Source organism: Papilio xuthus, unplaced genomic scaffold, assembly GCF_000836235.2.
Source record: "Papilio xuthus unplaced genomic scaffold, Pxut_1.1 DF828780.1, whole genome shotgun sequence".
In the NCBI taxonomy this organism is placed as follows: domain Eukaryota; kingdom Metazoa; phylum Arthropoda; class Insecta; order Lepidoptera; family Papilionidae; genus Papilio; species Papilio xuthus.
This window is the reverse complement of record NW_013529869.1, coordinates 534,735-594,417: the sequence shown is the minus strand read 5'-3', so window position 1 is coordinate 594,417 and position 59,683 is coordinate 534,735. Positions and strand designations below refer to the sequence as shown.

Here is a 59,683-nt window from a genome sequence, read left to right as displayed (position 1 = left end):
ATTTATCAAAGTTGGGGTATTTTGTTGGTGAATTAAACAATAATGGTATTAGTACGAAAGCAATGAGCATTATGTTGCGTTCTTAAAATATGTTCGCTTTAGTCAGAAGATTAAATAAAGTTGCAATTAACGAAATTGTTTTATTTTTCCAAAATTGTTTTCCCTCGAATAATACTTTCAAACGTCAAAACGGAAATTGACAGATTGATTTTTTTAGGTTGGTAGCAACGTAGACTTGTTCATAATATTGCTAGCATTGAAAATGTCAATTTTTATTCTCCGTTTGTGTATCTAATTAGTCAAGAGTCCCGTCTCTTATTTTATATACTCTTTGTGAGAATCTGTCTGTGGCATAAGTTCTCCTTGCTCGCGGCAGCATTGGGTACGTGTGTTGGTCAGAAAAAATAATTTGTTTTCTTCGCTACTTTAATTAAGCATTTATCTTTTTCGCCAGGAGGAAAAAAAATCCGATCCTGGCGTCGAAAGGATAAATTCCTAGGTTGATTAGCTACAGTACATAGGTAAGTATTGTTACATTTTACTAAGACGAGTTCCACGTCAAATGTGTTGGAAGAAGGTGACACGTATTATCACAAAATGTGGATACCTATCACCAAGTTGTACATTGTAGAGACAAGTTCACATTAGAAACATATTTTACAATTTTAAAAATTTATATTAAATATAATAAGTTTATTATATAAATACAATACGGTAATTATGATTTTTTTTATATAAATTTCGGTCTCCGGTTGGACTTCTAATACGAATTAAATATATATGATAATATAACTCGTTTTGAAACAGGATGTTAATAATTGGTTTCTATCTTACAAATATGTATATATCATTTAAAATTTATAAAGTTTTACACATTGGAAAAGAAATAAACAGTGGTTGATTGAAAGTTCCGGTTTTTTTACTTTGTAACTTGATAATAATTGAGGAACATAAAACCTAGCATCAATAAATTAAAATGGTATCCTTTAAACATGTTTTAATTCATAATAGTCACAAGAAATATGAAATTTCAATTTGCGTCTGTGACTTTCAAAACTGATAAGCTGACAACTAATATCTATATATTCATAATTATATTTAATGTAGATAAAAATATAGACATATTTAAAGATGTAAGTGTACTAAAATGTGCCTACTTTGTAAGGTTAAAGTACAAGAAATAATTCATACAAAAAATGAGAAACATTTTACCTATCAATATGTTGAAACCACATGTTATCACATTTTTTAAATCAGATTAATAATGGCTTATGATAACCTGATAGGTCATTAAAATATTATTTAAACACATTGAAATAAACATCATAGTGAATATAATATTTTAAGAACATTCTTCTACAACTTTTTTTTTCTTTAAGACTTTTTATAAATTTTTCCACCATAGATTTTTCTATGCACAAGGTACAAACCTTAATCACTGTTTTTTAAAGTTCAATTTAAGATTGTCTATAAAAATCCAATATTTTAAAATTGAAAGTACTCTGAAGGTGACCCTGAATTAATTTTAATTGAGTACACTGTAATATATAATTTATTGCCTAAGTTGATTTCTGGAGAAAACTTAATTGCAGTAAAAATGTATTGAGTCATCAAGTTACAAAATTCCTTTGCATCTTATGAATGAATACCTTCAATATAACAAGGTCAGGTCTCATACTTGAATCATTATAGTTTCAATGCTTTTTAATTATTTTTCTATTTTTTGTGACTTCATAGTCCTTAAATCTTACTTAGAATTGTTAAAAACTATTGTCTTTACATTTATATATTAAAAAGCACACATTGATTTTTAAATTATAAGTATTGTAAAATTAATTATCCACATTTTGTTTAAGATATGTACATTACAATCATTTCTACAGTCGGTACATTTGTAATTCAATTGTTTGAAATTGTAATCACTTGTTCAAATATTTAATCAAACACCAAACAATTGTATAAATATGGCCTTATGCAATACTAAAGCTGATGTACAAATTACTAAAACCCAATGGCATCATGATGCTACATAATCTTGTAAAGTTTTGTATTGAAATCTCAAAAACATATTGTGTAATTAGTATTTATTAATATTTATAAAATAAACTAGCTATCACCTACGACTCCATCTGCACGGAATTAAAAAAAAACATAACAAGTAGCCAATGTGTTCTAGATTGTGTTATACATCTATGTCAAATTTCAGGGGATTGTTGAGCTGTTAGAAGATATCTTCAAATCCATCCATCCATCCATCCATCCATCTAAACATTATAATGTATAACTTAGTTCTTTTGAAATAAATCTATTTTCTATTTTCATGTTAATTTTTAATTGATTTATCTAAAATATGATCTTTTATAACATTGTATAGTACTGTAACGACTTGGCGCGGACAAGGACTGCTGGAGGAAGCAAAAATGATGCATCAGCAACCCATGATGGTTGGAGAAATGATACCGGTACACTCTGATATACCCGTGCATACTGAGGAAATGAACAATGTGGGCTACGACAACAGCGGCTCATATGCTTACGATGACCTGTTTCCGGCCTTGCCCCACTCTCAACCCCCTGTACAACGTAACATCCAACAAGTTACTAACAAGATGAGAGTTGGCTCTTCACTGCATACTCAGGTAATTGAAGTGATACTTAAGCAACCCTCGTTGTATTTAATATATAGAAATTAAATTTACTCATATATATATACAATTTGGCATCTAATTAGCAGTAGTTCTAATGAGATAATGAGGTTAGTAAAATTATGTTACAAAGGTCTAGAACTGTTTGTACAATGGCATGAAATTCAATAATTAGTTTTAAACAATTTGCTCAACATACAAATGTAAAATCAAATTTACATTTTAGGTGTTCCATGTGCCATATGAGGAAAGAAAACTTGATAACGCTAACACTTTTGGTGAAGGCGAGTCTTTGAGAACCTGTCAGGCTATTACTAAAGATACTGGAGCACATATTGAGATATCAACTAGCAAGGATGGAAGTCTGACTTTCCTTATCACCGGAAAGCATAGTGCAGTGTTGGATGCTAGGCGACAAATTCTAACTCATTTCCAACAACAGGTAAAAACAGGTTTCATTATATTCCAGAAATTTTATCATTACATGTTACATAAGTATTTATTTATATTATTAGGCAAGCAAGCAAATTAACATCCCTAAGGAGCACTATCGCTGGATCCTCGGTAAACAAGGCCAGAAACTTAAAGAACTGGAGAAAGTCACCGCAACAAAGATAAATGTGCCCAGTATCTCTGATAATAGTGAGATCATTACAATTACTGGCACTAAGGAAGGCATTGAAAAAGCTGAACATGAAATAAGAGTTTGCTCTGAAGAACAGGTATGCATTTTATTTATTCTGTGTGTATAGCAGTGAAATGCATTTTGGTAATAATATTATCATATAATAATGAGTAAATTTCAACGTATTTTTTACAGTCACGCAAGGCATTGGAACGTATAACAGTACCCAAGATCTACCATCCGTTCATTCAAGGACCCTTCGGTGAGCGCGCACAAGCTTTGAGTGCGGAAACCGGAGCCAGGATTCATATACCGCCCACATCTACCCAGAGCGATGAAATTGTCGTTGCCGGAGAAAAGAACGGAGTTCTGGCTGCTAAAGCCCAAATTGAACAAATCTATCAAGAGATGGTAAGTTTTTGTGGTTATAAATGATCTATATATGTTATACTGGAAGGATACCTATTTTAAATTCATTATTTTTCTCCAAGGTCAGTAAATGCTCAACGGTACGAGTGGAAGTTCCAAAATCTCAGCATAAGTATGTCATTGGAGCTAGAGGAACAACCATACAAGAAATCTTACGGGAAACTGGTGTGTCTGTTGAAATGCCTCCTCCTGATTCGCCTACTGGAACTATAACTTTGCATGGCCCCCACAATAAAATTGGAATTGGTATGATATGATTATAAAAAATAAAGTAGTATGATTGAGTAGTAAATATATAAAGTTATTTACTTTTTTTAATTTTTTAGCATTATCAATGGTTTGCGATAAAGCCAACTCGGTGAAAACAGCAACGGTTGATGCACCAACTTGGATTCATAAATATATTATTGGAAAGAATGGCTCTAACATTAAAAAAATTACTCAGGACTTGTCAAAGGTACATGTGGACATAACACATTCAGAAGATAAGGTAAAAATTGATGGTCCTCCAGAAGAAGTGGAGAGAGCCCAAGTGGCGCTGGACGATTTCGTGAAGAACCTACTTGCTACCCTTACTTATGTTGAACTTTCTGTTGATCCCAAATTTTTCAAGCACATTATTGGCAAAAGCGGAACTAACAGTAAGTTATTATTTTTTCATTTTTGTATATTAAACCGTGATAATAGTGTTTTTTTTGTTGTTCATTTGTATTTATACCTTTGTTTTTTTTTTACAGTTAATAGACTGAAGGATGAGACTGGTGTAGTTATTAATATTATCGAAAACGAAGGCAATAACGTTATTCGTATTGAAGGTAGCCATAAGGGTGTCGAAGATGCTGAAAGAGAATTGAGGGAGATGGTGATGAAACTAGAGAACGAAAGAACGAAAGAAGTTTATGTGGATCATAGATACATAAAATCGCTTATTGGTGTGAGGGGAGACAAGATCAAGGAAATCCGTGAGAAGTTTGACCGCGTACTTATCACTCTGCCCGACCAGGGTCAGAAGAGAAGTCCAATCAAATTGAGGGGACCACAGGAAGACATTGAAAAATGTGAGAAGTACTTACACAAGGTGATCAAGGAAATCGCGGAATCATCGTATGTGCAGGAAGTGCCTATTTTCAAACAGTTCCATAAGTTTATTATTGGTAAAGGAGGTGTGAATTTGAGAAAGATTAGGGATGAAACGCAAACCGTGATCGATCTCCCGGCGGAGGGTGACGACAGCGATGTTATTACTGTACGAGGGAAACGCGATAATGTGGAAGAAGCGGTTCGAAGAATCCAACAGATTCACAGCGAAAAGGCTAACATAGTCACTGAAGAGGTGAAAATCGCTCCCAAGCATTACAACTCCTTAATCGGAACGGGTGGCAAGTTGATCCATTCCATTATGGAGGAGTGTGGAGGTGTACTGATTAAATTCCCTTCGGCGGACAGTGACAGCGACAAGGTCGTTATCAAGGGACCCATTGAAGATGTGGAGAAAGCTAAAGTCCAACTGTTGGCGCATGCCTCCGAACGTGAGTTAACATCGCACACGGCCACGGTCCGCGCCAAGCCCGAACATCACAAGTTCCTGATCGGAAAGAACGGTACCAACATTAAGAAGATTCGAGAGCAAACTGGAGCACGAATCGTTTTCCCAACCGATAAGGACGAGGACAAGGAAGCTATATTCATTATAGGTAATGTTTTGAAAAACAAAGTACAAAAAAAGTAAAGCTGACTTACAGAACAATGTCTTATCACTTACATTTTGATAACATATATTGCTTTAACTATCTTCAACAATCTTTTCAAACAAACAGGGCGCGAGGAGCAAGTGGAGCTGGCCCGCAAGCAGTTGGAGGCGGCTGTGGCGGAGATCAGCAACGTATCTGAGGGCGAGATGTCCGTGCCGCCGCGACACCACCGGCACTTCGTAGCGCGCCGAGGCGAGATCCTGCGCCGCATCGCCGACGACTGCGGCGGCGTGCAGATATCCTTCCCCCGACAGGGAGTCAACAGCGACCGCGTCGTCCTCAAGGGACCCAAGGACTGCATCGAAGCGGCTAAAGTGCGCATCAACGAGATCATTGAAGACCTGGAGGCAAAGGTATGTAATATTGTTTATATTACAAAATTTCAAACATTTAATATTATGTTACTATTATTTGCTATTATGCTATCGGTCTACTAAGGCCACCTTTCGCCGCTAAAAAGATGTTAACGACCAATAGCAATAACTCACAATTTATATAATATTTTTGTTAAATTTTGTAGGTGACGATTGAGTGTGTGATATCACAAAAGCACCATCGTACCGTGATGGGAGCTCGGGGCTCGAAGGTGAAGGATATCACTGCGGAGTACGACGTCCAGATTAAATTCCCTGAGCGCGACAACCCGGAGGGTGCGGATATGCCAGTGAAAAACGAGGACGGGGAGCCCGGCGCCAACGACATCATCAAGATTACTGGTCGCCCAGAAAACTGCGAGGCCGCGAAGAAAGCGCTATTAGAACAGGTATTTGGATATTTTTAAATTTCTTCCTTGTCCAACTGATATCGCTGGCTGATATATGCAAGTTTGTAAGCATGTCAATTCCGTTGTAACCTGTTGTTGACTCTTTTAAGGTAATTTTTTAGGACTTAAAAATAAAATGTTTCTTTATAGGTCCCAATAACAATAGATGTAGATGTGCCTTTTGATTTGCACAAACTACTCGCCGGTCAGAAGAGGAGAGAGCTGATGCAAACTTATGATGTCCATATCCTGATGCCTCCCGCTGAGGAGATCTGTGATCAGGTCAAGGTTGGTATTAAAATAAAATAAAAATATTGAAAAATACAAATACAATATTAATCAGTGTTTAACATGACTAAACAAAATGAACTTTTACTTTAGGTGACTGGAACTCCAGCTAATGTGGAAAAAGCCAAACAAGCTCTTGCTGAAAAAATTGGTGAGATGGAGAAAGAAAAGGAAGATCGACTTCTCAGGTTATTTATTTTATTTATATCTATTATCTATTGATTTTAAGCTAATTCTTATAAAAGTATACTTAAATTAATAATAGCAAAATTTTATAAATAAAAATCTCATTAGAACATTCACAGCAATTGTTACATAGTTTGTTACATTTTGTCCAGGTCTTTACACAGCTGCTTTTTAAGCATGTTCAAGGTTAACCTTTTAAAATAATTCCTGTGTTGCTTACATTTGTGTTAAATAAAAAAAATTATCATTATGCATTGGAATAAAGGTGCATGCTGTATTTGACGTCCATAGTTTATATATCTTTTATATTTAGCCAATATTCCACAAACATTGGATTATAATTTAAATATTTATATTTATACTAGCGGTTGTCCCCGCCTTCTTTATCGAGATATTTAAAAAAATAGCCTAAGTTAATCCCCTCCCGCACACATCTGCTCCCTTCCAGTAAAAGTCACGTCAAATCACTAAAAGACAGAAAAAAATGTTATAATTGTACTTTCGTTATAAGCAACGCAAATTGGGTGCTTCTTGTCGGGCCGATCATTCTACTGATTAATCAGACAAATGGTTTTTTCCCATTGGAACGATTTATCGCTCGGCCGAATGACCCAACGGGAAACACCTGCAAATACATTATGTGTACGGTTTTTTTACTTACTATTATATAATTTTATTAATTTCATAGCTAAATAAATAGTCAATTTTTACAAGCATGGTTATATGCACGCATTTTCATGCGCACATATTTCGGAAATACGAAAAGTTTTTTCCTGCACGAAGTTGACATTTGCCTTATACTATAGCTTGTTATCACAAAATGGCGACTACACGTCTTGGCCCTAAATATATTTATCGCCTTATTCCTAAGACCTTTAATTAAATTACCTTTTAACCGCCACTTCGTTCGCATAGACCAGTAGTTTTAGATTTTATTTATTGCATAGAAAGTACATAAAAATGTTTAATCTTTATAAAATAAATTAAAAAAAAGATATATATATATCACTTGAGTTGCAGCTCACTTCTAATTCAGTTAAGTCGAGTAGGTCACAATGGAATTGACAAACATACAAACACTTTAACGCCGTGCGTCAATTATTGTTATAATAATAAATAATTATCTTACCTCTTTTACATTCCTGTTGTATGGTTTCTAACTTTTTGTTTCAAATATTTAATAGTAAATTATATTTACTATAGGTCATTCGAGTTGAAATTCAAAGTGGACCCTGAATACCATCCATTGGTCATTGGGAAAGGTGGATCAGTGATCACAAAGATCCGCACTGATTTTGGAGTACAAATCAACTTACCTAAACGCGGCGAGCCCGATGACGATATCATCACCATTCAGGGTTATGAGGACAAGGCGCAGCAGGCCAAGGATGCCATTATGGCTATTGTACATCAACTTGTAAGTTATTTTAAACATTTACATATTTGTCACTATTTAGGATCTGGTAATATGTTAACAATTATAATTAGATACACTAGTAATTTTATAACTAACTTCATCATTTTATTTTAGGATAATCAATACCGTGATGAAGTTGATATCGACCCGCGCGTGCACAGACGACTCATTGGTCTCAAGGGAAAGAATATCCGACGTATCATGGACGAGTACAAGGTGGACATCCGCTTCCCCAAGCATGGCGACGAGAGCATTGTCGTTATCACCGGAGACGAGGACAACGTGCTCGATGCAAAGGACCATTTGTTGAATCTGGCAGAGGAATATGTAAGTTTAAAAAAATCTAAATAATAAAAGTGCCAAAATTACAGACTTATATGAGTAATGTATTAATATATTAAACAGCTGCAAGACGTCGTCGATCGATACCAGCGTCCAGCGGCGCCGTCTCTCGGCGACTTTGGAGACGTTCTCAACAACGAGACTACGGCTCCCAGCAGCGGCGGCGGCGGCACCGCGGCCTCCACAGGCTTTGTGGTGAAGGGTGGGCCGTGGGAGCAGCGCGCGCCAGACACTGCTTCCACGCATGAGTTCCCCACCATGCCCGGTGCTCCGGCGCCCGCGCCAGCCGACGCCGCGCCTGCGCCCGCCGCATGGGGCCCGCGCCGCTAGGACCCCTGCAGGAAGTTGGGCGTAGTGCAGTTTATTAGTAGTGAATACATATTTGCTTGATTAAACTTTGCCTTATTAGCTATTAGACACATGTTATCTATACCACGATATCCTAGATGAGTCATTTGCAATATGAAATGGGAGCTACATCATTTTTATATAAAAAAATACTAGTATTGGTTGTTATAAATACTGCTTTAACTTTTTCCCACTCATTATCTTTTTCTACAAAACTGTCTTCATGTTATTTGGTTGTACACATTTATTACTTTACACTCCAATTTTCCAAGCTGAATATTCAATATCCATATTCATTTATTAAAGTTTGTGACACAATAAGTCTGATACTATTAACGTGACCTTGAGGGTGGGTCAATTTGATGTAACATTTAAATTCTGTTGATTGTTATTTTTACAATATGTAAATTAAAGGTCAACAGTCTTGACCTCACAATCTAATACCGCGAAACTATTATGCGTTTGGACTTCATTGCGTTATTTTACTGTACATTCATGTTAAATTATTGTTTACATCAATGTAAAATTAGTGTTAATACTCAGATTCAGGCCAAAAGGCAAACACTACTTGTAAACTACACTCCCCTTGCTTATCTGCTTGTTATAAAACAAAGCATCACGAGTTGACAGAGATAGAAATATTATATTTATAGGATGTCTTATGAAAATGTATAGGAAAGGGATTGGGATTGTTAAATACATTGAATCATGATTTCATTCTTTATTCTATGGACTCGGTACTTGAGAGTACGTACTTTAAGCAATAACGTTTACAACTCGTGATATGGCTTTCTATAATGTTCTTACAGGCTGAGGACGGGTAATTATATGCGTTATACATGTTATATACAACTATTTAGACTATATATACATGAATATATACAATCCGTATACATTAAAACGGAAAATAGGAATTATTTTGCTTGTTTGTATTTAGACTGTTTTATACGGCCTATGTTGAAGTAATTTTAAATTAAAAAAAATATATATATCATTCCGCCACACAGTCAAATAACGAAACTAAATGAATTTTGATTTGTTTTGTAGATTATGTACGTAACGGGACAACCGTTAACTATTGAGGAGAGAGATAATTTTGCTTTTCCTTAGTTTCACATAAATTATGTTTAAACGCAATTTACATTTGTTTACGCCATACGATTTACAATATAGAATTATTTAATATGAAATGGAGAATGCCATTGATTTTGTTGTTATTATGATCGGTGACATAATTGTTTTTTTTTATAATGAAATAAATAATATATTGATTTATGTTGTATACTGTATAATCAAATCCATAAATACAATGTTCTGTGTACTTATTCCCTACAATGGTTGCAAATGATAACATTTTTTCATAATATTTTTTTTTATTTCATAAAGTTTTGTATATCGTTTTAAGTGTCGCCTATAACAATAAATAAATCATCATTAAATAATAAGACGAGAATAAATATTTTTACAAAGTAATTTGTATATAGTAAATTGTGTTTCAAATATTAATAAAACCTTTTACAGATTATCGTTCTTTTATTTTTAAAACAATATGTTAGAAAACAACTGAGATTTTTTGGGACATGTGCCTACCGTGGTATAGCGATAATCTTTAACAATATTTGTAACATTTCTGGTTCTGGTCAAAATATGTATCTTTAATAACTAGCAGTTGCTCGCAACATCTTAGAGTAAGATAAAAATGAAAAATATAGCCTGTCACCTGAAGACAATATAGCTTCCCAAAAGTGAAAGAATTTTTCAAATTGGTGCAGTAGTTTCGAAACATTCATTGCAAACAAAAAATAAAATCTTTCCTCTTTATGATAAAGTTTTTATAGACCCTATAATTATTTGTTTTGTCACCTTGTGCTTTCACTGCCGAATTCATACAAAAGCTTTTCTATATCTGGCTCATTATCTTTGTAAAAAACAATAACAATATTATGTGTAGCCATTCCATTTTTTATAGAAATAGGGGCAAGTGAGCAACGGTTCGCCTAATATTCGTTGATTAGACGCCCATTCTCAACATCAGTGGAACCGCAGAAGCGTTATTCGAATTGTATGCTTCCGTTAAGTGTTGGATACAGTCAGTCGGGCTTATTGATTAGCTTTACATTATAGACTGTCCAGAAAAATACAACATATTACGGAAATCCCACTCATGACAAGGTTTTTATATTGTTGGTCAAACCCAAACTTTAACATCCAGCAATGGTGACACCGAGCATGGAAAATAAATTTACTAGCAACATTCAGACTATGATGATATTTCGAATTTCAGTTTGACAGTTGACACTTCAATTTGTGCTGTATCGATTATTTGAAGTCCGGCTTCTCTAGTTTGTCTGTCTTTAAAGGTGTAATTTCGTGTACTAAAATAAAAATTTGTTTACAGTGCTAATATTTGAATCGCTAAATACAATCATGGCTCAAGAGACCTTGAAAAATATGTAGGATTTCTTCTTTTACAACTAATATCTTGTTCTGGAAAACCTTATTTGATATATTGATTTTTAATATGGCGCATGTCTTATGAAAAGTTAATTTTATGTTGTTATTTTATTAATTTCTTAAAATATTATTCCTCTTATTATATCACATTCATCATATAATATTTATTTGTCAGTTTTCATCATATCTTTTGTGTCTGCTTTGAGTTGTATTACCAATTGATTGAAAGTGCTGCGCAATACAATAACTGTTAATGTTATACGCAATATGCCTTGATGTATGTTGCAGAAGCCTGAGCCTTCCTTTTAGGACACCGCATGAAGCAATTATTGCTTATGAGATTATTAAGGTTGACGAGGATCTGAAGGGGAACAAAGTGAAGAGATATGTGACATTAAACAACACGGAGCTTGCAATGTTTGTACTTTTCTACCTCTTGTGTTTCTTTTTTCTAAACATTTTGTGTTTAAATATATTATTTTTTCAGAATCTTCGAGGGGACTGATACAAGGAAGTTACGTGTTGCTGTTAATTCTACATTTAAAAATTTGTTACTCATCATCAAGACTCTGAGCGAATTTGGATTTGGCTAATTTCTGCACAACAATGGCAGAACACACACCGGCCCCAACCCCCGCAAGATCTTTGTATGGTTTCATTTTATATTTGTTCAGCAAGACTGCTTTGACTGTTTATTGTATTTGGGCTTTTGTTCCTGACTATTTTTTACACTATTTTAACATTTATTATTACCCAGACAAGTACTGGTCTACAGCCATACCTATACAGTGTTTGGTTGCTTTAACATTGTTTGCTTTTTTGATATATCCAAGTTCCAATTTCATGCTGACTCGTAATATTGATAGCTATAATACAATTGCTGATCCAGTAAAGCCTGTCAGCACAAGATCAAGTTCCAAAGAACAAAAAACCCATCAACCGCAGTCTGCAACCGATCAATGTATTTGTGCTGACCAACGAAATTGCGTAAAGTTGAGCTTCTCAAATGTAAAAGAGAGTACCGTTCCATCGCTACAAGATTTGGATTTTCGCTTTGTGTGTAGAAAATTGTACTTGAATACCCATAAATAATGTCTTCAATAGAATTCAACCAAAGTATTAAATTTTCACTTATCTTTCATGTCTACGATTGGTAGTAAGTAGAATGTAGTAAAAGGTAGAGTAGGTCAAAAATTAAATATTCACACACATATTCATACATCCTATTTTGTAGGAAGCCAAATAATTGCAGTGTATTCCAAAGTTTGCATTCATAACCTAAAAATAAACGCTTTAACATTACTGCTATTGAATTATGTATTCTGCAATCTATGTTATTGCCATTAATATTTGAAATTACGCATAATGTAATTCAATATGTTATCTGTAGTAAATAATCCATTGTAGGTCTGTAGTCTTCAAATAAATGTTGTCTTCAAATTGGTCTTTAATTTATCCTTCAACTTTTTATTTTAGAAAAAAATTACACATGACAAGTTAACACATTCCATGCTACTTATGGAAGCACTTATCAGGTGAAGCAGTGGCTCTGATTGTGTTGACTGCATTTAATAAAGCCTTTATAATATACATAAGGTGAAAAATCAATTCAATAAAAACCTTATTGTACTATTCATTCAATGATATAGATTAACAATTACAGGTTACTGTACTTTTTTACACAAGTATCTTATTTGCTGCAGTTCGAAGTTGTTTTAAGATAGAATCACGTTACAAGAAAAAGAAATACATAAATATGCCGTAGTCATCCTCGTTCTTCGTTATGCTTTCCTAAATGATTCTCGTGTTTTACAAGGTTTTATGAATATTAAACAGAGGCACAATAAACTTTTGTGTAGGAGCCAGTTATTTAGCATTTTCACAAAGAAAACAGTATACAACATGATGTACAGTACAAATACACATATTAGTTGTAATTACAACATAATAGCTCTTATAGTGCGCATATGTCATAGGTGTGTTATACATGTCTTTCAAATTACCATACTCTTAAGTAATAACATGTACAATACTGAACTTAATTATATTTAAGACATAGTTAATCAACCTACAATTTTTAGTGTTTTTTTTTCTGATGATAAAATCAGGTAATAGTATTTTATTGAAGAATCTACAAAGAAGTTTAAAGACTATGAAATAAACATTGATAATTGTATTAATTAATGATTGAATGAATGGGTATAGTATATTTTTCTCTATTTCCTTAATAGCAAGACACATGCTTATTTATATTATAAATACACATTTTCTTGCCACACATATTTGCAGTTGACATGCGCGAATGTCCTAAGAATTTCAGGGCGGAGCCCGGTCAATTCAGATTGGAGTTGCGACTTTTTTTTCACTAACACTTTCATTTCCATATAAGTATAGTAAGATTACTTCTGGATTCGCACTTGATAAAAAATCAGTTTGTTTAGTAAGATACTTTGGATATTTAAATATAAATTGATGATGGTGACATTAAAAAATAAGACATCCTGATAAATTTTAATATTTGGGTCAGTCAAAAATAGAAGCAAGTGTCTCATAAAACCCTTTTACGCTATTTATAAAGTACCTATGATATTCACTTCGAAATTATTATGTTCCCTAATAAAAGAAAAAGAAGCAGTAAGGTAACGACATTCAATTTACAGCCCTATTATAAACAATTAAACTGCTATTTCCTTAATTGTTGTTCATTGTAAAATATTCATATGTTTTATTACAAGAGTGTGAAGAATAAAAAATAGCATGTGTATATGTTGAATTAATTACTAAATCAATAAGTTACTGATAACGAGTACGTACCACCGTAATAAAAATTAAAGCTGGTAATAAGGTTTTATAAGTATGAATATCACAGCCTTCTTAATTCAGACTCATATGCAGGCTTCCTCATTTTTATACAGCTCGCGTCCGAAACGCAGTTATGTTGACATCACCAAATAATAATAGGCACTACTTTAAAAATACCAATGGATTTGAGAACCTCCTCCTTTTTTGAGGTCGATTAAAACTCCTCAAGCCTCACTTGATATTTTGCTTCAATTTTTAACAATTTGTTAAAATAACTTGATATAGTAAAACTTTTAAGGTAGCTATTATAAAAATAGGTTTTAAATTTTTTACATCCATACCATACACGTGAAAGTAGGTAGCTACTTATAAAACTGAACGAGTTGGCATTACGTGAGGAAAATACAAGAATATACCTTTTGAATAAAATGTTCAAACATCTGGTATTCTCTAGTGAATGTAGCATTTTAGTGGCAGCATTAAAAAGTAGCTAATAAATATATGTAGTACAAAAGTAATTTTGATTGATGTTAATGGAAATATAGATTTTCGTTTTAGCACAAATAAAGTAATTCTATAACATATTAAAATCTAGAAAATAGTTCACTTAAACTTATGGTGGTTTTGTCATTTTAAAACGAAATTATGTAAAGAATAATTTGCTTCAATTTCAATTGATATTCAGCCAGTCTCTTTCGGTGGTCTTATATTAACATCATAAAAAAGTACATCGAAATACTTTCCTAATTGGGCTGTTTTTAATATTAAAAAAAATCTAATGTTAGGGATAATCTGGAATCATTAGAAGAATATTAATAACTTGCTTCATATTATTAAATAAATCTATGTATAAAATAATTAACTGTTAAAGGACAATTATGTCATTGTTAATTCACTAATTTAATTGTGTACCGAGCGAGATATTCATCTATGCTGCATCTCGTGTACACTGAGCACTAAAGATGAACGTAGGTATAAATATTTGAATGTCCGTTATCACTATACTATTAAGATTATCTTACTGCTACTTTGCGGAGCTATACGAGATAATAAAAAGATAAATCGCTTCGCCAGAAAAACAAAAAGGACTTTTTTAATTTAAACGAGTGAGTCGACTTCAATTTCGATGTCATCCAATATTTCTTTATGTTATTTTTGTCTCGCAATGCATCTGCAAGTGGTAAATTAACATCTTGCGAATCTCTTGATGATGATTTATCTCCTCCTCTTATAAAATGACTGTGCAATAGCACCAATGAACTTACTAAATAATGACGTGAACACACTAGCAGCACATTTTAATTGATTGGTGCGAGTGCGAGAACGCTATCGTTGAACTTCTTTTATAATTTTCGCTTATAGATTTAATTATCTGTATGTCTATCCATCCATCTATTCGCATTTACAATATTAGTAACAATCACAATCATCAGCTCACTATACGTCCCCACCGAGGGGCTCGGAGCCTACCCTAAACCAAGGATGACTAGGCCATAGTCAACCACGCTGGCCCAGTACGGGTTGGTTGACTTCACACATATCTTTGAATTTCTTCTCAGATATATGCAGGTTGCATCACGATGATTTCCTTCGCCGTAAGAACGTCGGATTAGTAACAATACTAAAGTGATATTCTCCGTTCTTATTTATTTTGGAAAAGCACTTATTGCGATCATTGTTATAGAAGTTGATGCTGCCTTCTATATAGTAAGGTTTTTTGCTCTACCAGCGCCTTGGGCAAGATTTCTACGCGCCCTCTTATTTTCAACACGCATGTAGGGAATGCGGTTAACAGTGTTATATGAGATTGTGTGATTCGCAGACCTGTGGCGCCCCTTTCTGTCTAGCGCCCTAGGCGGTCGCCCAACCGCGCTCTATCCTAACGCCGTTCCTATAAATGTAATGCCACGGATAATATGCTTATACGACTTGACAACAATGTAGACTCGTTTTGTAGAGTCCTTGACCGAGATGCAGATATCGTAAAATGGTTGCAAAGATATAAAAGTCTTGGTAGTGTCAGTGACCCAGGATAATTACGAAATGTAAAGTCGTGCCAATACAGACGAAGAACTCATTTTTACATGATTAATGCCACACAAGAATTGGTATATATGTGAGACACGCTTTGTCGCTTTTAGTGAAGCGAAAGAATATCTTGGGTATATTTGAATTCTCTTTTACATCTCTTAACATTCACGAAACCTTTTTTTATATAACAGAAGGGGGCATACGAGCACCCGAAACACCGAGGTGTTCAGCGACGCCCATGGACATCAGCAATACCAAAGAAACCGCAGATGCGTTGCCGTCCTTTGAGATGGTGATTATATTATACAAATTATATACAAATATGTATATACTCCTTAGTAAACATGAATTAAAATCCTTTCTGCTTTTTTGTTAAAGTAATAAATCATTTTTCATTAATAAATCATTTTTCATTTTCTGCGGATAAACATAACACAATCTGCGTAAGAGAAACATATTTTAAAATTTGTATCGTATTGTTTTAGTGTTTTTGCATTTGGTAACAATTAGTATTAGAGTAGAGAATTACTTGTAATTTAACACAATTGATAAATGTCATCAACAAGGGCGTCAAGACGTATATTTTATAAACGCGTCGCCCAAGCTTACAACGTGGAGAAACGCGACAAGCGCACGCAGTGAAGGTCGGTCGAACAGTAACAGCCATAATTAAAATGGAGGTAAAAATTGTGATAAACCTACGAGGCGTGCTATAATAAAATAATTAATGATGTAATAAATTTGGTTATAAAATAATTCACGCGAATAAATACTTGTGCGTAAAAATATCAGAAATGTGTAAGTTCATGTAAATAAAATATAAAGTCATGTAAATAGTCGACACATATGTAATTCTAAATGTTAAGGTACTTTTCTAGAAAAACTGCAAAATCACAAAAGACAAGTATTAGAATTTGTATTCAAACGATGTCATAAGTAGCAGTTGCCGTTCTAAATTATTTATAAACATATTTTATCTCAATAAATAAATATATTACATTTTGTTTAATATAAATATTCAATCTTTATTAAAAAATAATCTCCATAACATGGACTAATTTTATTATGAAGATTAAATTATACTTACTAATACTACGAAATGTTTATTTTACGATAGATGTTTAACATCTGCAAAACACCTTTTCCTTATTCAAACACATTTAGAAACCTTTGTCACTTGTCTTTTCAAATTCTGTGACCATATTTCTCTGTTTTCTCCAAACTTTTGGGTTTGAAACTAATAATAGCTTCATAGATATAAACATAATAATTTAGAAAAAGGATAAAAATTTGTATAAGTAATTAAGGTATATTATATTAGGGATGTAATTCAGTTCTACAAGCGAGAGTCTGATTTTATAGATAAAATTGTCTGCTGTCGTCTCAGTAGATTGCCTTAATTCTGTTTAATTTTCACGGAGTTCTGCTGCCCCCAAGCCTCGAGCCTCTGTAGCGTTATGACCTACTTTGAAAAATACAGTGCTATTGCTATGGAATAAGTTATTATTACGTACATATTTTTTTTAGCAGGATTAAAATATTTTACTGCATCAAAGTGCAATTCAACGTTTATTGGAACGAATTCATCGTTAAGAACTGAACTGAATTTGAAGTATATTATTTAGGTTCACACTTTTATTTAAAAAAATATAACTTTTTGCTGTAAGTACTTATTTTTCTTACTTCTTTCTTATGTATGCAGTGTAGAGGTCATTACATCTTTTTTGATAAGGCTTGTAATTAAAGATCTTTACCACATACTTACACGAGAAAACCACAGTTTGCTGATAGATTCTTAGCATCATAGTATAATTCCTAAAAAAACTTAAGTTCGCGTTGGTTGCCTTGAAACGCAGACTAGTGTAATACATCTTGTTAAATCAGTCCTTTTAGAAAAATCAACTGTACATCCACACTCTCCTTACAATTTCGCAAGAAATTGACATCCACTTTGTTGATAGGGTTCGAATTCCAATAGGAAAATTAACTTATATGTTTTAGTATTATTCCTATCCGGTTTTTAGTAATATTATGAAACGCAGAGTTTGAACGTGCTATTCTCTAATTTACTAATCGGATTTAAATTAATCTTTTCGCATTCGACGGTCCAATACCAAAGGTTATGAGCTATTTAACGTCATGCTGTGAACCCTAGGAGTCGACAACGAATAATACGTGTGGTGATACAGAAGCTAGTTAGAAGTAGTTAAATATAACATGTAAAACAGCAACATATCAAGTTACCATTCTTAATTTTTTAGTAATTATACCATGATTATTAGCAATATTAATAAACAAAGTGTTATCGTTAATGTATATAAATAAAATGTATTCGATAGTAATGAGTGTGTTGACGGGCGGACCAATTATTTACAGCGATTATCGGGTTTAAACGCGGCGGCGGCGCGCCGAGCAAACACATTATTACTTCGCTCCCTGGCACCTACAAGTATATTCATTGTACAGAAATAATCGTGCTTTGTCTTTCATACGCGAAGGATGCAGACCTAGTGGCTAACGGCTAGCGCTAATTACAACGTCCGACTAATATTAAACACGTTTCCTCGCAATGAGATGTGATTTAATTGTCTCATGATTTACGTGTATGCAATTCACTGCAAATGCACGTTTAACACGGAAACTATTGTAATTGTAGTAAATAATGATAATAAGCCACGCAATCCATAGTAATTGAATAAGAGATGAGAGAGTTAATGAGTTAATTCGATACGGGATCCCCGCGACACGACCGCGACCCACGAATTTGTGTAATGCTTGTCGCGGTTGGCTGTCGCCGAATTGTGGCTGCGCTAAAAATAAATATTTAAACTGACTATCGCAACGAAACCGAAATTGTTTTGTTCTCAGCTAGACTCAGTTTATTTTCTTGAACGCATGCTTTTAATGGAGTATATTTCATCGGCTACGTAAATATGCGTGCGGATTCATTTGTGAAAACACGGCAACAACATAAAAATATGAACGCAAACAGTTGTTATTTTTAATTTTATAGTTCTGTCAGATTGCCTTATTTGTTTAAACTGTAAATTATTATTTCTGTACGTTTTTTTTTTTCATCCAACTTTCATACTGTACGTAAAACAATGCCATTGTATGATGTAGGAGTTTTAAAGATAAAACATAATTTTTTAATTTAAGTATATGAATATTTATTAATCATAAAATTAAGTAATATGAAGATAGTCTATAACTTTTGAAAATATTAAGCCTATTTTGACTAGTGGGTTGTAAGTAAATGTACATAATTTTTGCCAGTAAAAGATTAGGTTAGGGCGGGGACGAGAACCGAGAGCGCGACAATCGCCGCCGCCCGCCGGCCGTCGCCGCCGTGGCGACGCCGCGCCATCATGCAAGCAAATCGCATATTAATTCCAAATTGCTGGCTCAAACAAAAAATATTGCTGTCATATTCATACATATTTCTTGAATAATGTTTTTGTTTAACAAAACATAAAATTTTGACTAGTATTATGCAATAATTTAAGACAATTCATTATATTCGTATATATAGGTAATTTATGTGAAATATTCTACTTTACTTAATTTTTGCTTAGCTCCAAAACAAGAACTAATCACATAGCAATAGCTAGGATGAGGTCTTATTAAAACTATAATATATGGAGCTCAATGTTAATATATTTTATAAGGATAAACACCACTTCCCTTGATTAGTACAAAATGAAATTAAATGTATGGTTAGTTTTTACATAGATAAAATTTATTTTAAAAGTAGAGAACATATGAAGGAGTACACACTGAATTGAGATAAAATATTTAGTACTGACTTTAAAAACTTTGTAAGCCACTTTTAGTATCCACAATACAAACATATTGCATTGATTAATAAATATTTTTTTGGCAGACCAAAAGAGATTTTCCAACAGTGCATAGGTCATTAAACCTTATAATATAATTATATAAGTGAATTTGGAATAAAGCTGTAAGAAAATCTGCAATTAGACTAGCCGCTACACCTTATATACGGAAACATTAGGACTAAATGATTTATATGTGATGTTCCGGCATACAAGTTGAGCCTCCCAGCCGCCCCGAGCCAGACACCCAAATATAAATTAACTTTAAGTATAGTAATAGTTCATAGGTAATAATTTTAATATATTTTGTACAATAAAATACAATTAAGTACAACTTGTAGCAAAGATATTAAAGAGAGTAATATTTATGTGGAGTGTTAAAGCTGCAATAACGTGTGTGTACGCACAAGGCATATTTACACAGCACACACGCATGGCAACCACACACCGTGTGCCGCACACTATAGTACAGAATTAACTTTACTTAATAGAATATAAAGACACGCCCAAGCTGACAACTCCTCCGCTCACTTTACATATTTCAATGCATGATTAGCCAATGAACACGCCGCACCACCAGCAGATCGCTATTAATTACACATTGATCATTGCTTAATATCACAGCTAATTATGCTTTGAAAATTAAAGACATGTCTAATTTTCACTAATGTAGATAACAATGTAGAGTATAAGTAGATAATCTGAATAAATTTACATTACAATATCATGTCTTTTCATATGAAAACTTTAAAATTACATCACCAAAATGAAAGAGTGCAGCGCATTATAAATAAATGTGCATATCTTATTATTTAATTGACTAAAAAAATTTGTTGCCTGCAGATCTGACATATTTTAAATATCGAGAGGTAATATCTTAAGAGAAATTTTAATTTCAACTATTGAAAAAAAGTTAAATCCAAATTTTTTAAATATTTAGTATCTATTATGACAATTCCCTTCAAATCCACCTAAATATTAATGTGAAATATTTTTCCAAAAGCTGAGTCACCTTCACACATATTTCACCATCACTAGAATAGTGGATCAAAAAGTAAGGATTGAAGAGAAAATGGAGCTAGCACTTCACGAATGTGCATTGCTGTTCACATGCGCCTTCTTGTCCTGGGTGTCGGGAGTGCGCTGGCCGTCACGCCGGGGCGGCATACGCTCATTGATGGCATCCAACCCCTTGGCTTCGGCAAATGAGGTTATCTTGTGGTTTGGAGAGAAGCCCTGCAGGGCGTTTTTGAGAGATGTTTTACCACCAGACAGAGCACCCAATGGAAGGGCACCGGTTGGAGTCAAACCCTTCAGCTGCAGAACAGATTCACTTTCCTCACGGAGAACAGAGAACACATGAGCCATTTTACCTATAGCACGGATCTTGTTGCGTATAACTTCTTTTCTGAGATTAGCTTCCTCCAATGCATCATCACCTTCAGACATTAGTTCATCATCAGAACAGATATTTAACACATTGACCAGCATTTCTGTCACCTTCTCACCCACAAATGGGAGAGACCAAGTGAACACATCCATGAAGTTGGGAAGCCAATAGGGGTGGGGTGAGCAATTGAACTGTCTAATGTTCATCACATTGTCCTCATACTTCAACACGGCGGCTTTATTGTTGTAAACATCCAAGTAGTTGGGAGCGGAGAATATGGTAATCAGACTTGGGAAACCAGTGGTTTGGCTCTTACGGTACATCCTATAGCCTGCATCTTGTGCTTCATGAGCCCGTATGATAGACAGCAAATTGTTTCTTTGTAGAAAATCGCAGCAAGCTGCATAACTGTAGAAATAAGAACAACCTCTTACAGAGTTGTGCGAGAAATGCTCAGCATTATTTTCATTGCCGAAGTCCTCCAGGGGATCAGACCAAAGTAGGTCACACATGGCTCCAAATGCAGGAGGTTCTTTGAATCTATCTAGTTTACGAATGTCATCTAAGCTGTTTATCTCAGGAGAAAGACCACCATGTACACATAAGAACTGCTGGTTCATGAGGGCAGCCAGGGGTAAGCAGTCGAATGCTTCCATACAGGCATCATACACTTTCTCAGAATACTTTATCTTGCATTCCTGCTTAAAAGTGAAGTATTCTGTCAAGTGCCGACATTCGTGATTACCGCGTAATAGAAATAATGTCTTCGGATAACATAACTTCAACGCCCAAAGGTAAAGAACACATTCTATACTAAAATAACCTCGGTCGACATAATCACCTAAGAATAAATACTTGGTGCACGAGGGAGAGCCTCCCACCTCGAACAGTTTCATCAAATCATAGAACTGGCCATGGACGTCTCCGCACACGGTCACCGGTGAATCGATCTCGATCATAGTTTTTTCTGATCGTAATAAGGTGGCACCATCTTGAATGATGCGTAAAGCTGCATTTTCCTCGATTCTACCCTCTAAGATAAAATGCTGCTTGAGGACATCTGGTAAGGGCTTTCCAGTTTTTTCATCAAATACTTCCGATACAGTGAGCTTGTGGCTAGGAGGGAAAGCGACACTTTGGATCATACGCTGCGTAGTCGACGCTTTATCATTGCTCCCGGACATATTTGTCACATAAAAAACACTAGGTCTAATCCATACACGCCACTATTTTCAAAATGGCAGAATAGATATATTACTAAAACAGTATCCCGATTTCACGACAGAGAAACTACTGCGCACTGGAAAACAATGCGCAAACATCTGGCGAGTGGTCAATAAAATAAACAGGGATATCGAGCGCGTTTTATTACTTTTGAACGTTCCATTTAAATAGTAACACTGGCGATATCGTGTAGCCTTGCCAGTTTATTTTGAAACTTATTACCATAGCTTCTATGATTATTGCAGGTTTTGCATTTTGTTTCATGAATAAATACTGAAAGGTAATAAAGTAATTAATTTAATAAAATTTTATTATAGGTGCCTATGTTAAATATGATTTGGGGTGGTCGTGGTTTATAATTTGCTAATTATAAACCACGGGTAATTTGCTACAAAACTAATTCTTTCAGAAATTACACGATGGACTCCCTTCAGCGATATCATGACTATTATTTTGATATATATAATTTTATTCCCAAAATCCATTCAAGATTCCATGGAACTCGAAAACAGTATCTTCCAGTGTTACCATCATAGACATATTTTGTCTAAGTGGTGATGCCATATAATAAGTACATGTATTGAAGTAGGCAGTCTTTAAACGTAAGGGTAGGCGACAGGCAGGGAAGGGTACATTGGCACAGTCAGCTTTTATGATGCCCGATGTTGTTGCATTAATTTAATACTTATTTACTAAAATTGTAACAGGCAAATTAACATCACAGCTTCTTTTAAAAAAGAGGATATTCATAAATATTAATTAAACTTAAGTTTGTCTTTTGCTAATGGTAATTTAGTTTTCTGTGTAAAATCATACAATCTTTAATAGCTAGTAGTATTTAACGTTACACCGTCGTCGTGCGTTATCCAAACGATGGATATTTTTATCTCTAGCTACTATTTTTAGCTGTAGGGTAATAATTGCATTGTGCTAGGTATGTTTATAAATGTATATTTAAAAACTGTTACTATTCGATTCATATCGCGCGAGTTTACTTTGGTTTATCGTACGTTGCGTTGGTATATTTTTAAAGCCAATGACTTCTGTTTTAATTGAAATGAATAGTCACATGCTTCATAAATACTATTTCATTGGTCGAAGGCTATTTGTGGGCCGAGCAGTAATGTGTTTCGCTTTGAATAAAGAAGTAGGCTTATGTTTATTACTTTAATTCGTCCACATTACATGGGGGAATAATTTATTTTTACTTAAAATATTAGAAGACATTTTATATGGTTAATTTATGATGAAATATCAAAGAAAGTTGGATTGGCATAAAATAATTTTATTAATTAAAAAAATAACAATCACACGCTTCGCACAAATTGTATTTAATTTATTTTATCTTATGGCTAAGTATTTTTACGACACCATTTATCTTCTAAAAATAAATAAAAGCAAGATACTAAAAAGTACTAATGATATATGTACTTCTTCCTCTATTTTAGACAAATTTAATAATGCATTTGAAAAACTGAAAAGAGTCTCGGACTTAAGTGCACACACAACGGAAAGTTACATGCGCATATCCGGGCTTTTGAGATCCAAGCTTACATCCATGATTGAACAGGACAATGGAATGTGATTGTGACTTTGATATTTATAGAAATTATATTAATTAATTGTTTAACTTTTTTAGATTCTTATGGCGAATTTGCTTTTGCTACAGACTAAAGAATATATTTATTAGCATTGTTAATGGTTCGGACTTATGTATTAGGCTATGGAAAGAAAAAAAAACAAAATTGATGTCAGCTTGCAGGTTTACTTTATGTTTCTGTTGGTAAACTGTATCGAAAACATGTGAACTCTGTTTTTCGAAGTAAAGATGAATTAAGTATAAATCCTTCACTATTAAAATTAAAAAAAAATGTACACTTCATAATTATTTCGAATTGTTTTCAGAGTAAATAACAAAATATTTATTAATTACGAAACAAATGTATATTTATATACATTTCTAGATGGTCACGTTATATAACTTGACAAGCACATCGAATTTTGAATTATATCAGGTACTAGGCCTTTAATTAACCTAATTTGCTAACTAATTTAGTTAATTGTATTTTTTTAACGAAAATAAAATAAAAAATGATAAACATTACAATAAAAGTGTATTTTCTAGAAACATTTGCATACAACAGTTTTAAGTTACTTTGACTCTCGGCGCTGCTTACAATTATTTACGAGACAGACGAGTGCAGACGTCAGTTAACTGTCACCGTCGACTCGACAGTTTTGTACTTTGGTTTGCTGTGGGTGAATGGTAGGTATCTGTACTTGATCATGTGCTGGAAAATTAAAAAAAAACATACGTTAAATTTACATCTTTTTAAATCTCACTATCTTACTAATGAAAATGTTTAGTTGTTTGCTATAAGGTATCTCCAGAACATCTAAAAGGATCTCACTGAAATTTTATATAGATGTAGAAAATAGTCTGGAAGAACACATAAGACTACTTAAGAACTTTTTTACTAGGAGGCCGCGACTTCGCGGGCGACAGCAAGTTTGCTTAAAATTATTATACATTAATTCGCGGTGTCTTAAATTACAAAAAACCGCCTACGACGGCTACTATACATATAGAATTATCGTTTTACTTTATTAACAAGTAATAACTTTAAAATTTCGTTCATACTAAGGTCATAATAGCTTATAGTTATAGCTATTGAATCATAAAGAAACTAATATGGTCACTTATAAAAAGTTACAATTTTGAAATGTGATTTGTCATTGAAGGGTCATAGATAAGAAGGTTGTGATGATAATGTTGCCAGGAATTTTATCGTATTTTTGATTTAATAAATCAACTATTACTACTACTATTAAATTATATATGTGTTTATCAACCATTTTATCAGCTTTGTACTGAGTGACACGACTTTTTCGTCATGGTTAATAACACTTTAATATTTATCTATTGTCATTGTGACGGAAATTTAAAATGATAACAATATTATCTTTGTGCCTTAGTTATTCTAAATGAAAATATGTATATATATAAATAAAATTTGCAATAATAATTCAATAGATATAACCATTACTAACTTACTAAAATTAATTACTAAAAAACTAGAAATTCTATATAGGTAATTAGATCACCACAAATGACTTGTTTAGACATACACAAAAGGGAAGTTCCATTATTTCTGTACGTAATTACATTTTAAGTTTGTTAAAACAAATGTTTTATGTTGCCTATTTGCTTGAAAAAAAAACCACAGTCTTTTGATAAAAATTGTAACTTAAAGATATAGGACTACATATTTATAAATATTAGCTAATAAAATGTGAAAACAAACAGTAAAATATTTCATCATTACTTAATTAGACAGAATAAATGATTTTTCTCAACGAATTAAACAGAATTGATCATCACCTAACACACTTGAAAAGCTTACTTGTGACAAGATACTGTAATAGCTTATTTAATTTTAATACAATAAAAAATATCTTACCTTAATTTGTCTCTTCATAGTAATACAAAATAGGGTTATAAAATACATAACTAGTATAGGCCAGAATACTGGTATATTGAGGGCATCAATAAATGTACAGATGAAGCCAATAATTGTGCTCTTGGTGACGGAGAGCCAAAACTTAAATTCTGGTAGTCTCCGTATGAATGGTCTGAATTCTTCCGTAGCACGTGTTGGGAGGGCAGGCCCATTATCATCATCGGCTGAAATTATTTAATTACATTTTATTAAGAAGTATTATAGTAAATCTTCTAATATTAATATCTCTAATTATTGATACAATATATGCAGATTAGTCTAAAAAGAAGTAATGTTAACATATAATAAAATAATTAAATATTCCAACAACTACGTTGGCGACAGGCAGGCAGGCAGGCAGGTTAAACTTTTTTTAATTCAGAAAGATCTTAGTGTCTATCACATAGTAAGAAATATTAAAAAATGAAGAAGAAATTAAAACTAGTCTATTAAAAATTGTATTGGTATAAAAAGCTTGCATACTATAAAACAGCTTACCATCAAAATCCATGGCAGGATCTATTTTAGGTGTAAGGAATGCAATAAATAAATTTAAGTGGTAAATTCCTAGGGCATATGTCACAATGTACCACCCCTGAAAAAAAAATTACAAATATCTTATTATGCAGCTGTTATTTCTATTCAATAATAATAAATTGAGCTTAAAATTTATCAACACTACATTATTAGTTAATTTATACAACCTGTTGCAATTCAAATGCTAAATTATTTTACCATATTACTTAACGTCATTAAAACACAAATAACTTAAAAAGGAATTTGATTTTGCATTTTTAGATATGCTTAGCATAAGTATGTATTCTTCATAAATGAGGTATTTAGTGATGTACATAAATGTAATTTAATCTCTTGAAAATAATTTGCTTTTTCTTACTTGTTTTGTGACTACTCGTATAACAAAGGCAATTAGAAGAAGTATACATCCAAACCATCTTCCTTTGGTGTGAGGTGTCCACTTGTCCAGAGTTCCTTGATAGATCTAGAATTAAAACATACAGAAATATTGTATGATGATCAACATTTAAAATATTTTCGATTAGTATAAGAAATGAAGTAGGAAATATGTTAGTGTGAAAGTTATATGAACAACACTGTCATTAGCAATGTCCCAAAGATTATTAGCTATGTTTTTTTTATTTTGAATTAGCTGTCAAACGCGACTTCATCGCGCGCAATCAAATAAACACTTAATCAGAAGCTAATGTGTTCTTCTGGACTGTTCTATATCTATGCCAAATTTCAGTGAGATCCGTTTCCATTCTAGAGATACCTTTAAACAAACATCCATCCTTCAATCCAAACATTCGCATTCATAATACTAGTAAGATGTGAATTGTGTTTTAATGTGAATATTCACATACTTGCTAAATCGCTATTTCATTTTGAATAAGGTGGCATTATAACATTAATATTTCAAGGATTTATATATTTACTTATAGCTGACAGTTCCAATTAACATTTAAATACAATTAGGGAGAAGTAAACTGCACGAAGTCGTTATATTCATGTTATAGTGATAGTAATCAAAAGTTTTAGAAATAATAGGAATAGGTTATAAGTATAAAATTAAAAAGCAGTCATTAGTATGGAACATAATCTTCACAAATTAAATTACCTGAGAAATACGCGTCCATGCTTGAGAAATAATTCCTCTTCTGGTTGTTTCTGAAGCTAAATCATTTCCGTCCATCATTATTGACAATTTTGTGAGGCACCCCTTCCTTTTTGGTATACAGGATTACCACTTTTAACACATTTATTAAAAGCGAGGGAATTACTTTATAATCTATTTACAATAAAGTTTGAAATAAAATTTGATTTATCCGATAATTAGCCTTCGACATATTATACCAATACGATGACGGCGACGGCAGCTGTCACGAAAACCATAGACAAAAAGATACTTTATTTGTAATTACGTGTAACGTGGCTAAGGCCCTCTTGCTTTTAAGCCAGGATTTTTTTGCCATTACTGCCTGGTTTACTTTACGCCAGTGAAGTAGAGCTGGCCTTACATGGTTTCCTTGGCGCTATTTAGTGTTTATGTCAGTGCTGCTTTTGGGCGCAACAGACTTATCGTCTTACTGGCTTAATGTAAGCCAGGCATTATGCCAGCGCTGATTTGTCCTGGCATAGTTTTAGCTTATTAAAAGTTTTCTGCATTTAATTGACGCGTGTTACCTAATTCATTGCTTCAACTGAATATTATTTCCAACCCTCCCTATGCTCTCCAAAAAATGGTAATCCTGCCCGTAATTCCTCTAAGGTTGCGGATTGACGTATGAAAAAAAATTACTTTTTTACTTCTATTAATTTGTATTCATGCTTATCACGGTTTCAGGAAGGTTTGTCGTAGTTAGAAATATCACTTAACAATTTCCAAATAATATGCTAAAACTAAGCATGCTCATATAAGGGTTATAGGTAGTAATGAAACAAAGGTAATGATTAGGAAATTTAATGAAATCATTCTAATTACATTTTATACATTATTATTTTACATTCAATAAAGAGAATTTGCTCTTAAATAGTAATCTAGGGTGACTACTAAATAAATTACAAATTAATTCAAAAAGACTTACGACGGTCCTAACTACTGCTATAACTATTATTGCAGATATTTATATACAGTCGTAAAAATTCAATGAAAATACGTTAAAAGGAGATTTTTATGTATCTTAATATACTATCATCGCATTGAATATAAAGGAAATTTTGGTCCAGCTAAATCCTATGCTAAGCACGATTCCTAGGAATGAGTAGACATGAACTTTTACAATGTACATTATAGGTTTCTTCTAAATATAGGAGAAAACATGCTTATTTTATTCATGCAAATCGAGATATTAAAATATATCAACAACATCAATTCAAATTGATACATATCACATTCTACTGTAAAAAATTTAAATGCATATTTATAAATATTTCTTAGTCTGTATATACACAAAGACACATTTTGCTTCATTGCTATTGCTTTACATTTTCATTATTGTAAATTTTATTCTTTTGCATAGAAATATTGTGCAATTATAAATTTACGAACATTTTATTCCAAATTTAAATTTTAACAAATGACAAACATGTTTCTGTTATAAAATATAATATTGTTTGAAAACATAAAGTGGTTCCAGTGTCCTCATTTACTAATCTCACTCAAGACAACCAATTTAACTAAATGCACTTTATTAAAATTATGAAAACATTTTGAGTACACTCTTATTAATTTCAATAACATAGTGAAATCCTTAATAATTACTAATATGCAATTATATAAATGACAAAGGTTTCTGGAGATAATGTCTACAATTTTACTACTTTCCATTCTTATGTCAATTATTTACGATAGAATTTTCAACACTTTAATGTTGGTCTAGCTTATAAATGATCAGTTTATACCTTTATTTGGTAATAATTAAGGCGAAATACTAAGTCACACTAACTACCGTCAATCTTTTCTAGAAGACGAGATTTTAGTTGAAAGTACTAATTAAAATAAAATGTTAGTACTTGAAATTTGAGATTGCTAGAACATGGCTTGATTATAATCCTATCATTTACTTTGAGTTTGGTTGTTTTTCAGTATTTATGTTTTTTTTTTATTACAGAGTGAGACTAATGAGTTAGAAATTCATTTGATGTTAATAACCGTTTAGTTTCACAAATATTCATAAGAGTATAAATGTTGTTTTTATACCAAAGTGGTAGCAATAATAATCAAACATAATGTGGTAAAACGACATTATTGTTTTCTTTTCAATAACGACATTAAAAACGTACGGCATTATAGAAAAATAAAGGAACATAATAAGCTTGTACAAAGAAAAAATTACATAACTTTAAACTAAAATTATTTAAATAAAAGTACATACTAGAAATAATTGATTCTTGAGAGAAATGTAATATTATTTATCTAAATGTGGCATTCCTGCCAGAGATGCATTTCATTACACAAGTATCGGAGAATTAATTCTCATTATGGCCTTACATTTAAGAATACGTTTTATCTTCTATATTTTTTTACAATTATTCTTTATGGAATATTACATTTACTTACGAGTTACAATGTTTACAATACAATGATTATTTTATATCAAATTCATAAGTTCACTACAATTACGAAGAAGTAATATCACTTTCTATCTTAAAACAATAAAAAAAATTTAAAATGAATACTTTATACAATTAAATTTGACAATAACCGTGAACAAATATCAAAACAAGTGTTGTAACATTGAATTAATAAATATTTTTAACGATTAAATAAAATATTCTAATGATAGTGTCGGGACAACTATTGTTACATGATACCAGATATGTAGAGATTTATTTCACTGCAGAAAAGTTTTGGATTTGGTTGTTTGTGTTGGATGCCACCCATGAGCTGAATACATCTCTGGAAACAAATTTATTTATTTGGATCGATTTTGGACCGAAAGCTTATGTGTAAGGTAAGTAAGTAATTTTGACAATTTTTTTTTTAACTTCGCGCTAACGAAATCGCGAGCGTCAACAAATATTTTCACCATAGACTGTCTGTACACTTTATGCCAAAACTAGATGTAGTCCGCGGAGTATGAAAAAAAGTTAATAAGTAGATTGTGTTCTTCCAGACTATGGTCTATATCTATGGCAAATTTCAGCAAGATCCATCATGCAGCCGTTCTGGAGGTACCTTCAAACAAACACTCATCCATCCAAAGCACTATTTCATTGGTTATCCATATTATTCCTCTGATTGTTATTTTAGGAATTTGATTGAAAAATACTTTTGCAAAACTCTAAGTTTTAAAGGTTGAATGAAATAGGTAGTACCAACCTGCAGTGGCTGACGACACATTCATTGGAGCAATACTCATCCTCCCATTCACTGTTAGCAATTGCGGGGTTGGTACATCCCTGTCGGATGCATGACGGTATGCCTCTGCTTTCACTTTGCTGAAACAATACTTAACAATAATGAAACAAGTTATCTTGTAATATCTGCTTATTACAAACTTTGACATATATTTATTTTTAATTATTATAAAACAGTATATTTTATAGTTTCAACAAAAAAAAATTTACATGTAAATGTGACTTAACTTTAATAAAAAATGAAAATTTTAGTTGGCACAATGAATTTTGTTAACATATTTTAACTATTTAAATTTTAGGCATTGTGAATTACATTAGAATAAAATGATTATTTTGTGTGATAATTACCTCGGGAGATTGTTGGGGCATGCCACCAGGATTGCCATTGTTGTTTGGCGATAGTGGTTCATTTTTTACTTTAGTGATTTGCTGTTGTGGAGGCTGATGTGTCTGATGCTGTTGTTGCTGCTGATGTTGTTGCTGTTGTTGTTGGTGTTGCTGCTGGTGTTGTTGCTGTTGCTGCTGGTGCTGTTGGTGTTGCTGCTGGTGTTGTTGCTGCTGCTGCTGGTGCTGTTGTTGTTGCTGTTGGTGCTGTTGTTGTTGTTGTTGCTGTTGGTGTTGCTGCTGCTGATGTTGCTGCTGCTGATGTTGATGTAATTGTTGTTGCTGATATTGTTGCACTTGATGAACTTGCTGCATCTAGAAAAAATTAACTAGATTAGTTGAGATTCTTATATGTCTATTGATATTTTGTTTAATTTTTTCTTCTTATATTTCAATGGAAACAATTATTTTAAAGTTACCTGTTGTGTGTGGTGGTACTGCATAGCTGTGTGTGCAGGGCCCATGGGTGGGGACTGTGTCTGTATCTGTCTGTACCCCGGCGGGGAGACACCGGGCGGTGATTGGAAATTATTGGGTGAGGGTGCCGGTTGATAACTCCTCGGCGACTGAGCAATTGTCGATTGGCAAGTTTGAGGTGACGCCGCTGGGTTTACCTGGTAACCCTGAGGACTTTGTCCTGGAACCCCCTGTCAAGGTAATGTTTTCTTTAACTTCTATTCATTAAAGTTGTTTCAAATCTTTAAGTAATTTAGAAATAAATAAACTGTGTAAAGTAAGAATCTAATAGCATTAAATGTATTAAAATCTGATGGCATTTTTTTTTATAAAAAGAATAGAATTGAATATTTTATAGCTTAAGTCTCTGCAGTAGTGTTTGAATAATGTAGGATTTTCTTACTTGGTATGCTTGCGGGGGATGTCCCATATTTCCCTGGTAATTTTGTGGAGTTTGTGGAGCATTGGGAGGGTAACCAGGTCCAGTTTGTCCCTGGTATGCATTTTGAGCTTGTCCTCCTGTATAGTTTTGTGAAGAAAATGTCTGCGGCGTAGAATTTGCGACATAGCCTTGTGGAGAATGACCATTATAGCTTTGTCCTTGGTAGTAGTTACCATAAGGAGGGTTTGAATTGGAATGATTATACATAACTGGGTTTTCTTGTTCTCCTCCCTAGAAAAAAAGTTTGATCATGTACTTGATTATAAAATCATAAAATCTAATCAAATGGACATATATTTGTCTGAACTTGAAGTAAAAATCCTATATATTAATAGATACTTATTGTTTCAATTCAATTCTACGACATTGTTTTCTTGTTGTCTCTCCGTTACTGCTACTTGGGTATATAGTGAGTATAGATAAATAATATGTACAACATTGATTGTTCTGCTATTTATAGCCCGCAATTTATTTGCAGTAAAGATACTGTCCACTGATCTCAATAAATGGATAGGTCATTGCTTGGAATTACAGCTTTAGCTTCATTCCAACTTGAACTTGATAAATGCACATGATAGGTTGAGATAAATTCTCACCCTGGGTAGAAAGGAAAGAATACGGAAAAAAATAATTATCTGTTATAAAGAATACGATGGTTTGTAACTTTAAACATACGAGACTAGACAAATTGTTTGATTACACAAAGATTTATTTTTGGTCTAATAAAAAAAGAAAAAGAACTACTGATTGAATACAATATGCATTTTGCGCAAAGTAAATAATATGTTGTTTAATACACTGAGCTTTGAGCCCTTTTTATTTTTTGTTAGATATTTTATAAAACTTAAAAAAACTTCAAATGCGTATTTTAACATACGGGAAAAAATCATAAGTAAGGTTATGTATAATTAAGGATATTTTTTACATTACGTATTTAAAGATATTTAAAAACAAGCCAATATATATTTTTAAACTAAAATAAAATGAAGAAAGAACGAAATCTCAAACCTTTTACCGGATTGCACAAGACAAAGAACAAAGACACCACTCACTTTTGTTCAATAATTTATAGTAAGAGATTTATTTTTAATTTACAATTAAAATAAACCTTTTTAAAATTAAGTTAAATCGTAAATAATAACGCACCAAGAAACACGATATCTCAATAAGTCTATTTATTTCGATTGAATTCGGCGAGGCTCGGAGATTGGCATCGGCAAAGCGTTTGAGTGTTGCCAACATAAATTCAACGTAAGGTGTGGTTGCGTTCGGAATCAATATTGTTCGTTGTACAATGTTCTTTGTTAAAAATATAAAAAGTTAATTTTTTGCTATATTTATCAACTAAGAACATTCAATATCAATCGGTTATATTATGAATATTTCTTATTTCCGCGGAATTGATAAATGTAACAGGGACTACGAAAAATTTGATTTGAAGAGGCAAACCCTAGGAAATATATATTAAGGCAGCAGATAAAATAAAGAATAGCAGACACAATTTCCGATGCTAACGTTTTTTTCGTGAACTTTAATAATGAGTTTGTATTCCTTTGTAATTAGCCTTTGGTGTGCTGTATTTTAATACCGGTGATAAGCAAACTATATCTGTGGAATTAGAGGGGAACACACCTTTTCCACTACGAGGCCAAAACGCGTCCTATTAATGCTATAAGTGGATAAAGGTTTTAACATATTATTTTTGCATATCGTCAACCCTTTCATTATCTTTGACAAAACAGAGATAAGAATATTATTTAAACAGGAATTTTGAACTCAGAAACCAACCTTCCCTCTTATTAATAATATACTTATTTTCGAAGAAAAGTGTTTGAGAAGAGTTCTGAGAAGACAACCGCATCCTTCGTATTTCTGACACTCTTGGAATAATAAAAGAATAAGGATAGTAAAAGAGTGGAGTTTTTCTTTGCTGTATAAGATAATGGGGGTGATATAAACGTTTCTTTTAATAAATAAAATTTATCACAAATTTTTTAGGTTCATGTTTTGTAGTGGATGCTTCACAGCCTTACCAGTTGTTCAACACTTACATAATATATAGGTTTTTAACTTAAAATTCAGACATTTTACAAATCCATTTTATATCCACCTTAGTATTGTTTTACTTCCTGAGGTTGCTAAGGTTCCAGCTCCCCTCAATTTAACAACATTTATGTAGTATATTTTTATATTAGAAAACTAGCGAAATGATTGATTGATGATTGAATTTAAGATTACAAATATCTTTTGCAGGTGTTATATTTATGAGCAGCAATAACATCTACCTTTCTTTGATCCTCTTTTTTATTTTATTATGTTTACAGTTCCATACTTACTTTTCCAGTTATCCACCTCTTGATTTCATCGAAGCATGACTTTAAATGACTAGTTATAATTTTATTAATAAGTAATGAAAATTTACCTTAGAAACAAGACTAGCTCTATATGCAGCTAAGGCCTTGAGATATTCTTTCTTGGCTACTTCAGTTTTCTGTTTGTAAACCTGTTTGAATAGAACATTTTAAAACATGTATAATAAATAAAAACAACTCATATTTTAAGTTCTTTTTCTTTAACTTACACTTTTATGTTCAGAATCAAGGCCATCCCACATTGATGCAACAATTTTGGACACTTCTCCAAAACTCGCATTAGGGTTTTGACCTTTGATTGCAGCTTGGGTATCACGAAAAAATAAGGCATACGCAGAGACAGGTCTGAAAAGATAAAAATCTCTATAGTATTCTTAAAACATGTTATAATAATTATGTAATAAAATTAATTATAATATCTTTACAACTTACTTTTGAGGTTCATTAGGATCCCGTTTCTTTTTCTTTTTTTGAACTTTAGGTTTCTTTTGCATTTGTCCACGATTAATACCATTGTCCATTGGTTCAGGGGATGACCTTTTAACACCTACGTTACTCACTCCTATCTGTTTAAAATGAAAACAATAATAAATTAGTATGAAGGAATAATATTTATAGTTCATTGGCAATACAAATCTAAAACTACTAAAGATTATAGACTAATAGATACTATATTAAAGCGATAAAATTTGCCTATACCTGATGAAGCGTAGTTTGTTGCTGCCGGCTCGCTGAGCAATAATGGATAGGCAGAAGACTTTCCGCATCACCAGGCAACTACCAACAAACAACCAATTGATTAGAATTTTCTACAACTGACAGGTTTTAATGTTATAAACAAAAAAGATTGTATGCCAATGAACTATGTGAAAACAAATAAAAAGAGTTAAATCATTGATGAGATAAATTTATGTGATTTTCACAATAAATAAAAATGGGCTGAGAGAGAAATGAACATATTTAAATAAATGATAATTTTTTAACAAAAAGATTATGTATGCTCCTATAATTGTTTATATTGGGTAGATATGATAACCAGCACCAAAAAACTTAATTTTTTTAGGCAAATCAAATAGATGGATTTCAATATAAAATCAAAGAAGAATATGGGGAAAATCAAGGTATGTTGCCTCTGTGTAGGTCCAGTAAATATTAAGTTATGTAATAAAAGAAAAAGGTGCTACAATTTAGTCCATATCATATTTATTATGTTCTTGCCATAATTAAAATGATACTGATGTCTACAAAGCATATACAATGATTATATAAGATTTGTTTATTTACCTGAGAATGTTGGGATGGTACACTGTCATCAGAATCATCACTGGTGGTTCCAGGTGGTGAAGCTTGCTGGGGTGATCCATACACTGGTCCAGGTTGAGTTGGAGTACTAGGAGTTGGTGGACCGCTCATTACTTGAGATGGTTGCATCATCAGCAGCCGCTGCTGCCCACCAGGTTGTTGTTGGATTATATAATTTCCAGCTGGAGCTCCAGCACCACTAAAAAAAGTTCTTAGTTAAATTGGATTAAGAATAAAAGTCCACGACAAGTAAAAAATTCATTAAAGCCCAATATGAAAATAAATTTGTATCTTCCAAAGTTTTAAATCTAATGTTAAACGTTAAAACAAAGTTTTTTATAATTTTTGACAATGTTTAACAATGTTTGTGTACAGGTGGTTCGGTAGTTGCCACTGACGAATAATAGATTTACTTTTAATTTAACAAACCTGTGTGATGTTACTGGTGTATGAGGTTCTTGCAAGTAGAGAGGTTGTTGATAAGAAGGTGCGCCGCCCGGTGGTGATAAGCCGTCTTGTGCCGGATTCATCATTCCAACCTAAGACAGTACAATTTCTTCATTTTAAGTAGTTTTAATCACTATTTTTCAAATGATGCATAGGATTGGTTTAAAGTAAACTCAAAAAGTTTAAAAAAGAAAAGAAAACAAAAAAAAGAAAAAGAACATAAGTTCACTGTTCAGTATTCATATGACAGATGATATTGAATAAATGGTTATGGCAATATTATGTTGATGTATGAATGTTGCCAAAGCATTAATGTTTGTAATAAGAAACACTGATGTTTTGATAACAAATGAAATGTGAATATCAATTTTAATGGCTTGTTACCCCAACATAAATTACATTTCGGTAACTTTTATATCTAAAAATAATAATAACTACTATTATAATTTATAATAAATGTGAATGTTTAGCAGAAGGTATCTCCAGAACCACTGCTAGGCCACTAATTATGTTTTTTTTTAATTCTGCGCGAAAAGAATTACTGTCGTCAGCTACTTAAAAATAAATATTTCAGTGACATTTATTTCATCTCACTTTTATTGTAGAAAAATCTAGTTACCTTTAACTTGCGCACAAACACAATATAACCATTAAACTCTACTAACTGTACACATGTTTAAAATAAGTTGATTCGAAACATTTTTTATGTAAAACTAGCTGTTGCACGCGACTTTGTATAATGACAGACAAAAAAGCGACAGATAAAAAATTGGTTTTTTGTTATGAGTAAGTAGCTTTCGTTATAAGAAATATGACATTTATTTTACAATATTATATAGACACTCCAGTTTTATTCATGGTATAAATACATATATTATTCTGTACAGATGAACTGTGGTTCGTCATATTCCATGGCGAACTATATTTTTGAATTTCACGGCTCTTCATATGCGATTTAATGTAGGTAAGCCGGCATAATTTTTAATCTGCCGCGTACGGGTAGTTAAAAATCCCTCACTGCCACAGTCGTGCGCGGGGCCTGCGGGGGTTTGTGCGGGGTAGTAAGCAAGCGACGGAAGTTGGACGGGAAAAGTAACAAATCGGACGTGTTGGTTTCCTAGCGTACATGATCGTCTAAGTTTACGGTTCCGCGTTCGGGTCGACGACGACGCGTCTATAGCTTGTTTACGAGAAGCGGTGCATCGGGTGTATCAGGAAGGCAGCGGGCGCTATTACGCTATTTGACCGTGATTTGATTGACATTGGCGGAGTGACCAGGCACCAGCAGGCGGTGAACGCGGCATCGTGTTGGTAGGTACACATACATCTAGTTACAATAATACGAAACTCTACGCAATACGTACTCTAAGGGTATTTGTCAAGCGGGTCCCGGAAACCTTTATGTACAGTACAAATATATTGTTATCTTTACTTTTTTTTTAAATGGTACGTATTTGTGTATGTGAAAGGCAGTAAAATCATACTGTAAAAGTCATTTAGAAAGAAATCGTCTTGTCGCAGTTTATAGGTTATAAATAAGTATAATTTTAAGAACTACAGTGATACGACTCTGGAGCAAATGGCTGGCTTCTCATAAATAGCGAAAACTTTTTCATCTATATAGATTAATGTAAGTTGACATTCATCATTCGTAATGTCTCAGAAAATGTTAGGAAATTACATCGTTTTTACGGTCGTGATATTTTACTGCCTCGTATCAAAGAAAACATCGTTATATTTTTCGAGAAAGAAGTCATATCTTTTAAGCGTGGTAATGTAGATAAGATACGGTTTAGGTGGTAAACAGGCGTACAAAAACTTTAGCTATTTTATTTAGATACGTTAGTATATTAATTATATGTCACATATCTTTTAAATTATTTAAATTATTAATCTTTTAAATATTAGAAAAGAATATTCGACAAATGAATACGTCAAATTAGAAAGCAATAATATCTACAATATGCTTAGAAAAACCTGTAAATTTTTCACCGTTGGATCAAGCTTTCATTTGTTTATTTATGCTATGTTTTTCTTTTATAAAATTTATGGAAAACTATTATTTGAATAAATATTAAGACTTCAATGTATTCAGAATGCAATTAACCCGTATTGTGGCAATATTTTTTTTTGAAGGAAAGCAAAAAACAAAGTTAAAAAAAAACTAAGTTAAAAATTATCTTACAGTGATCGTATATTTTTATAAAGTTGTATGTATGGTATACTATACAAAATGAACATAAGGATTAAAGTCGAAATCATTTAAATGCAAATAAATAGTTTTGAAAGTTACACGTATACTCGTACATTGAATTGTAGTACGCATGTTTGAATCTTATAATTTTATGTTGATAATACTTGTATCTAATAATATTAAACCGCAATATATACAAATCCCAAATATAAATGATTCACATAAAATAGTCAATGATAGCCATTGAACGGCGATTCAATTTCAATAAAAGCAATCTAAAAAGTAGGCCAGATAATCGAGGACGCATTTCGTAAAATTGGTATCGGCATGGCTGCAGAATAAATATATACAATTATAACAAACATTAATAACTTAGTAAACCTTACGAGTCACGGCTTTGGTCTCTGATTCCTACTAAATAGGTGCCCCTATTTAGCTAGTTTCATTCTAAAATTATAATAGCTCATCTAAAACGAATCTACAGAATATTAAATATTGTAAGTAATAAATAAGATGTAAATATTTTTGGCAAAATTTTACCAATAAAATTAAAAGAGAAAAGCGAAGTTATAGCTTTAAGAAATAGAATGCCTTTTACGACTGCGCAATCTAATTTTATGCGTGTTTCGAAATAAGTTCACTGCTTTCTATAATACTTGGTCTGTTTAATGAAAGGATAGGAACTAAGTTCATAACATCTAGTCTTGTCTATTTCTAATTAAGTTATCGAATACAATTAATAATTAAAAGTAATTTATTTTAAATAATTACAGTTTTATGCTACATGATTTATTTCTCTTTTATTTTTTCATTATTACATTCAAAAAAGTATTTAGCTCTAATATAAACGATGATATATAAATTACGTATAAGGTATTTACAAAACATTTTTATCGGAAGTATTTTATCGTAAACGAGTACGATAAGCTCTGTTTACCTTATTATATTTATCGTTGGATTCCGAGACCGAAATCTCCGAATAAAACATATCGTAATCCCTGGCATTATTATTGAAAAAAAAAAACAGAGATAACGATATATTTTAAACGGGTATTTTGGACTCGGAAACGCACGATTAGTAATTTAATATGATAGTATTGATTTGACCTCTAAATATCTTTATTAGAAGTTTTGCCACCGCGGCTACTATTTCTTTTGCAATCATGGCGCCCTCTGTGGTAATGTTATTAGGACAAATCGTTTATGTAGGCACGGAGAGACATTGTTCCCTAAGTGCTAAATCTAATGTCCGGTTTACATTGGTCATAATACTAACCTGTGGCGCGGAGTGGTGTATTTGTGCGTATTGTATTTGCGTGACGTGCGCAGCGCCACCTGGCGCATGCTGCCCGTGCATCAGTGGAATGTCAAACTCTTCGTCTCCAAAAGATGGCGTATGAAAGGTCTAAAACAATGAAAATTGAGAATATTAATGAGAGTAAAACGTTATTATTAGAGCAAATATTTGAATGAAAAGATATTTATCAGGATTTTAAAAATATATGTGTTAATTTTATGTTAATTAATAGATAAAAAGTTCGTTTTATTATTATATCTATGTGTACAAATACATATTTCGTAATTTGAATAACAATAAGAAAGTCGTTATGAGAAAATTATGTACCTACGAGAAGTTAATTCAACGAAATGGTAATAAAAAGCTCTTAGTGTAATTGTACCATTGTTGTTTTGCTCTATTGTGGCTTGTCGTGTCACAAGTCATTCATATTATTTTCTTCATATTTCTACATGACTAAAAAGTTTTTGAAAGGCCATATTTTTAACAATAATATTATCTGTGATGTTTAAAAGTAAACAGACTTTTTTATTCTCTGAGGTAGAAATTGGTAAGATCTTGTCCAACTTTCAAGAGTTACTACCGCACTACCGCAAAGGATTGGAACAAGTTGCCAGCCTCTGTTTTTCCGTCCAAATATGATATTGGGACCTTCAAAAGTAGAGTGAATAGGCACTTACTAAGCTAGCGCGTACCATCTTTCGACCAAATCTCCACTTCACCAGTTGGGATCGTGGTCAAGCGCTAGCTTATAAAACGTAAAAAAAAGAGTAGTAATTATGTACAACTTACCTGTTACAGATTTATCCCAGTTTAGTTTAGTTAATTTTAAAATTCGAAGCGATAGAGTAACCGCTACAATTATAACTAACATCAACATATTCTGTGACAGGAACAAATAGATTCAGTGTTTAAAACATTTACTTGTTACATTAACTCTTTAGCGATTTATAAATAATCGATGTAATATTAAAATTAAATTTAAATATTAACAATTCACTTGGAATATATTAAGTGCAAGGTTGCAAATCAATAGCGTTCAATTTGATCAGTGTACCAATTGCAGATGAATACATCAATCATAACGTTGTATTTCAAGGATAATATCGTCAGGAGCGTACACCGTTCTACAAGATTGAAACATTATTTTCCAATATGTTATTTAACATCAATAATTGTTAATATGTATTCGTATTTTTAACTTATTAACCCTTGAACCTATGAAATAGGTATCCAGGGTAATATAGATTATGTTGATTCTATTTTGTTTAACTCAAACTTCAAATGAACTTTTAATTAATTTACTGTATCCAAGGAAATTAGAGAATTGTAATTTTTGACAAGATCGTCCACCTTTCGCTTTAACATATTAGGAACGACATTTATTGTTCACAATGGGAAGTGTAATTTAGAGGATGGGAGCTCTCAATAGAAAATACGCGCTAAATACTTACTAATTATTACTTTACCTACCTTCTTGGTTGTTCGTGTAATAACTGAATTACAATACATATATCATTATACCCAGAAGATAAATAGAATAAAATAGGAATCTAATAACTAACCTGATCATTCATAGCGTACACGCTTTGCTTGGTATCACGAGGACCAGACAGTGATGTCTCAAGGCTTTCGGAACGCTGTAAAAAAAAACAAAATATATCTAAAATACTCGTTGAAAAAAAAATTAAAACTGTCAACTTATAAAATGTAAAATGCGATGTTTAAAAAACGAAACCACCTTTTATTTCGAATAAAGAATATTTTATAAGAGAGAAAGAATGCAGGTGTTCCGGGTAGTTTGCGCTCGGGTAAGAGCCATTTATAATGTCCTTAGTCATAATTTACTGAATAGATTAAAAAAATATAATGAATTTATATTTTGTATGGAAAATATATTTTTCTTTTTCTTTATTAAGCGATTGACGAGCGGTTAAGTGCCTTTTATGTTTAATAATAATAAATAAAGTAATAATCATGTTATTTCGATCAAACAGATAATGATATTTTTATCTTTATTTTTTTTTATAAAAACATATGACACTTTTTTTAAGAAGGTTTTAATTATACATCATAACAGGAGTTATTGCATTCAAAAATATTTTTGAATTGTGAAATTTTCATATTTTAAGCATTTTTTAATCTCAAATCTTACACTCATGTCACTTCTTAATGATTTAACCTTACTAATGTCATAAATTCTAATGTTCACATGGATATTTGTTAGAAGGTATCTTCAAAACGACTAAAGGGATCTCGATGAGGCGCAGATATAGAACATAGTCTGGAAGAACACATACGGTACTAATTATTATTTTTTATTTCGCGGAGATTAATTCGCTTGCAAACGCTCGTCAATAAAATAACACTGGTATCGTTTTTATAATACAACTGTCACTTCTGTTATTTCGTATGTCGTGAATTATGATTTGTAATAAATAAAAGCAGAGTTGTGTAGTTGAGAATGGCATTTGAACGCAACTTTATAGCCGTTTGATATTGCAATATTAAGAAATACTAACTGGATTGAGAATTGGCGCACTTGATTGCACGAATTAAATATTGTTGTCTTATTTATGAACAGGTTTCAATTGTTCATTTCATGTTATAAATAATAATATTCTAATTGCTAATTTTTATAATAAGATCACAAAAAGAAGTAGTAAGTGCCCCATTACAAAAGTAACACGGGTAGCGTGTTACATGTTACATTTAGGTAGTTTCAAGTCATGGGCGTCGCCAGACGATGATTTAGGCTATGTCTAGGGTGATTGGCAGACACTTATAATACGGTCTTAGTCGAAGCAATTTTTGAATCTACTTAAAAATTTCCAATTATCTAGGTGGGGGGAGGGGAGCAACTGCCCCTCCCTTCCACCTGTTGGCGCCCATTATTCAACTTTTTCTAATATGTAAAGTATAGGAAAGAGAATATGCCGGAGATAGGAAGTAAATAAACTTTTGATATTCATTCCCTCCTCCAATCAGTTAAAGGCAAGTTCTCTGCAACTTATTAACTTGTTGCAGCGGTCACTTCGTTGTTTTAGCGATATCAGCTTGTCACTCCTGTATCAACTATAAAAGCTTTATGATAAAAAATAAAATATCATCTATGATACATCTTAATTCTTACTAATATAAACGTGAATTTTTGGATGGATGTTTGTTTGATGTATCTCCAGAACGACTGCATTTGCTGATATTTGGCATAGGTGTAGAACATAGCTTGGAAAAACACATAGGCTACAAAGTAAGTTTTTTTAATCTACGCGGACGAGTCGAAGGCGATAGGTAGTTTTTAAATATTAACAGTCATGTAATCAATAAGAAAGTACTATTGTATTATTTTGTTCCTAGCTTTTCTGGAATTCGAACCCTGAACAATGATCTAAGGATCGGTAATCTTATATATAAAATTCTCGTGTCACAATTTTCGTTTCCATACTCCTCCGAAATGGCTTGACCGATTCTCATTAAATTTTTTGAGCATATATAGGAGGTCTGAGAATCGGCCAACATCTATTTTTCATCCCCTTAAATGTTAAGGGTAGTCCACCCTTAATTTTTATTTTTTTAGACAAACACGCGGACGGAGTCGCGGGCAACAGCTAATGTGTATATACAATTATCACCACAAAAAATATATCAAGTTATTATAAAATGTATAAAAGGAATCATTGTAACTTAAAGGCAATTTATACTTTAATTTAAATGAAAGAAGCTATTTCGAAGCAGTCCAAGTTGTAAATGGGAAACTTTTAAATTAACTTTTCGTTTGGAATTTATATCAAAAATAAGATTTTTTTTTCAATACTTGTTTTTCTTATTATTACTATATAATTTAGAAGGAGAAAAGAAATCTTATTATGTAAATAGCAAGTTATTGATATTAAATTAATACTACGTTTCTACATAGTTGCCGTAAAATAATTACTGTCTACATGGGTAGACATCATAATGTGATCGATAAATAAATACAGCAAATCAAATTATATGCTGTTATTTTGCCTACAATTTGTTAAACTTAAGGCCCAGAACCGTATGAAACTAAAACAGTAATAGTAATCTTCATGCGTATAAAAGCAAGATTATATTACTTACATGTCATTTAAAAAAATAGTAAAGGTGGTAAGCAAACGTCGTTGAACACTTCGGTGTTCCCGCTGCTCGTTTGCCCCCTTCTGTTATAAAAAAAAAAACAAATGGCAACTTAAATTCGCTTAAATAGTGAAGTGATCACTGCCCATAGACATCGCATTTCATAACATTCTTTATGCCCATGAAAATTTTACATATTATTAGCAGAGCTAAACGCAAAAACGGTAGCTCTATCACCGCGCCAGATATCCTCGTAAGACTATAGTCTAAAGTCCACAAATTGTAATTTGATAAGTAACATTTCGATTTATTAATTCATTATTCAGTGATACGACCGAAGTAGTTTATCCTTAGCAATTTGCATGTTTGGCAATGGAAAGAGATTGTCACTGTTTTTAAAGCTTTACACATGCCAAAATAATTTTAAATTTATATTCATAACTTTATTATTTATAGGACGAACTATCAATGTACGTGTTTGCTGGTAGCACACCTAAATTCAACAGTCAGAAGACGGATTAGAACTCACGATCTTTATTTTGCATTTGTACTTAGTTGTTAGCGCTCCAAAATTAGAGTTTTAACCATCGATTTCCGAGTTCAAATCCCCGTTTAAAACATATCATTTTCTCTGTTTTGATAAAGATGAGGATATGTTTTATACAGAGATTTTGATGTCAAAAACCCACGGTTAGAGTGATTGGCGATAAGTTAGTGTATGAACATAAAAATATTTAGTTTATTAAATAATATTTTAAAATATGAGGGTCCATCTTTTTTAAGACTTAAGGCTATAAAGTGATTTTTCAATGTTAGAAATATTTATTGGACGAAATAAGGGAGTGAGACTAACACCGCACCAAAAAAATTCATATAATTTGTGCCTTATGTCAAACAAAAGGTTTATGTTTGTATTATATGTTAATATTTCCAAGACAGAGTTTTTTTAACACTTTAGATTTATTAACAATGAGGTTTATGGCGATCCTTAAAGTTGATAGGGTTCAAAAATCAATCTATTGTGTTGCGACATAAGAAGCTTACATGGATTCGCGTTTGAGTTTAATATAGTAATTTTTACGAATCAGGTTAAATGATCCGATATTACGCGGTCAAATCATAAATAACAGACTCGTTTCACAACATTTTAGCTTTCAAATTTGTCCCTTAACAACCCTTTTATCGCACGCCGATATTAGACATTACAAGAAATCACGTCTATTGAAATATGTTTATTGAATAAATAATAAAGTATCGGAAGTAGTTTTTGCGATATATATTTAAGAATAAATTATCTTTTATAACCGCGTTGATGTCCACAACCATAATATCACTCACCTGTGCTCTAAGGGTTAAAACACGTGTTTATCTAAGCATTGTAACGGTATTTTTGGTGTAATACAGATATTTTCAAAGTACTGATATAAACAAGTGATATTTTTTTTGTATATTCTTCGTATTTATCAGCTCATAGATTATTATCGTGTGACTAAGAGACAAGATTATGTTAATTTATTCACAGTTATTCGTAAATATAGTCAAACAATATCTGACACGGTGTAAGAGGCGCAGTTATCGCGTTTAGATCTGTTACAAAATATATAAAACCTATTTATACACAAAAAATGCCACTAAAGAAAAAATACAAGATAGGGTGGCGCTAGTGAGCTATCATAATTTAGTTTGACTTATGTCCGCCTGGTCAGATAACGTTTTTCGTCTATAACTTAAATTCATTTATATTACTCAGCATAAATATTTAAATCCTACTTCGAATGATGTAAATGAAAAATAATATTTCGCGTACAAGTAGTTGCCTGTACAAGATGAATGAGGAAAACGAGCGAAAATTTGAAATGCAAGTTTCAAAGTTAGGTACGTTCGTAGTCCTTTTGGATGTGATAATATTCAATAGGATAATGATATGTTTTAAAAAGGTAATGAGAAAGATGGTTTGTCAACTTGTTTCTAACAAGCCTAAAGCGCCTTTATCCTGGGAATTAGCAAAGTTTTCCAACAATCGCTTGCCTCACAAAAATGGCACGGAATGCCACATGGCCTATCCCTATTTTTATACATACTTATTTTGCAAATCTGATATGATTTATTTTTGTCAAAATCTTAACTTATAACGCTAAAGATATTAAAGAATAAAAAATAGACCGGTGTGATATGATTTCAGTAAGAAAAACATTTAAAGCTCTTCGTGTCTAAGTCATAACATGAATACAATTTTAATCGGCGTTCCAAAAATCGATTGATCAATATTGTGTAGTGCCTTGACTACAAGTCGGTCTCATTCCTCTCAGACCGGTTTTTGTGGCTGTAGCACACCGGCTGCTGCGCCGCCAGCCCGCCACTACCAGACCTTTATACACATTGTACAGCCACGCCACGCCACTAACAACCAGCAAGTGAAAGGACACGCAGATAATTACTTTCTGTGCTATTTCCATTTTGTAACTTGTATCAAGTAAACATTACTACCTATTTCAATGCATACTCCAGCAAAAAGTTGAAAAAAAAACGATTTTAAATGCTAATTTATGCAGGCCAATTACAACATCCCGTCGTTTAAAAATGGAACGGTTAATGAATACCAAATTGATTTAATTTTTGCGACAATTCGAAATAAGAATGAACAAAACGTACTTTATCGATAAATCTTTATCGTAACGCTCTATTCATAACGATTGTATGATTGTAATATGTTTTTAGAGCGTGGAAAGTAGAAAGTTTAAAAGTGGGTAAGTTTAATATTCGTCAAAAACTATCTATTTGCTTATGTTGTTATGTAGCTTTGTACTTTTAATATGTTCGTGATACAATTATTGGATGATACAGGGACAAAACGCGTCCAATGTTTTTGAACGTATCGTAGCCGCACGGTTCTACTTCATAATAGATGTGGCCACACAACAGTGGTGGAGAACTCTTAAGGAGAACATAATTGCCGGTCGGTGACCTCGTTTAGTTCCTCCCACTAAAATAGCGTTAAATCAATTGATGTTATTACAATTGGAACGCATCGTAACCTGCTTACATTATGTATGGGAATATAAAGTTTATTTTCATTACAATAAGATTGAAATATACATTTTAAACATAATGGTAGTTTTTATTGAGCGTTTCTTCCAAAGTTATTTCAACATCGGTGATTGGAACATTTTAAGAGATGGAGTTATTATTTCTTTTAGTTTTAATAACATTCTTATTATAGTGTTGTTTTTTTTATTTGAAACTATCTTTTTAAATATATTCATCAGTATAAAAGCGTTATATTTGCTCAGATAATAATGTTTTAATTTATTAAAATATTCATAAGAATGTATAATACCTACTTCAATTATTTTATACTGTATGTTGTTATACTTACTAATATAAAGAGAAAAGATTTGTATTTTTGTATGGAACGAATAAACTCAAAAACTACTAAATCGATTTTAAAAATCCTTTTATCATTAGAAAGCTACGATATGACTGAGTGACATAGGGTATATTTCTTACTGGATTTACTTTTTAAATTCCGTGCGGACGAAGTCGCGGGTAAAAGCTATTATTCATATTTTGAGGTTCAAATTCATTAGTACGGCTAAGAGTCCAGTTCAAGAATTACCTATGACAGACTTTTTATAAATTGGCTAAGTCACCTCTAAGTTATGCTTATTTTAAATACTTTCGACATGTTACAAAATATTTCATCGTTTGAAATTCATAAATGTTTTGACATGGTAACACCACCAAATGTATTTGTTCGGTGAAAGTCAAATATAATACCAGTTTATAGGCCATTATTATATTCATGAGTTTTGATAAATATAAAAAAGTCCAAGGTTACAAGTTAAAGTATTTTAAGAAAATTGTAATGTTTTATACCTACATGACAATCACTAACATACGTTTCTTATCATAATATCAAGAGGTACCTACTGCTTACATATCTTACGTCCCACTTTGTCACCAGATAGTGATTTTTATCAGCATTTGTATACTTAATGATATTTTTATAACCTACTGCATTTACTCCAACGTTTAATACGTATAATTAATGTTTAAAACTACAGTGACGCCAAGTATAACAATGTTCTTTTTTTCTCCGAACTTGGTTACACCGTTTGAAATTAAATAAAGTTGAACAATTTAATTAGCCTTAACTTTGATTACATATTTTAACAAACTTTCTATCAATCGAGTATATCACATTGCATTAAAGAAAACATTATAAGTAATATTAAGTAGAAAGTTAATTACCCACCATTCAGGTCGTTGTGTCCGCCATATGTTTTATCCAGTGAAATTCATCTAATAAACTTCAAACATTAATTTAAAACGTTCCGGTTCCATGTAAGATCTAATTAATCTATCGAGGAAGTAAGAAATAAAACAATTAAAGTTCCTATTGTCGGAGCACTGAAATTGTTGCACAGTACGTTAGTGTCGTAACGTAGCACGTCGGGGCACAAAGTGGTGACACATAGAGTTTTTTTGTTAGTAATTGCCGCACTTCGATGTTAGCATTTAGTTCGTATTCGGCTTGAATGTTTGCGGAGCTGTATAGACACGCTAGGCACACGTGCGGACCGCGCGGGAAGACTGCGTGGCGGTCGCGGCGCGCGCCGCGGCGGGGCGCCGCGTTGCTCTAGTGCGCTCGCCATCCGCATCGCGCCGATGGCGCTGCTGCTACATGCAACCTAAACATTGCCTATGCCCTGTGTCTGAAAGCAATTGAAATCACCCATACTAAATTATTTTCACTGTCGAGAAAACTTCTTTAAGTTTAATTTCTAAACTATAGACTAATTTTGTGTCGATTAATACTGTAATTTGTCTCAAATTTAAAATTACATTGAAACATTTGAAAAGTTAATCACTAACAGCCGAGTGCTGAAATGATATTTAAATATGTAACAGTGTCTTAAATGATAAGGCCACGCTTAAACTTAAAAATTCTATCGAAATCTTGACGTTTTTCAGATTGTAGACGGCGGCGCTTACTTTAATTCGATTCGTTTCAGTTTTCGACCGTAGTACTTACATAATAATAATTTTCTGAAACAATTTATATAACTTACATTATTATACTGTGAAAATGAGACAGAGTTGGTCTTTGATCTTTTTGTGTGGGGTTACGATAGTTGTTCGGGGAGTATTATGTCGGTTGACTCCCAAGTTTTTACCTCGGATTCGGGATAGATTCCCGGAATGCGATAAGGGCTCATAACAGATAAATATTACGATGAGTTTAAACTGTTGACATTTGTAAAAATATTTATTGTCTCTGTGCTGTCAAAAATAATGGTAGGGATAACATAAATTAGTAAAAAATATCAATCCAGAGTAGTGCTAGGATTTGGTATTACAGCTTCATTATAAAATAACGATGAATAATGTATCAATAACATTTTAAAGTGAACATTTCCGATGTATTTATAACTCTTTGGATTTGTATGGGTAATAATTAAATTTTTACGAAGTAAAGTGCATTAAAATAATTTTAATTCACAATTCCGAAGCCACCGATTGTCTATTGAGGGAAAAATGTATGTGTGAAATTGAATTCCGCCCGTTGACCGAGCACTAAAGCATTATTTCACGGTATGCGATAGTATGCCGATAAAATATATATTGCCCGATATAAACGTCGGTGTTTTGTTTGTAAAATTGTATTCCATGTTGATGTCATTTAACTCATATTTATTGGTTTGCGTTTAATAATTTGGTAGAGATAATAAATTATAGGAACATCTTGGTTTGATATTACATTAATTAATGATTGTTAATGAATTATTTTAATAGACCGTCGGTAGCTCAGGGGTTAAAACACTTGACTTGTAATCTACAGGTCCTAGGTTCGAATCCTGCCATGTACCAATGTATTTTTTGATTTACATATTGTTAGGTAGAAAATCTGACACTGAGCCGATGTGCTGGCGCAGCACTAGCCTTACTAAAATGTCGACGTTTATGTCCCCTCACTAATCATTCTGACACTTGACTGGGTAACGAAAGCGCGCCATTCGTGCCAAAGGATTCTAACTAATAATGTCTAAAAGTATGTACATTTATCAAAGATACATACATATGTGTGAAGTCAAGCAATCCACACTGAGCCAGCGTGGTTGACTATGGCCTAGTCAACCCTTAACATCTTCCTGCATTTCTCCATATTTACTTTAAATCTGTCAAATTTATCGTTTTTCTTTCTTGCTATGTTCTTAAAAACAGATCCAACGTTTTCGCTTATTACAAAAGTTTAATATCATAACAATTTGACTACTTGACAACTCTAACTTAGAGTTGTCAAGTTAAAAATCAAGAAGTAAGTTACTGTGTAGACTAGTAGAATTTCTAGAATTACTACACATATTACATATTTGTAATAAAATATGTAAATATGTCGTGTAATATAGGGTCTAAATCTACTAATGTAATTGGTAATCAATTCATTTTTTGTCCGTATCAACGTAAACTTGTTTGCCTTGTATATGTTAACCGCTTAAAATGTTTGTTAGCAATTTTTAGCTGCAAACAGATACGAATATATCTAATTGGGACAATTTCATAATCGCAAATTCACAACGAAGGTCTTACGATGGTCTTACGTAATCAAGTCGCAACTGAGTAATTTCTATAATTTATTACTTACTAGTAATTCTAGCTTCTTTCGTGTACATACTGTAATAATGATATCGTTAAAACTATAATAAAATATTAAACAAACTTATGTATAAGTTCAATAGATATGAGTGAGATTAAATCGAAGAAATGATTTTAGAGTGGTTTAAAAACAAACATATACTATCGTACTATCTTAATAATATTATAAATGCGAATGTTTAGATGGATGGATTGGATGTTTCTTTGCATCTCCAGAACGGCTGAACGGATCTCGATGAAATTTGCCATACATACAGAACATAGTCTGGAAGACCACATATTTTACTTATTATGTTTTTTTTTAATTCCACGCGGACGGAGGCGATGGCTAGTAATAACATAGTTTAACCAATAATTACTGTCAACTACATAAAAATGAACTACGCAATAAATATTATAAAAATGATAAGTAACCATTTCATATATGAAGGCAAAGAAAAAAAAATACGATTCGAATTTAATTAAAATGTTTCTTATCAATAAATAAAACGTCGACTATAAATTTGTATTGCGAACAAACCGAGGAGTGGAACTTATTGCTATGTTTAATGAAAAACTTTAATGAGCCGGAGAAAGTTGCAAGAAGCTATTAATGGCGTTCTTCTTAATTATAACTTTTTCTTTAGATGAAAGATAGTTTCTAAAGTATATTTACAATACAATGTATATGTCACTGATTGACTTTGTATTTTGCCAGTTTATAATCTTACTAAATGTATTAATTGACAGCAAAATTGTGACAAGAATTACTTAACTATCTGCTACCTACATAGTTGACTGTCAGTCACTTACAACTTAACCTAAACTTAAGAAACGAACTTAAGACCTGAATGCCTCCTAATCGACCAATATTCAAGTAACAGCGCAAACTGATGGTATAGTTAGGCAAATCAACAATATACTTTCTAGAAACGGGTATAAAGGCGACTAAATCTACACGCTCGATTACGGCTACATTGATGACCAGTGTTTACAAATATTCAGATCGCAGACTCAGAATAGTCGAAGGTTTACAAGCAAAGAGGTTTAAACTTAAATCTAAGCGTATTTTTGTCTCCGGCTCGGCTTTGCGGTATCCCCAAAGCCAAGAGCGAGATGCCAGCAATAAACCACAAACGGGAGTCAATTCTAACCCGAAAACGGAATAATTTGAGTCTCTCAAGGCGTTTTACAAAAAAACTGAACTGTGATTGTAGATTGTAGAAGTAACTAGACACTAACTAGATGGATGGATGTTTGTATGAAGGTAACTCCGGAACGGCTCTACGGATCTTGATGAAATTTTGCACAGATGTAGAACATAATCTAGGAGAACACATAGGTTACTCATTAAGATTTTTTTATTTCGGGCGGACGGAGTCCATGGCGATAGTTAGTATATGTATTTCAAGTTTCAAATCAAGACAATGTGCAGGTTTCTTACAAACCTACGAGTTAAATAACATATAATACAAGTATATTTTATTGTACATTGCATACAAATAAATAAATAACTAATTAATACGATATTTAAATTAAAATGTAACCATTCACCTTTTTAAAAATAAAACTTTAAAAATAGTCAAGATTCGTCATGAAAAGAAGGTAATTGACTGATGTAATTATTAAATAACAGGCTCAACTTAACGGTTGTTGTATAACTTTTTTCCTTGAAATCAAGTTACAGTATAACTTGGTAACATTTGTTCCGTCGGTATTCGACACGATTGCACTTTAACCTTCAAAACTTATACATAAAATCAAACATGCTTGTACTAAGCGCCATAAAGAAGGTGACATAGATTTAACAATTAAATTGCTAAATAATTATTGAAACTGATGTAGAATTAACAACTTTTTATAGTTTATTTATAGCCGTTTGAAGTTTAAACATATAATTATAAAATTCTTATTTATTAGTTATAACGTAAAATGTAAGATGGATTCATAGTAATTATTAAAATTACATTTCTTTTCATAAATCTTTGATTATGCATTATCGAAATAGATTTAAATACACTTTTAATAAAATATTTAATATTTTAAAGATGCAAAATCAATCTTTGCGTGTTTCTTATATTTGAAATACTCTTTGCATTAAATATTTGTAATTAACTCAATATATTATAATTTAAATATAAGTTTCTTAATTACTATAATAGCTGTATAAATCATATTACAGTTTTTATTTTTTTAATACTCTTAAATTACTGTATCTACATATTTAAATTTTAACGTTGTAAAAATAAATAAGATTCTAAATGAATTCCAGTTTACCTTTAATTAAATTGGCGTGTAAGCGCGACGGCGAGATTCTTCCCGGAGCGCTACGAGTGCGAGCGAGACGGCTATATTTAAAATTGAAATTCCATATCGGAATATTTCATTTCACTCACCTTGTACATATTATACATTTTGTAGCATCTTTCTTGATCGTCCATGATAACTTGGGATTCCATTTTGAAATATCAAGGTTTTATGCACTATTTATATACGAGTTTTTGTTTTTATATCACTGTTTTAATTGTTTCTTTTGAAAACGAACTTCTTCCTTATATTGTCAATGTTAATTTTACTCATTTTTCTATAACGTAAGGATGTTTGAAAAAGATATCTTAAAATTTAACTTAAATATAAAACTTGCAAAAACAAATTAAGAATTTGTGTAGAAAAGTAAAGTCTTAAACAATCTTGCAAATTAAATTAAAGCTCCTATCAAATGATAGGAGTTAGTTAACTTTTTTAATTTGTTCGCATAATTTTCTTCAAGAAAAATGTAATCAACCGATTTCGTACACACGGTGTCATTTAATATGAATTTAATAAAATTAAACGAAACTTTCGTATTACCCGAAAAGGCATGAAGATAACATCAAAATAAATAAATGTTGGAATAAGAACAAAATGACGAAGATCAAAAAAGCAGGTACTTGAAAAAAATAAAAACAACAACAAATAGGAATAATCAAGGGGTGATTGTTTTACGAGGGCTTATCAATGGGACAGAGGTGCACAGTCGGAGCGAGTAGCGGGTTGCGAGGTGTCGTAGGCCGTGAGCGGGAGCGCCACGTGGCCGGCACGCGGCGCGAGCTGGCGCGGCGGGACACTTGCGGAGCCGCGAGGGAGCGCCGCCCGGAAACCGAGGTGCACCGGGGCTCCTCGAGCACAGAGAAGTGGCGGCCCGCGGCGCGCGCCCCCCTGCGCCGACGCCCCCTCGCGCGCACCCCACCCCGCACACGCCCCGCAGCCTTCGTCTCCGCGCCACCACTCACCCCGCATACTATATTCGCTTTAATCGCGAATTAAGGTCCCAGTAATGTTTCTGTGAGCTTAGAGCTTAATTTGATGATATTCATTACGTCAGACCCGAAACAATAACACGCCTCGTGTAGCGCTTTTAATTGATAAACGATTATACATGACATCCATTCATACTCTTTACAAATGGAATCAAGTTAAACGATGAAAAAGGCTCTCTTAAATATTGTAGATCGTAGACAAGTGTCCTTCTGAACAAGCCACTTGACCCGTCGCGACGGGGCAGCTCTGGGCCTTTATATCCGCATTATCTAACCTCATCTCACCTACTTTTGGTCACAAATTGTGTTTAACTTTAGTTGTGTGACACCTTTTTTGTTACCTCATAACATTTTTTGGATAAAATAAGTTAATCCTATAGTTTCCAAATGCTTGTAAGTGAGTCGTGAAATAAAATACCTGTTAAAAAATCGTACTTATTAATTGTAATCATGCTTATAACTTACGTATTTAGCTTTATAAATAAGTTAAGTAAAACTTATTCGGCCCACTGCGCTATTCATAGAAACGTTATGAATATTTTATCAATAGCGGGTTCTGATAGGTTACATCAATATTCGAGTTGCAATGGAAAGAAATGTTTGCGTGTTAGCAGGTAATGAAGTCAGAACAAGTAGTCACGTGACAAGAGCAAATGGTTACCGTGAGATTAAACAGTCAGTAATGCGATACCGTGTACAACATTTAAATAAATTTGTTTTGTATTTAATGCTATTAACATTTTATATATTTACATTGACAATAACAACACGATGTTAGTTTATTAAAATATATAGTATAGCATAATGTACTATCGACGTTTGGAATAATATGTAGGTTTTAACCACAGTACATAATTTTGATCCAAAGTTTTATAGACAAAAATATTTAGATATGAGTTATGACACTTAAGGTTGTCAGTGCAGATTGTAAATAAAGCCGAGTCAGTAATGTAACATGGATTATAGGAACTTTTTGTCATGTAACCATCAACTTGGTTGAAGCTAAGCTGGTTCACAACTGAACAACTAGTTCAGTTATTTATGATTTAATATCTTGTGAACATGGTTTTTATATCCGTGTAGTCTGTTGTGGGACTTTTATATTGCAACTGGTCCGAAACAGGAATAAGGATCGTGATGTAATAAAGGTATCTTATGTCTTCTCACCTTATGTGGGAATGAATTTTTGAACAATTCTGCATAATTTGCATGCTCCGTTGTATAGCCCTGGCATTTTAATAATTTCATTAGCCTATTGCTAGTTTATTTAAATATTTGTTAACTAAATTACTTAATTACATACTGGTACTCACAAGGCTTGTGTCAAGAGATCATCAAATCTTGCACAATCTTCACATGAGCCGTTGACCGTATGACGTGTTAATTGTGCAAGAACTTCACGATAGTTCACTAGTCCCCCTACGACATACTAGTAAGGCTTAACGGTTGGCGTACGTTATTCTAAGAAAGGTAAGATATTGGAAGTACTTACAAATGTGTAGTGACAGAGTTTAGGTGACTAAATTTTGGTTTGAATGAAGCTTAATGGATCGGCCATATGTGTCGTGACAGAGGGATGAAGAGAATAGGACCTGGAATTGCTTAGTAGTGTTAGTGAAGCTTTTGTTTCTCGGTGAGTCGTTAGCTTGGTTCACCGCGATAAGCCAAGTTTGTTGGATCTAGGTATGGTGATAGTAGAGTAAAGTTTCCGTGCGGAGGATACTAGCAAAGGGAAGAGCTTGACCCTGGCCAAGAGGTGTGTGGTAGGATAAAGTTGGTGCGGGTCGTGTCCCAGTGACTCAGTGAGCCGGTGGCTCGGCTCACGGCGGGAAGCCGAGTGGGTCGGTTCTATTTGTGGTGCCGGAGGAGCGTGGGTGCGGCGTGTACTGGCGTGGCAATGACCTTGACACTGAGCGAGTGGCCTCGGGTAGCACGTGGCGGCTGACACCCGCTGTCTGTTGTCGGAACGCCGCCGCCGCCTTTCCCAGGGGACCTTATAGTGGATACGCCCTACAAAATAACTAAATTTGCAAACAGTAGTTTTACTTTATTTTTCAATAGTTCTAGTGAAATAGAAATTTAAATGTTGTTCTTTTATTATAAAATGCTTGTGTAAGACCAGTAGTTAATGGTCCTTGTAATAGACAAAATCCTATTTATGTTAGCTTTCTAGTGCTATCCTTTGTTGATAAAGAAAACTTATAGATTAGCGTTTTTAACTTTTTTTAACATATTAGAGTTTAGATATAAGAATAAAGATTTCAGATGTTTATTTTAAAGTACCTGGCTGGTGAAATTTTCCATTACCTACTGTTTCCATGACTTTAGGAAAAATACTGAATAAATATACATTTTAATACTAATCATCCGTTCAATATTATGATGATTTCTAAGAAACGTTAGACTTTGTTTTATTGATAATTGTAATGTTAATTTAAAGTGTGAATTGTTAATAAAATTGGCAAGGTCTTATCCAACGAATGATATTGTGTGAATGGGTGCGATTGAGAGCGTCGCCGGCGTGCGGCGCGGCTTGGCGTGGCGGCGTGCGGCGGCGTGTCGAGCGGTCGCCGCGGGGCGGCGGAGCGGCGGTGCGGTAGCCCCCGCCCGATACGTTTACGAGCCGACACTAACTTTAAGTGACCCCGCCCGCACTCGTGCCACAACCGTGTTTATATCCTGCTCAATGAAAACAAAACCACATACCTGCCTTTTGTCTTTTTTTAATTCACCTCGCACTAGTTGCTGCGAGGAGTGCAAAGCTTCATTTCTTTCAGGCGAGCTTCGTTAAAGAAAATCGTAAAGAACGCCGGTTTACGAGCCCAATTTAGAGTCAAAACGCACAAACAACATGCTCTTAAGTTTCAAATGAAAAGTTACAAGTAATCACATACAGGTTACTTGATGTAATTGTAACGTACATTTATAGGTATGTTTGGAGGTGTGGGTCGTGTCGGCATGCGGTGGTACGTGGTGAGGTATGGGACGATCTTCAATGGGCAATGCGAAGGCGAACAGGCTTTATCAGGTGTCGACGAGCGGCGAGCAGTGAGCGGCGAGTGCGTGCGGCGCGAGGCCCGCCGGCGTCGGCATGAATGAACGCCGGCTTTTTATCGGCGCTTTGTCGAACGTGTGGATTTGCCCGCAAACACCTGTAATTTGCGTGTTTATGGTTGTCAATCACTCTGACCGGAGGCGGTATGAGGGTAGCCGATTGAATCAGCCGGTTCGTTGTGTGGATGTTTATCAATTGACTTGTTTACGTTTTACGCTACGCTTAATGATGTGCAGATGTAACAATATTTCTCAATACTATTTACGTTTTATATGTAAGTAAACAATGATTTCGTCAATGTTATTGACATTTCGGGTCTTAATAGCAATTTTCGAACTATGTTAAAATTTGATCGATTGATTTTACAACGGTGAATTATATTGTGATGACGATAAAGTTTAACAGTCATGGAGTCTCATTAACGCAGTCAAGAAAACAAAGCGAAGACGTTATGTACCTACAGTTGAAGTCGTTTAACTATTTTGTGCGTTTTCTCAAATGCTTTACATGATCAGCGGGGTCCTGTATCAGTCTACTACTGGTCATAGTTCTTCTCTAATGTCTCCTCCAATATGCAACCTTATTTTTACTAATACTATTTCGTATACATTGATTCTCTGTCGCACTTCTTCGTTACGGATTCTGCCGCGTAGAGATATCCCACACGCTTAGTTCTTTCCGTCAGTCTTTATATTATATCAAGTTATAACTAACATTTGCTGCGCATACATTAGACTTTTACTATATAGAAAAACGTTCACAGTAAAGCCGAAGTTGTACTGAATAAATTTTGCCACTTATCGCAAGGGGTTAGGTATATAGATGAGCGACACATGCTGAAACTTACGTCTTTATATTTATAAATTATCTTTATAAACGTTTACTGACACTAATATTACACGCCTGCACTAAACAAGCACGTAAGCTTAGAACTTGTTCGTTTTTTATTTAGGTAGAGGGTAACGATGCCTGATAAGACCTGACTCTTAAAAGTTAAAGATATTAGATAATCGGGAGTTTCTTTCAACTTTTGAAAAGCTTAATCAAGCTATGATAAAATAGACAATACAGTAAAAATATAGTACACAAAAATGTAGTCATTACAACTCTCATATTACTTACGAGAGTTGTTCAAGATCACATGTAATGACTTATTATTTAAAATAACGAGTTATTAGTTATTAAACTGTGTATGTAAAAAATGATCTTTGACTAACAAATTATTGATATTTCCTCCATTTCTCGACCTTGACTGACGTTTACGCAAAGATTTGCCAACAAACTTCCGTGCTGTAATGTGAATAACAAAACCCACCGCTGTCACATCGTATTTATTCTCCATTTAATCAACTTAAAAGAAATCAAAATAACGTTCATTAAGTCCTCAGTAATAGAAAGATATAAAAGATAGTAACAATTTCATCGCAATACACTAAGTTTTGAATTTAAACGTAAATTAATTCGTTAGCCTTTAACAAAATTATCATTGTGAAAGGTTGTGAAAATTTTGATTCAATAAAACACTGTTTTCACAATTTGAATAGGGACTGAAATGTTGCAGGTGAATTTATAAATAGATAAACCTTGAAATTAATTGAAACAACATGCAAAAATAAATGAGTTTAATATTTTGCGTCGAACTTAAGAACCATTGTATCAATCTGAGCTTGATCTCTGTGTGTCGACAACAATGAATATTGTTAATTGTATTTATAAAAGTTAATTTGCCACGTGATTGCCGAAGCAAGATATTGGACAAAGTAATATCGTTTTCAATTTTGTGTTCATTAAATCAAGATGTAATATGAATCAGTTTTTGTATATATTATATTAATGTTTCAGAAGTGGAAACGTATCTTCATAACATAATTTCAAAACATAACCACTGAAGTTTGGGTTGAAATAAAATATGCACAATTTTTTCAAACTAGCGATCACTCGTGTCTCTGTATGAAACAAAAAAAAACAATGTGTTTTTACAGATTATGTTTTATATATATGCCAAATTTCATCCAGATTTATTTAGCCGTTCTGGAGATACCTACAAACAAACATCCATCCATCTAAACATTCACATTTATAATATTAGTAGGAAGTAAGATATCTGTCAAATATATATAAAAGAGATCTGTAACAAAACATTTGACAATCTCAATAGCTCAATAGCCTCCCTTCCAAGAGGCCACCTCTAAATTGTAAACACAATAAGGTCAACGGAAAATTAGATAATGGCCACAGGTCATTACCCTTGTGAGCAGAGTTAATGCTATTGTCCATCGTAAACGTGAATGTTATTGTTAAATCTTGTCGGCGGAATGATGAAAAATAATATTAATAATATTGTTTTATACATGTTAATAACAGTGTAGTCTCCCCTCCTCCCCGCCGCCGCCCGCCTCCCTACACCCTCCGCCCTCCTCACAATATTCCCTTTTATTTTATTTATTCGGGCAAATGAAATGATTAAAGTATAAAACATAAATTGCTCTACAATAACACAAATGTAAGAGAAAAAGGTAACTGTAAATATATAAATATTATAAAATTGATTTTGTGTATATTACTTTTAAAATGTTAGCTTTTATTAAACTAATCTTTAGTATATTTTCAGTGTCCGATGGAGATGAGAAATTGTGATCTTTGCAATGCGATTGAGTTTATTATTCTGTAGAACGTCGAGAGCTTAAATTTAATTATTTGGGAACATAATAGCGATGACGCAAGAGAGAAGATGGATGGAAGAAACAACGACGTAGAGTCGTTCGTCGGTTATGTGGATTTTTGATAGAGCT

General features: G+C 32.9%; 5 protein-coding genes across 8 annotated transcripts; 2 read left to right on the top strand and 3 right to left on the bottom strand.

Moving 5' to 3' along the window:
• Positions 1-334: 334 nt before the first annotated feature.
• On the top strand, positions 335-9,247 carry Dp1 (satellite-binding protein 1 Dp1). Its single transcript, XM_013326734.1, has 16 exons — positions 335-382; positions 455-521; positions 2,375-2,639; positions 2,872-3,087; positions 3,161-3,367; positions 3,466-3,681; positions 3,762-3,945; positions 4,026-4,340; positions 4,437-5,393; positions 5,517-5,803; positions 5,971-6,213; positions 6,364-6,501; positions 6,595-6,689; positions 7,891-8,104; positions 8,219-8,431; positions 8,510-9,247. Exons 3-16 carry the CDS (start codon positions 2,421-2,423, stop codon positions 8,774-8,776), a joined length of 3,771 nt encoding a protein of 1,256 aa, XP_013182188.1. The 5' UTR covers positions 335-382; positions 455-521; positions 2,375-2,420; the 3' UTR covers positions 8,777-9,247.
• A 1,822-nt stretch (positions 9,248-11,069) lies between these two features.
• LOC106128242 (phosphatidylinositol glycan anchor biosynthesis class P) lies at positions 11,070-12,431 on the top strand. 2 transcript variants are annotated; one of them, XM_013326542.1, is made up of 3 exons: positions 11,070-11,154; positions 11,537-11,665; positions 11,736-12,431. In XM_013326542.1, the coding sequence occupies exon 3, from the start codon at positions 11,855-11,857 to the stop codon at positions 12,338-12,340; it is 486 nt and encodes a 161-aa protein (XP_013181996.1). In that variant the 5' UTR covers positions 11,070-11,154; positions 11,537-11,665; positions 11,736-11,854; the 3' UTR covers positions 12,341-12,431. The 2 variants fall into 2 exon arrangements, with proteins under 2 accessions (XP_013181996.1, XP_013181995.1); XM_013326541.1 differs by having other exon boundaries at positions 11,087-11,247.
• Positions 12,432-19,718: 7,287 nt separating this feature from the next.
• On the bottom strand, positions 19,719-22,707 carry Cna (calcineurin A). The gene has a single exon (XM_013326670.1). The coding sequence runs from the start codon at positions 22,489-22,491 to the stop codon at positions 21,004-21,006; it is 1,488 nt and encodes a 495-aa protein (XP_013182124.1). The 5' UTR covers positions 22,492-22,707; the 3' UTR covers positions 19,719-21,003.
• Positions 22,708-24,631: 1,924 nt separating this feature from the next.
• On the bottom strand, positions 24,632-27,885 carry LOC106128342 (protein RER1-like). The gene is given in 5 exon segments (NM_001312710.1): positions 24,632-24,822; positions 25,993-26,216; positions 26,530-26,626; positions 26,927-27,031; positions 27,668-27,885. Coding segments are annotated over 5 exon segments (588 nt in total). The 5' UTR covers positions 27,746-27,885; the 3' UTR covers positions 24,632-24,738.
• A 654-nt stretch (positions 27,886-28,539) lies between these two features.
• LOC106128340 (TOX high mobility group box family member 3) lies at positions 28,540-53,615 on the bottom strand. Of its 3 annotated transcripts, XM_013326666.1 has the most exons (15): positions 53,388-53,615; positions 52,934-53,121; positions 41,369-41,443; positions 39,783-39,911; positions 36,295-36,404; positions 35,848-36,064; positions 35,263-35,340; positions 34,996-35,129; positions 34,773-34,908; positions 34,614-34,694; positions 32,153-32,422; positions 31,713-31,940; positions 31,258-31,608; positions 30,872-30,990; positions 28,540-30,448 (listed from the first exon to the last, which is right to left on the bottom strand). In XM_013326666.1, exons 2-15 carry the CDS (start codon positions 52,994-52,996, stop codon positions 30,379-30,381), a joined length of 2,061 nt encoding a protein of 686 aa, XP_013182120.1. In that variant the 5' UTR covers positions 52,997-53,121; positions 53,388-53,615; the 3' UTR covers positions 28,540-30,378. The 3 variants fall into 3 exon arrangements, with proteins under 3 accessions (XP_013182120.1, XP_013182122.1, XP_013182121.1); XM_013326668.1 differs by lacking the exon at positions 35,263-35,340 and having other exon boundaries at positions 53,388-53,613; XM_013326667.1 differs by lacking the exons at positions 52,934-53,121; positions 53,388-53,615 and adding an exon at positions 48,157-48,521 and having other exon boundaries at positions 28,541-30,448.
• Positions 53,616-59,683: the final 6,068 nt, after the last annotated feature.

Bases quoted from the DNA above. Each gene is read 5' to 3' on its own strand.
- LOC106128340 (XM_013326666.1), bottom strand. From the start codon at position 52,996: ATGGAATCCCAAGTTATCATGGACGATCAAGAAAGATGCTACAAAATG. The intron at 39,912-41,368 runs GTTAGTTATTAG...TCATTGTTTTAG, and splicing joins TGTACGCTATGAATGATCAG to ACCTTTCATACGCCATCTTT. The intron at 35,341-35,847 runs GTAAATAAACAA...GTTTGTTGGTAG, and splicing joins TACCATCCCAACATTCTCAG to TTGCCTGGTGATGCGGAAAG.
- Cna (XM_013326670.1), bottom strand. From the start codon at position 22,491: ATGTCCGGGAGCAATGATAAAGCGTCGACTACGCAGCGTATGATCCAA.
- Dp1 (XM_013326734.1), top strand. From the start codon at position 2,421: ATGATGCATCAGCAACCCATGATGGTTGGAGAAATGATACCGGTACAC. The intron at 5,804-5,970 runs GTATGTAATATT...TAAATTTTGTAG, and splicing joins TTGAAGACCTGGAGGCAAAG to GTGACGATTGAGTGTGTGAT. The intron at 8,432-8,509 runs GTAAGTTTAAAA...TATATTAAACAG, and splicing joins TGAATCTGGCAGAGGAATAT to CTGCAAGACGTCGTCGATCG.
- LOC106128242 (XM_013326542.1), top strand. From the start codon at position 11,855: ATGGCAGAACACACACCGGCCCCAACCCCCGCAAGATCTTTGTATGGT.